This window comes from Mobula birostris, chromosome 8 (assembly GCF_030028105.1).
Source record: "Mobula birostris isolate sMobBir1 chromosome 8, sMobBir1.hap1, whole genome shotgun sequence".
Taxonomy (NCBI): domain Eukaryota; kingdom Metazoa; phylum Chordata; class Chondrichthyes; order Myliobatiformes; family Myliobatidae; genus Mobula; species Mobula birostris.
The window spans coordinates 126,990,695-127,062,783 of record NC_092377.1 but is presented as its reverse complement, the minus strand read 5'-3'; the positions used below and the strand labels follow the sequence as shown (position 1 = coordinate 127,062,783).

Here is a 72,089-nt window from a genome sequence, read left to right as displayed (position 1 = left end):
GTGCGGAGCGAGAGACATTGAAGCAGGTCAATAGTTCACAGAGTTTAATGCAAACAGAGTTAGAAGGAAAAGGAAAACAATAAACGCCGGGCCAAATAGGGCTGTAACCAAAACTCTCAATGGAAAATAAAGCCTGCACCACCGCTGAAAGGAATTTCAAAATATGAAATGAATACCGCTAGTCTTCAGAGTCAGTTGACTGGGCAGTCCAGTTTCTCAGGCAAGGCTGAATGCAAGCAGGCAGCGAAGCGTTGCTGTGTCCAAGTCTCAACAAGCACTATGATGGAAAGAATTGAGTTAAATACTATCACAATGAAATAATAATTAGCTGGCGCGTGCATATTCATGAGCGCAATCACTGTATCTGCTGTGCTGCCGAATCGGTAGTTGTGACAGGTAGGTGAGACTGGAACTAGGGGACAGAGCCTCAAGATTCAGGGGAATAGATTTAGGACGGACATGAAGTGAAACTGCTTTTCCCAGAGAGCAGAGTATCTGTGGAATTGTCTGCCCAGGGAAGCAGTAGAGGCTACCTCATTAAATATATTTAAGGCACAGTTAGATGGAATGGAGTTAAGGGTCTTGGCCGAGGAGGTCGGTATCACATGTGGACTGGGGAGAGGCAGAAGGCCACAACACCCAGTGACAAATGTCTGTGAATTGGGTGAGGGAGCAAAGAGCCTGATTAATGGCACCAAAAGTCCATCCTTTTTGCCAGTGTAGGAATGGATGTGTCCTTCATAAATCGGAGGGGATTTTCCATAGGTGACACATTCCAGAATTTAGCATTTTTCAAGATGGTGCTGAGCTATAACAGCCATTGAGTCACAGCTCACGTTTAGTTATTCCTTTTTAATTGTTGAAATGTCTAATTTTTAATTTTTTTTATGTTCATAAGGATGGTTTGGGGGACAGAGAGGGGATATAGGAGTTAGGTTAGGGTTTAAGGACAGAAATGTGGAGGAATTAGAAGTGAGGCTGGGGTCAAGCTTCCACTCCGCATTCAAAGGGTAGTGACTTGGAGGTGGGGCACCCATGCTCAGATGTCAAACCTGCAGAGTGGTCAAGGAACACCCAGGTCCATGAGCTGTCAGCGGGAGGAATGAGGTCCGTGGGATTGCGAAGAGCTCAAGGCCTAGTGTTTGGGGCCCTGCTATCGGCAGAAGGGAGATCTGCCCCGAGTTCGGGGCCTGCTTGGTGTGATCGGTGTGTCCTGGGAAGATCAAAGCCTGATGGTCAAATTGGAAGTGCAGAAGTGGAGACTTCTTTGCGAGAGTCGAGCCTGCAAATATCCGTGAGTCCACTGGTGATGTTGAAGCCCGGTGCCTGCAGGTCCGTGTCTGTGTCCACGGGAGATTGGAGACAGGAAGCCTGTCCTGTGGTTAAACCACTGTATACGAGAATGGGTGGGAGGGAGGAACGTGGCTTGTTTTTGCTCGTTTGTTGCCTGTGGTGGCCTGTGTTGCTCTGCTGAGCACCGTGGGCACTCCATGTTGGCGGTGGAATGTGTGGCCACCCTTGCCAACTGCCATCAGCACACCAATGGGTGAGCTGGATGCTGACCCAACAGCACATTTCACTCTATGTTTCAACGTACAAGAGGCAAATACATTTTTATCTTGAATGCTTTGCATATCAGGGAAATGAAAGGCTCTGGGCAAAAGGCAGGCTGGTGGAGTTGAGTCCATGGCCAGATCAGCAGTGATCTTATTGAATGGCACAACAGACTCAACGTCATATAGCCTACTCCTGCTCCTATTTCTTATGTTCTTATGTAAGAACTGAATGGTTGAATGGTAGCTGTTCCCTAACCTGTGTGATAGCAGTGTGGTTCCTTAAAGTTGTTTTAGTTGGGTGGAGGGTGGGGGAGAAGTAATGGGGATACGCACCCTCTGCCTATTAAATGTTCCCAATGGCGTGTGTCTCATATAGCTTCTGACAACCAAGTCCAGCTCCTGGCCTTCACATGTGACTTAGCTACGAAGCCTCCTGCAACCATTTCTACTGACAGGAGAAGGGGCAAAGGCAAGTTACTGGAAACTTAAAACCAGTGGCTTTGGGCAGATGGGGCTCCCCAGCCATGGTTGACAGTTCGTCTAGGAGAAGGAAAACTCTGATCTCAAACCTCCGCTGTCTTGAAGCTATACCCACTCATGGGGAAGGCTTCAGGAGTAAACCCCCAAGGAAAGATCTGGAGCTGGAGTCCCTAAGGCAGTCCTATGTTGAGTTCAATGCTGACTGGCATCTCCTGCGACTCTTCTGGTACCAAACTGTATGTGTCTCTGCCGTTCCTTTGGTTCGTCAGCTGTGTGGAAAGGGGGAGTCTGCTGCATGGGCAGCAGCTTGCTCTCCGTATCATACTGCCCTGGCTTGCATATCAGATAGACAGCTAGGACACAACATCCAAGGTCAACCCTGACCAATAGAGGGCCTCCAAGACAGCATAAATCAAGACTATCCCTGTTGTCCACAGTCTGTGCTTACCAAGGAGGTTTCTTTATCTGTCCAGTTTTCTATATAAAGAAACACTACAGGTTCTCTGTTTTAGTGAGTTGGTTACAGTTAGAGTTTGGTACCTGCTCCTGTGTTACTTGTTACTGTTTATTTATTTAGAGCACAGCGTGGAACAAGCCCTCCTGGTTCACCAAGCTGCACCTCCCAGCAACACACCTATTTAACCCTAGCCTAATCACAGGAAAATTTACAATGATCAATTCACCTACTAACTGCTATATTGTATCCAACTGTTTAATTATTAGATTAGACTGTTTAATTATTATTTCTGCCATTTAACAGTTAATTATCTTCCTGTATTTTAAGTAATTCTTATATGCAAGTAACTTCCTAGTATGCTTCTCAGTGTATATGGCAATATGTATATGGCAGATCAGTGTATCCCCCTAGTGGTTATACAAAGTATAATTCTGGGAAGTTCTGGAAGCTTCTTTGTTCTACATTATTTGAATATCTTAATCTTAGATCTTATTTCTTTTGCCTCTCTCTTTGCCTAATAGAATTCTATCACTGTCTGTTTTAATTTCTATTTGTTCTATCACCGCTTTGTATTACAGTGGAAATTGCAGTGGTATGAGAGAGGAGTTGGCCAAAGTAAGTTGGAAGGAGCTACTGGCAGGGGTGTCAGCAGAGCAGCAATGGCGTGCATTTCTGGGAAACGTGAGGAAGATGCAGGACATGTGTATTCCAAAACTGAAGAAATACTCAAATGGTAAAATAGTACAACCGTGGCTGACAAGCGAAGTCAAAGCTATTGTAAAGGCAAAATAAGGGGCATACAACAGAGCAAAAATTAGTGGGAAGATAGAGGATTGGGAAGGTTTTAAAAACCTACAGAGAGCAACTAAAAAAATCATTAGACAGGGAAAGATGAAAGCAAGCTAGCAAACAATATCAAAGTGGATAGTAAAAGTTTTTTTAAGTATGTTAAAAATAAAAGAGAAATGAGAGTGAATATAGGACTGCTAGAAAATGAGGCAGGAGAAATAATAATGGGGGACAAGGAGATGGCTGATGAACTAATTGAAGATTTTGTGTCAGTCTTCACTGTGGAAGACACTAGAAGTATGCCTGATGTTGTGTGAAGGAAGAGAAGTGGGTGCAGTTACTGTTACGAGAGAGAAGGTGCTAAAAAAGCTGAAATACTTAAAGATACATAAGTCACCCGGACAAAATGAACTGCACCCTAGGGTTCTGAAAGAGGTAGTGGTAGAGATTTTGGAGGCATTAGAAATGATATTTCAAAAATCATTGGACTCTGGCATGGTGCCAGAGGACTGGAAAATTGCAAATGTCACCCCACTCTTTAAGAAAGGAGGAAGGCAGCAGAAAGGAAATTATAGACCAGTTAGCCTGGCCTCAGTGGTTGGGAACATGTTAGAGTCAATTGTTAAGGATGAGGTGATGGAGCACTTGGTGACACAGGACAAGATAGGATAAAGTCAGTATAGTTTCCTTCAGGGAAAATCCTGCCTGACAAACCTATTGAATTCTCTGAGGCGATTACAAGTAGGATAGATAAAGGGGATGCAGTAGATATTGTATATTTGGACTTTCAGAAGGCCACACATGGTGCCACACATGAGGCTGCTTACCAAGTTAAGAGCCCATGGTATTACAGGAAAGTTACTAACATGGTTAGGGTATTGGCTGATTGGTAGGAGGCAGCGAGTGGGAATTAAAGGATCCTTTTCTGGTTGGCTGTCAGTGACTAGTGGTGTTCCGCAGGGGTCGGTGTTGGGACCACTTCTTTTTATGCTGTATATAAATGATTTAGATGATGGAATAGATGGCTTTGTTGCCAAGTTTGCAGATGATACGAAGATTGGTGGAGGGGCAGATAGTGTTGAGGAAACAGGCAGGATGCAGAAGGACTTAGACAGATTAGGAGAATGGGCAAGAAAGCGGCAAATGAAATATAATGCTGGAAAATGCATGGTCATGCATTTTGGTAGTAGTAATAAATGTGTGGACTATTTTCTAAACAGGGAGAAAATCCAGGAATCTGAGATGCAGAGAGACTTGGGAGTCCTTGTGTAGAACATCCTGAAGGTTAAACTAAAGGTTGAGTCGGTGCTGAGGACGGCAAATGCCATGTTAGCATTCAGAATCAGAATCAGAATCAGAATCAGGTTTATTATCACCGGCATGTGACATGAAATTTGTTAACTTAGCAGCAGCAGTTCAATGCAATATGTAATCTGGAGGGGTGGGGGGGAGAGAGAGAGAGAGAATAAATAAAATAAAACATAATAAATAAACAAGTAAATCAATTATGTTTGTTGAATAGATTATTTTCAAAATTTGCAAAAACAGAAATACTGTATATTAAAAGAGTGAGGTAGTGTCCAAAGCTTCAAAGTCCATTTAGGAATCGGATGGCAGAGGGGAAGAAGCTGTTTCTGAATCACTGAGTGTGTGCCTTCAGGCTTCTGTATCTCCTACCTGATGGTAACAGTGAGAAAAATGCATGCCCTGGGTCTTGGAGGTCTTTAATAATGGACGCTACCTTTCTGAGACACCACTTCCTAAAAATGTCCTGGATACTTTATAGGCTGGTTCCCAAGATGGAGCTGACTAGATTTACAACCCTCTGCAGCTTCTTTTGGTCCTGTGCAGTAGCCCCTCCGTACCAGACAGTGATGCAGCCTGTCAGAATGCTCTCCATGGTGCAACTATCGATGTTTTTGAGCGTATTTGTTGACATGCCAAATTGCTTCAAACTCCTAATAAAGTATAGCCACTATCTTGCCTTCTTTATGACTACATCAATATGCTGGGACCAGGTTAGATCCTCAGAGATCTTGACACCCAGGAACTTGAAGCTGCTCACTCTCTCTACTTCTGATCCCTCAATGAGGATTGGTACGTGTTCCCTTATCTTACCCTTCCTGAAGTCCACAATCAGTTCTTTCGTCCTGATGTTGAGTGCCAGGTTGTTGCTGCAGCACCATTCCACTAGTTGGCATATCTCACTCCTGTACGCCCTCTGGTCACCACTGGAGATTCTACCAACAATGGTTGTATCGTCAGCAAATTTGTAGATGGTGTTTGAGCTATGCCTAGCCACACAGTCATGTGTATACAAAGAGTAGAGCAGTGGGCTAAGCACACACCCCTGAGGTGCGCCAATGTTGATGGTCAGCGAAGAGGATATGTTATCACCAATCTGCACAGACTGTGGTCTTCTGGTTGGGAAGACAAAGATCCAATTGCAGAGGGAGGTACAGAGGCCCTTCTGCAACTTCTCAATTAGGATCGTGAGAATGATGGTATTAAATGCTGAGCTATAGTCGATGAACAGCATCCTGATGTAGGTGTTTGTGTTGTCTAGGTGGTCTAAAGCTGTGTGAAGAGCCATGGAGATTGCATCTGCCGTTGACCTATTGTGGCGACAGGCAAATTGCAATGGGTCCAGGTCCTTGCTGAGGCAGGAGTTCAGTCTAGTCATGACCAACCTCTCAAAGCATTTCATCACTGTCGATGTGAGTGCTACCGGGCGATAATCATTCAGGCAGCCCAAATTATTCTTCTTAGGCACTGGTATAATTGTTGCCTTTTTAAAGCAAGTGGGAACTTCTGCCTGTAGCAGTGAGAGATTGAAAATGTCCTGGAATACTCCCGCTAGTTGGCTAGCACAGGTTTTCAAAGCTATACTAGGTACTCCGTCGGGAGCTTCTGCCTTGCGAGGGTTCACTCTCTTTAAAGACAGTCTAACTTCAGCCTCTGAGACAGAGATCACAGGGTCATCAGGTGCAGCAGGGATTTTCACAGCTGTAGATGTGTTCTCCCTTTCAAAGCGTGCATAGAAGGCATTGAGTTCATCTGGTAGTGAAGCATCGCTGCCATTCATACTTTGTAGGAAGTAATGTCTTGCAATCCCTGCCAGAGATGCTGTGCATCTGATATTGCCTCCAACCTCGTTTGAAATTGTCCCTTCACCCTTGAAGTAGCCCTCCGCAAATCATACCTGGTTTTCTGGTACAGGCCTGGGTCGCCAGACTTGAATGCCACAGATCTAGCCTTCAGCAGACAACGTACCTCCTGGTTCATCCACGGCTTTTGGTTTGGGAATGTACAGTAAGACTTTGTAGGCACACACTCATCCACACAGGTTTTAATGAAGTCGGTAACAACTGCAGCCTACTCATCCCAGATTCAAAGATGAATCCCTGAATACAGTCCAGTCCACTGATTCAAAGCAGTCCTGTAGGCGCTCCTGTGCTTCCCTTGTCCATAGCTGCTTGGTCTTCACTGCTGGTGCTGCAGTCTTCAGTCTCTGCCTATACTCAGGGAGTAGAAGTACAGCTAGGTGATCAGACTTCCCGAAGTGAGGGCGTAGAATTGTCACAGTGGTGGGGCATTGGGAGCAAGGGTGGACCCAAATGCAAGACACATCTTGTGAGGTTACTTAGATTTAGTTTATTGTTTGAAACCAGGAGAGCAAGGTAGGAGCAGGAAATAGCGAACTGGACAAGGACTCAGGACTACGACTAGGCTGGGACCAAGGGTCTGGGCTTGGACTCGGAATCGGCTCCCTGAACTAGAGGAGGCATGAAGAGGCGAGGGTATGGACTCCGAGCCTGAGACTGGGCAAGGACCCAGTGCCTGGGTCTTGCCTCGGGCTCAGACCCCAGAACCAGGCATGGACATGACATGGGCTAGGGAGAGGAGGAACATGGAAAACAGAGCCTTGGTCTCGGGAGAGCAGGTACACGGAACCATGGACACATACATAGAACACAGAGTCGGGACCCCTCCTTGGGTACAGGACATAGGGCCAGGACTCATGACCCTCCGCGGGGCAACGGCAAGACGGCCTGACTTACCCCATGGAGGCGAGGACAAGCCAAGACAGAACATGACCCCCCTTGGGCAACGGCAAGACGGCCTGACTGACCCCACGGAAGCGAGGACAAGACAAGACAAGACCAACACGAATGAACACCAGACAGTACCTATCTAGCTCCGGTGACAGAACTAGGCCGAAGTGCAGGCGGGGGCTGCAGACGAGGGCTAGATGTGAGAGGGGCAGAGAAAGGATTCAGACAAGGGAGTAGGACAGGAATCACAGACCGCCAGGGCCAGGACTTGACTTGGTGCTTGAATTTTTAATTTTTGCTTAGACCCAGTCTTAGATAGATCAACTAAGGCTGTTACAAAATCGAAGGTAGTAAATTTAACTTTATCATTGATGAAAGATTTAAATTTGATTGATATATGGAGAAGAATCAATCCTAAAGAAAGAGACTATTCGTTCTATTCTAATAGACATAAAACTTTCTCAAGGATAGATTTGTTTCTATTATCAATGCATATTCAACACAGAGTGAAAAATATGGAATATAAAGCAAGAATATTGTCAGATCATTCTCCTTTATTAATGACAATAATAATGACTGATAAGGAAGAAGTGGCTTATAGATGGAGATTTAATTCAACATTAGTAAAACATCAAGATTTTTGTGATTTTATGAAAAAACAGATCCAATTTTTTTTGGGATACAAATTCTCATTCAGTGGATGATAAATTTATATTATGGGATGCGATGAAAGCATTATTGAGGGGCCAGATAATAAGTTATACATCTAAAATCAAGAAAGAATATATGGCAGAACTAGATCAATTGGAAAAAGAGATTACAAAATTAGAAAAAGAATCTCAAAGATATATGTCAGAAGAAAAACGAAAACAACTTGTCAATAAGAAGTTACAATATAATACGCTTCAGACATATAGAACGGAAAAAGCAATTATAAGAACTAAACAAAGGTATTATGAGTTAGGTGAGAGAGCACATAAAATTCTTGCTTGGCAGTTGAAAACAGAACAAGCTTCCAAAACAATAAATGCAATTAGAACAAGTGCAAATAAAATAACTTATAAACCTTTAGAAATAAATGAAACCTTTAAAAGTTTCTATTCTGAATTATATCAATCAGAATCACAAAATGATGTTAATGAGATAGAAAGGTTTTTATCACAAGTGACTCTTCCAAAATTGAATTTGGAAGAACAGAAGGGATTAGATATGCCTTTTACATTAAAAGAGGTTGAAGAAGCTTTAGGATCACTTCAAAGTAATAAATCTCCAGGAGAAGATGGTTTTCCACCTGAATTTTATAAAAAGTTTAAAGATTTATTATTTCCTCCCTTTATGGAGCTAATACATCAAGTAGAAAAAATACGTAAACTCCCAGAATCTTTTTCAACAGCGATTGTAATAGTATTGCCAAAAAAAGACAGAGATCCTATAAAACCAACATCATACAGGCCTATTTCTTTGTTGAATACAGATTATAAAATAATAGCAAAAATGTTATCGAATAGATTATCTAAATATTTACCAAAATTAATACATATGGATCAAACAGGATTTATTAAAAATAGACAATTGGCAGATAATGTAACTTGGCTACTCAGTATAATTCATTTGGCACAAAAAAGGGAGGAGATGAGTATAGTAGTAGCCTTGGATGCAAAAAAAGCATTTGATATTGATAGATTGGAATGGGATTTTGTATTTAAAGTATTAGAAAAATATGGGTTAGGAACATCTTTTATAAACTGGATTAAAACTTTAAATACTAACCCTAATGCTAAAGTAGTGACAAATTCTTAAATTTTAATATCATTCCAGTTAAAAAGGTCAACTAGACAAGGTTGTCCATTATCACCTGCTTTATTTGTACTGGCGATAGAGCCATTAGCAGAACTAATTAGAATTGATCCAGATATTATGGGTTTTAGAGTTAATCAGGAGGAATATAAAATTAATCTTTTTGCTGATGATGTTTTGATCTACTTAACAAATCCACAACATTCGTTACATAAATTATCTTCTAGATTGGATGAATCTGGGAAGGTATCAGGTTATAAAATAAATTGGGATAAAAGTGAAATTTTACCTCTTACTAAAGGAGACTATAGCCAATGTCGATTAGCAACCCAATTTAGATGGCCGGTAAATGGTATAAAGTATTTAGGTATAAGACTTGATTAAGATATAAAGAATTTATATAAATTTAATTATTTACCACTATTGAAAAAAATTCAAGAAGATCTTGACAAATGGATGATACTGCCAATAACATTAGTAGGTAGAGTCAATGTTGTAAAAATGAATGTATTTCCTAGATTACAGTATTTGTTTCAAACATTACCAATACAATTGCCACAGAAATTTTTTCAAGAATTAAATAAATGTGTGAGAAAATTTCTTTGGAAAGGTAAGATGTCAAGAATATCATTGGAAAAATTGACATGTAAATTTGAGTTAGGAGGGTTATAACTTCCAAACTTTAAGGATTATTATAAAGCAAATCAACTTAGATTTATTGCATCTTTCTTCGATGATCGAAAACCAGCATGGATTAAAATAGAATTAGACAAGATAGGAAAAAATAGACCTGAAGATTTTATATATAAATGGGAACCTAAATGGATACGGGAAAAGAAAGAATCTCCTATATTAATACATTTGATTGATCTATGGAATAAGATAAATGTTGATAATGAAATACAGAAATCTTTATTAGCAAGGAGACCTTTGTTCCAAAATAGACTTATTCCTTTTACAATGGACAATCAACTTTTATATAATTGCTACCAAAAAGGGATTAAATTTATAGGAGTTTGTTTTGAACGAGGTATATTGATGTCATTTGAACAACTAAAGGATAAGTATAAAATATCAAATAACACTTTCTTTTGTTACTTTCAATTAAGGGCTTACTTAAAAGGCAAACTGGGTCAAACAATGTTTTTGCCAAAACCTAATGAAATTGAAATTTTAATTCAAAAAGGGAAAATTAAAAAATTTATTTCTTGTATGTATAATTTGATTCAAAAACAGACAATTAAGGAATCCATAAGTCAAAACAAAAATGGGAAACAGATCTGAATATTAATATTGATAAAACAAATTGGTCAAGACTGTGTCTTGACAGTATGACAAATACAATAAATGTTCGACTTAGATTAGTACAATATAATTTTTCACACCAATTATATATTACACCACAAAAAATAAATAGATTAAATTCAAATCTATCCGATAAATGCTTCGGTGTCATCAAGAAATTGGTACTTTCTTACATTCTACTTGGTCTTGTTTTAAAATTCAACCCTTTTGGATAAATTTAAGAGTCTTATTGGAACAAATTACTGGAACTCAACTTCCACATAACCCTGTATTATTTCTACTAGGTGATATTGAAGGGATAAAGCCGAAACTTAAATTGAAGAAATATCAGGACATAGGGCCGGGACTCATGACCCTCCGCGGGGCAATGGCAAGACGGCCTGACTTACCCCACGGAGGCGAGGACAAGACAAGACAGAACATGACCCCCCTTGGGGCAACGGCAAGGTGGCCTGACCTACCCCACGGAGGCGAGGACCAGACAAGACAAGACATGACCCCCCGCGGAGCAACAGCAAGACGGCCTGACTGACCCCACGGAGGCGAGGACAAGACAAGACAAGACCAACACGAATGAACACCAGACAGTACCTATCCAGCTCTGGTGACGGAACTAGGCTGAAGTGCAGGTGGGGGCTGCAGACGAGGGCTAGAGGCGAGAGGGGCAGAGAAGGGATTCAGACAAGGGGGTAGGACAGGAATCACAGACCGCCAGGGCCAGGACTTGACTCAGAACTGGGAAGCCGCCAGGGCCAGGACTTGACTTGGTGCTAGAATGCCGCCAGGGCCAGGACTTGACGGTGCTTGAATGCCGCCAGGGCCAGGACTTGACTTGGTGCAAGAATGCCGCCAGGGCCAGGACTTGATTTGGAGCCTCCGGGTAGTGGCGAGCTCTCGACTCGGCCTGGGAACAGTGGACAACGGTTCTTGATTCCCTCCAGTGGGTTAACTGACAGACCCACCTTGGTGAGGAAACTTTGCAGGCTTGCTTTGGCGAGGTAACTGGACAGGGTTGCTCCGGTGAGGAGAGGCGAATTATCGGCACTCGCTTCGGCAGAGGCTAGGCTTGCTCCGGCCAGATGACATCGGCACACCATACCTTCGATGACTTTGCAGACGCTCCTGCGCCGAACGGCTGAAAGCCAGAGACTATAATCTACCGGTTCAGCCGAGTGTTAATTGCCTCTAATCACCAAAGTCGAGGGACACGGGAAAACAGGGAATCAACGGTCCGGATTGTAACATAAACAAGGTAAATTTAAAGGGACCCTGATCCGGACCATGACAGGAATAGCATGGTAGGCATTCTTGTTGTTGGTGTAGCAATGGTCCTGTGTGTTGTTTCCTCTGGTATTGCATGTGATCTGTTGATGGTAGTTCCTTAGTGATTTTTTTCAGACTGGCCTGGTTAAAATCTCCCAAAACGACGGTGAAGGCGTTAGGGTCTGCTGTTTCCTGCATGTTGATTCCATTGCTCAGGTCGTCTAAAGCCTGATTGACATTGGCCTGAGGTGGAATATAAACTGCTACCAGAATGACCTCAGAGGATTCCCGTGGTAAGTAAAGAGGACGGTATTTACTACTAGATACTCCAGGTCTGGTGAGCAGAATTGGGACAGCACTGATATATTTGTGCACCAAGAAGAGTTGATCATGAGGCACACTCCTCCAGCTCTGCCTTTGACAGAGACTATCGATCTAATCTGAAGGTGTATAGTAAACCCGTCGATCCGAATCGCTGCATTTGGTACAGAAGGGGTTAACCAGGATTCCGTGAAACAAAGGACACACGCGGTCCTAATGTCCCTCTGATACAGCACCCTGGCTCTGAGATTTTGGATTTTGTTCACCAGAGACTGCAAGTTCGCCAGCAAAATCATTGGTATAGGGAGTTTAAAACCCCATTTCCTTAAACGCACTCGTAATCCTGATTTCTGCCCACGCTTTCTCCAAGGTTTTCTCCGTGGACCCTTCCGACCACAGACTGTGTTGTTTCCGTCAGTTTTAAACAGCGACAGTTTGTTTAAAAGCATTAATACATCTTTGTTGACTGTATTGACCTTGGAAGCAGTTGTGCTTTTTAGCTGTAACAGGTTGAAACGGGAATATTTAATCGTTTCCATTGAGAGTACTGCTGCTACTCGAGTCGCACCTAGGCGCCCCAGAAATGTCAAGAGGTCTAGAATACAAGAGCAGGCTTTATAAGGCACTGGTGAGGCCTCACCATGAGTATTGTGAACAGTTTTGGGCCCCTCATCTTAGAAAAGATGTGCTGGCATTGGAGAGGGTCCAGAGGAGGTTCACAAGGATAATTCCAGGAATGAAAGGGTTATCATACGAGGAATGTTTGATGGCTCTGGGTCTGTACTCACTGGAATTCAGAAGGATGAGAGGCAATCTCATTGAAACCTTTTGAATGTTAAAAGGCCTAGACAGAGTAGATGTGGAAAGGATGTTTCCCATGGTGGGAGAGTCTAGAACAAGAGGGCACAGCCTCAGGACAGAGGGGCGCCCTTTCAAAACAGAGATGCAGAGGAATTTCTTTAGCCAAAGGGTGGTGAATTTGTGGAATTTGTTGCCACACGAAGCTGTGGAGGCCAGGTCGTTGGATGTATTTAAGGCAGAGATTGATAGGTTCTTGGTTGGACATAGCGTCAAAGGTTACAGGGAGGAGGCCGGGATCTGGGGTTGAGGAGGAGATAGAAACTAGGATCAGCCATGATTTTGAATGGCAGAGCAGACTCAGTGGGCCAGATGGCCTAATTCTGCTCCTATGTCTTATGGTCTTAATAAAATAATGGTGAAGCAACAAGTTTTGTGCCCTTTTCCTGACCTGTGAAGGAACTTTGTATTTAAACATCAGAATCCATCTTTAGACTGTGGGAAGAAACCAGAACACAGCAGGAAACCCACATGGTTCATGAGAACTCCTCCCAGATTGCGGCAGAATTGAACTCCAAACTCCAGAACTGTAATAGCGTCACGTTAACTGCTGTGCTACTGTAGCGCTTGCTAATTTCGGATTGTTTAGGCATGACTGTTTCTTTTCATTATTTGTCTTTAACAGCCAAGTTTGGAAGCAGATATTAATTAGAACAGTATTGTTAACTTGAACTCTGGTGTTGTGACCACTTTAATGATTTCATTCCTTTCTCTAAGTGAGAAAAGTAAAATTTTTGAAATTCAAAATTCTCAAAATATTTTTTGAACAATGAATTTGCTTCTGCTTATCTAGATGGGAAATAATGTTGCCATGATGAAGCCTCTTTCAGGATGGAGAGCCTCATATCCTGCCTGGGTAACCTCCGAGCTGATGGCACAAACATGGATTTCTCCTTCTGGTAATTTTTTCCTTCCCTTTCCCTCTGGCCTCTTACCTCCTCTCCTTGCCTGCCTTTCACCTCTCCCTGGTGCCCCTACCTCTTCCCTTTCTCCCATTGTTCCTCCTCCTCTCCTAACAGATTTCTTCTTCTGTAGCCCTTTACCTTTCCCATCCACCTGGCTATACCTGTTATCTTCTAGCTATCCTCCTTCCCCTCACCCCAACATTTCATTCTGGCATCTTCTCCCTTCCTTAGTCCTGAAGAAGGATCTTGGTCTGACTGCTCATTCTTTTCCATAGATGCTGCCAGCCCTGGTGAGTTTCTCCAACACTTTGCTTACGATGTTGCAACATTGCTCTTTCAATCAGTGTATTTTTATATCAAGATGAATAAATATAATTGCGCTTAAGTGCCAAGTAGCAACACACGACGACCTTCAACAGCAGGTTTAATTTTTCACAGTCAATCGAGCGGTGGTCATAGGTTAGGGTCACATACATCACGGGACAGATCACCATTAATTGGAACTGGCCTCTTCAAGACACCATGCATACTGGGGTGAGTTGATAATTGGTGTTACAAACTCGAGCCAAACACTACACTGTTTCTGATTGTGAAAGTACCCCCATCAATGTCTTCTATAGCCAACTCATTCTGCGTAAACAACAGGAACTCTGCAGATGCTGGAAATTCAAGCAACACACATCAAAGTTGCTGGTGAACACAGCAGACCAGGCAGCATCTCTAGGAAGAAGTACAGTCGACGTTTCGGGCCGAGACCCTCTCAGGACTAACTGAAGGAAGAGTTAGTAAGAGATTTGAAAGTGGGAGGCGCGTACTTCTTGCGTACCTTGTCTCCTAGCTCATTGATTTCTTCTCTAATAAACATCTAATAAAATGGTTGCAACCACAAAATTTGCACGTTATTCTTGTCCTGAACCTTCAGGACAATATTGCCTCCAGATCCTACAGACCCAAATGGTGAACTGTTCCACTCAGTGAGATCCACATAAGAACCTGAGAGGACCAGGCCATTGTCTAAGATTACACCAGGATTTGGGTCAATTGGGGATCTGAGCCGCGGAGTTTAACACAGATAAGTGTGAGGTGCTGTACTTTGGAAAGTTAAACCAGGGCAAGGCCTGGGTGCGGTTGTTGTAGAACAGTGACACCTAGTGGTAAAAGTATATAATTCTCTGAAAGTGATGACGGAGAGCCCTGCTGGGGTAACATCTTTTTGGGTAAAGTGATGGGGTAACATCTTTTTGAACTTGCTCCTACCTTCCCTATCTTTCTGTTTCCTACCAGTTTTTTGAAACCTTATTATAAATCTTAATATTGCTCTATTATGTCTATGAGAAAGACTAAAGTCTCTGCAAAAGAAAAAGAAGATGATTCTCCAACTACTTTGGAATCAATTGGAGATTTCCTTAAAAAGAAAATAACAGAACTTTCTGAGGAATTTCAAGATCATAGCGTTAAGTTGGACACTATTCAAAAAACGCTAATCGAACATGAAAAGCGAATTAACAGGAATAGAGAAGCTTTGTGGATACTGGAAGCGGACATAGAAGACATGAGTAAGCTCTGCAAAAAAGTATCATTATCTAATGAAAAATTAACAAAAGATTACCAGTTTGGAAAGCAGAAACAGAAGGAACAATCTATGTATTCTGGGTCTTGAAGGAGCAATTGCAGGTGCCCACCCTATGGAGTTTTTTGCAAGCTTTCTGAAGCAGCTATTCCCTGATTTATTGCCGTCTGTGCCTAAGTTGGACCATGCCCACCGGTCACTGGCCCCCAAACCAAAGTCCTAGGTCGGTTATTTTATGTTTTCATGAATTTCATACTAAGGAGCTTTTAATCTATCATACCCGTCCAGTGGGAATGATTGATTACAATGGGAAGATGATCAGATTCGTGGAAGATTATACTCCAGAGGTTATGGCTGAACATGCCAAGTATAAAGAGGTCATGTCGTTGCTCTATAACAAAGGGTATAAGCCCACCCTTTGCTTCTCTGCACATCTTAGAATTGCGCAGAAGATTGGTGTGCAGAAATGGCTGGGATCGGTTGAACACACAGAGAAGTTTTTGAAAGTAGAAGATTAATTGTGTTATATATCTTACAAGAGCAATTATCTTTCTAATGTTGGATAGAATAAGGTTTTAATAAACTTACGTTTTGACCGTTTATATATCTTGTTTTTTGATATTTTCTTTGATTTTTTATTATTTTATTTTTTCTGAGGTTTTTCTATATTTTTTTTGAAATTGTTTAAATGAATCCTCTTATGTTTTGGATTTCTGATCTAAGTTTTTTTGTCTGTTATGTCTCGGTAGGAACATAATAACCTTGAATGATTGGAGTTTTTCCAGCAGGATTTCTTTGGGAGGGTTGTCTTTAGTGTTTAACATGTTGACTGTTCTTTGGCTGGTTTTTTGTCTTTGGGAGGGGGAGAGGTGGGGTCTCTTTTTTCTTCTTTCTCTGGAAGCTGGGTTGGGCTACCAACCAAGTTTTCTGTTTGAGTACCTTATTTTATGGTTCATTCTCTGGTTCCAATAATTTATGGTCAGATCTTTTAGCTGTTTTGTTAATTAGTATTTAAAATGGATCAAAATATTAATTTACTTAGTTTTAATGTGAAAGGGTTAAATCATCCTGTGAAACAGAATAAGATTTTTGCATACATTAAAAAGTTAAGGGCTCCCATTATTTTTCTACAAGAAACGTATGTACATAGTTGTGATAACCACACCTTTTTAATCGGTGGAGGGGTTTACAATTTCATTCTTCATTTAGAGCAAAATCTTGAGGGGTCTTGATTTTTATAGACAATACAATTTCTTTTGTTCAACATAAAGTTGTCTCTGACCCCAATGGGCGATTTGTCATAGTGTCAGGAAAACTAGTTAATAAATTATTTGCTAATGTGTACGCCTCCAATGTGGATGACCCAGGATTTTTTGTGCGTTTCCTTTCATTGCTGCCAGATTTGAGTCTTTATTCTTTAGTAATGGGAGGAGATTTTAATTGTTGTTTAGACCCAGTATTAGATTATTCTTCTCTTAAATCAACCACACCTAATAAATCAACTTTATTTATTCAATCCTTTCTAACGAAATGTGATATTGTTGATGTCTGGCATTTTTTTTACCCAGCAGAAAGGGAGTATTCATTCTTCTCTCATGTCCATCATTCCTATACCAGGATTGATTATTTTTTTATTGATAGTCAATTGATTCCATTAGTTCAATCCATTGAATATAAAGAAATAGCTGTATCTGACCACTCCCCTGTATTTCTATCTTTAAATCTTCCTGGTTCTACTCATATGAACAGATCCTGGCGTTTTAGTTTAATTTTGCTGTCTGATAAGGATCTTATAAAATTTCTGGAGAATCAAATTACTCTTTTTTTTAAGAAAATGCATTGGAAGAGACTTCTAGTCTTATCATTTGGGATGCTTTTAAGGCATATATTAGAGGACAAATTATCTCCTATACTGCATATATTAAGAAAAAAGCTAACAAAGAGAGAACTGACTTAGTTAATCAATTAAAACAATTAGACCAGAAATATGCTTTGGCACCAGACCCTGAACTATACAAAAGACGTATTGAAATTAAAACTAAATATGATCTTCTTATAATGTATCCAATTGAAAGCCAACTTTTAAAAGATAGAAGCCAATTCTATATACATGGAGATAAAAACTGGTAAGCTATCGGCTAATCAATTGAAGACCTTTTTAGCTAAACGGCAAATTAAAGAAATTTGTAAAACCAATGGTGATTTGACAACTGACCATTTTGAAATAATTGACACTTTCAGAGAATTTTATTCTGAACTGTATAGTTCTGATTTTGTTAAGGATAATACTGCAATGAACAATTTTTTAGACCAATTAAATATTTCTGGACTTTCGGTTGATAATCGGAAGCAGTTGGATCAACCTATTTCTCAGGAGGAAATCACTGAGGCTATACGTTTATTGCATTCTGGGAAATCTCCAGGACCTGATGGATTCTCTGGAGAATTTTATAAGGCTTTTTCTTTATTACTTATACCTTATTTATGTTCTACCCTTATTGATTCCTTTAAGGTGGGTAGGTTGCCACAGTCTTTTTATGAAGCTTTCCATTTCCCCTATTCTTAAAAAGAAAAAGAATCCCACTAAATGCTCTTCATATAGACCAGTCTCTTTACTCAATGTTGATGCTAATATCCCATCTAAAGTTTTTGCCCGTAGACTTGAGAATATTATACCTTCTATAATATCTAATGATCAAACAGGACTTATTAAAAATTGATATTCCCATTTTAATATACGGCAACTGTTAAATGATATGCATTCTCCATCCAAGGAAGTATCGGACTGTGTGATTTCTCTGGATGCGGAGAAGGTTTTTGACTGAGTTGAATGGAATTACCTATTTAAAACCTTAGAAAGATTTAATTTTGGGCCGAATTTTATTCTTTGGGTTAAGTTACTTTACTTATCTCCCTCCGCTCAGGTCCTTACTAACTTTCAGAATTCTAAACCAATTAAACTTCAATGGGGACCCAGACAAGGATGTCTGTTGAGCCCTTTGCTTTTTGATTTGATATTATTAGCAATTTCTAACCTTAATGAATTATGTGAAATAGACAATTTCTAATTGGTCGCCTCTCTCTTTATCATTGATTGGTCGAATTAATTCTATTAAAATGAATACTTTACCTAAATTTATATACCTTTTTCAAGCCGTACCTGTTTTTATTCCAAAGTCTTTTTTTGATTCTTTAGATTCCATTCTTTCTTCCTATATATGGAAGAACAGAAAACGCCTATTAAATAAAGCCCACCTTCAAAAAAATGGAGGCCTTACTGTACCCAATTTTAGGTTATATTATTGGGCAATTAACATACAAAATCTTACATTCTGGTTATATTATATTAATCGTGAGGATTGTCCAATATTGGTCTTTTTGGAAGCCAACCCTGTTACAAAATTTTATATTATTTCTCTTCTTGGGTCCTCTCTTCCTTTATCTTTAAATAAATTAACTGATAGTTTGGTGGTTAAACACACTTTGAGGATCTGGCTACCGTTTAGAAAAAATTTCGGTTTATCGAGATTTTCCCTTTCTAGTCCTATTTTTTCTAATTTTTTTAAAAACTATTTACGACCAATCTGTTTTTTAGAGAATGGGATAGATTAAGTTATTTCAGGATCTGTTTGTTGGAGGGATTCTTTCTTCTTTTGAGCAGCTCTCTGTGAAATATAACCTATCAAATACCCACTTTTGTCGATATCTACAGATTAGAGATTTTTAAAGATCTAAACTACATATATTTCCTACCAGCCCAGATAAGAACATAATAAATGTAATTTTCAATTTGAAACCTTTTGATAATGGCTCAATATCTTATATTTATGTTCTGTTGTTGGGACTGAGAATGGCTCCTTCAGATAAAATTTAAAAAAGATTGGGAAAAGGATTCACAGACTTCATTATCTGATGAGACTTGGAGGGCTATTTTCAAAATGGTTAATTCTTCATCATTATGTGCTAGTCATTCCCTCCTACAATTTAAAGTGGTACATAGGGCTCATATGTCTAAAGACAAGTTCTCTTGTTTTTGTGCAGAAATATCTCCTTATTGTGACAGATGTAATAATGGAGAGGCTTCATTAATTCATATGTTCTGGTCATGTTCGAGCCTTGAAAAATATTGGAAAGATGTATTCCAAACTTTTTCTGTACTTTTTAAAGTTAATTTTAAGCCCAATCCTTTGACTGCCTTGTTTGGTATTGTTGAGGAAAGAGCTATAATTTTGGAGCCTTCTCATTTGTGGGTACTGGCTTTTATTTATCTTATGGCTGGAGGGCGATCTTGCTTAAATGGAAGGAAGTTGCCCCCCCCCACACATGCTCAATGGTTATGCGATGTTATGTCATGTTTAAATTTAGAGAAGATTCATTGTTCAATTTCTGATTTTAATCATGATTTTCAAACGCTATGGGGACCCTTTCTGAACTATTTTGAAAATCTTCGAATTGTTATTGTTATTATGGTAAAGTACTCTTTTTTTCTTTTGTTTTTTTACCAACCAGCTTTGTCTTGGTAGTGGGTGTAGATTTTTTAATAATATAATTAACCATATTATTGTATTTCATAATTCAATTTATTTTATTTGATTGATCATGAATATGGGATACCATGATTGTATTAGTGCTCTTTTGAGGTCTATCCACAGATTCTTGATGATGCTTACGTCAGGGGACTTGTGAGGGCCATGGCAAAACCTTCAGCTTGTGCCTCTTGAGGTAGTCCATTGTGGATTTTGAGGTGTTTTTAGGGTCATTATCCTGTTGTAGAAGCCATCTTCTTTTCATCTTCGGCCTTTTTACAGGCGGTGTGATGTTTGCTTTCAGAATTTGCTGGTATTTAATTGAATTCATTCTTCCCTCTACCAGTAAATGTTCCCCGTGCCACTGGCTGCAACACGAGCCCAAAGCATGATCGATCCACCCCCGTGCTTAACAGTTGGAGAGGTGTTCTTTTCATGAAATTCTGCACCTTTTTTCTCCAAACATACCTTTGCTCATTGCGGCCAAAAAATTCTATTTTAACGTCATCAGTCCACAGGACTTGTTTCCAAAATGCATCAGGCTTGTTTAGATGTTCCTTTGAACCTTTTGAATAGAACTTTTTGGCTGCAACAAGGGGACCGTTTTCTGTGGTGGAGTTATCAACCCAGGCGAGGGTTGGACACACGAATAACTTCCCACCGGTCTCACCTTTTCCACACTGCGAGAGCCACTGATCAATTCTCTAAAAACCCACCTTTCTGTGGGCACAACAAAGCTCATTCAGTGTCCAAAATCATGTGTCTGTCTGTCTACCAGCTGACTTTCTATTTATCTCACCATGCTGAACACCAGCCGTCCGTCAAGTAGCTCCTCCCTTCTCTCTCTGTAGGAACACAGAAGCCAGCAGTGTCCTTGCAAAAGAGTAAACGCACTGCAGAGAAACCATAACACCATCTCAAAGCCGTCTTCGCCTCTCTCTCTCTTAACAACAAGGTGTTTGTGTTGGACAATTCTCTCTCTCTTTTTAAAAGCACAGTTCATAAGGGATAATTCAGTATCCCGTCACACTACAAAAAGCATTTACAAGCTGTGATACTTGCTAAAGGGGGTGTTACTAAGTACTGCCATGCAGGGTGCCCAAACTTTTGCTTCAGGCCCTTTTCCTATTTTGAAACTGTAAAAGCTGGAAGTAAAAAAGTTTTCTTGCTCAAAATATTAAAGAAATGTGTCATCTTTAACTTTATGCCTTTTGGAAATCAGTTCATCTTCTACTCGCTTAGCTATTCTCAGTGACAGAAATTCTGACCGGGGTGCCCAAATTCTTGTATGCCACTGTATGAAATTTAAATTTAATAAAAATATTGAAAGAAAAAAAAAGTGATGACAAACACATCCAGTGGCCACTTTATTAGGTACATTTTATACCTAATAAATGTTCACTCAGTGTATGTTTTGTGATCTTCTGCTGCTGTGGCCCATCCACTTCAAGTTTGATATATTGTGCATTCATGGATGTTCTTATGTACTCCACTGTAGTAACGTATGTTTATTTGAGTTACAGTCACCTTCCTGTCAGCTTAAAGCAGTTTGGCTATTCCCCTCTGACCTCTCTCATTAACAAGGCGTTTAAACCCACAGAACTCCCACCCACTGGATGCTTTTGTTTTCTTTTCGCACTAATCTCTGTGAACTCCAGAGACTGTTGTACGTGAAAATCCCAGGAGATCAGCAGTTTCCGAGATACTCAAACCACCCCATCTGGCACCAACAGTCATTCCACACTCAAGGTCACTTCTAGCACATTTCTTCCCCCATTCTGATGTTTGGTCTGAACAACAACTGGATGTCTTGACCATGCCTGCATGCTTTTATGCATTGAGTGAGATATTTGCATTAATGAGCAGATGTTCAAGTGTATCTAATAAAGCGGCCACTCAGTGCATACAGTGTGATGAAGATGGCGCTTGGCATTCTGGCCTTCATCAGTCAGGGCAATGGGTACAGGAGTTGGGGCGTCATTTTACATCTGTACAAGACATTGGTGAGACCGCAGTTAGAGTACTGCGTGCCGTTCTGATCACCCGGCTATAGGAAGGATGTCATTAAGCTGGAGAGGATGCAGGAGACATTCGCGAGGATGTTACTGGGTCTGCAGGGCTTGAATTACAAGGAAAGACTGGACAGGCTGGGACTGTTTCCCTGGAGTGAAGGAGGCTGAGCGGTGACCTTATAGAGGTCTATAAAACCATGAGGGGTGGTGATAATGTGGATGGTCACAGTCTTGACCCCAAGGCAGCAGACTCCAAAACTAGAGGGCACTGGCTTAAGGGGAGAGGGGAAAGATTTTCTCACTGACTGGTGGGTATTGAGTTATAGGGTTGAGTACAGTTCCAAGGTTAAGGAAACATTTGGGCATACATGGAAATTACAGCCCAGTGAGTCTGACATCAGTAGTGGGAAAGTTATTAGAGGTATTCCAAAGGACCAGATATATGTATTTGGATAGACAGGGACTGATTAGGGATAGTGTGGCATGTCTAACTTAATCTTACAGAGTTTTTTGAGGAAGTTTCCAGGAAAGTTGATGAAGGCAAGGCAGTGGATGTTGTCTACATAGACTTCAGCAAAGTCTTTGACAAAGGAAGGTTGGTCAAGAAGGTTCAGTCGACTGGCATTCAGAATGAGGTAATAAATTGGATTCGACATTGGCTTCATGGGAGAAGCCAGAGAGTGGTAGTACCTCTCTGACCAGAGGTCTGTGCCGCAGGGATTGGTGCTAGGTCCTCATCAACAATCCGGGTGGTAATGTTGCTAACTGGATCAGCAAATTTGCAAATGGCACCAGGCTTGGTACATAGTAGACAGTGAGTAAGGCTAGCAAAGACTGCAATGGGATGCGGACCAGCTGGGAAAATGGGCTGAAGAATGGTGGATGGAATTTGATGCAGGCAAGTGAAAGATATTGCACTCTGGGAGGACAAACCAGTGTGGGACCTACGCAGTGAACAAGGAGTACAGGAGAACAGAGGGATCTGGGACTACACGTCCATAGTTCATTGAAAGTACTATCATGAGTAGTACTTTCATAAATTGGCCTTCATAAATCAAAGTACTGAGTACAGGACTTGGATGTTATGTTGAAGACATTATAGACATTGGTGATGTTGGAGTATGTGTGCAGTTTTGATCACCTATCAATAAGATTGAAAGAGAGCATAGAGAAATTAGGAGGAGGTATACAAAATTATGATGGGTATAGATAAAGCAAATGTAAGCAGGGCGCAAACACTGCGCAAAGACATTCGTGCCACACCCAAAAAAAACATATTGACAGCAGCACAGAAAATCTGCTGGAGGATCCCAGCAGGTCAAGTGGGGGGAAATGAATTGTTGACATTCCCCGTCCATGCTGACTATCCCTAATAATCTGATTAGGGATAGTCAGCATGGCTTTGTCAAGGGCAGATCGTGCCTTACGAGCCCAACTGAATTCTTTGCGGATGTAAGAAAACACATTGATGAAGGTAGAGCAGGGGATGTAATATATATGAATTTCACTAAGGCATTTGATAAGGTTCCTCATGCAAGGCTCATTCAGAAAGTAAGGAGGCATGGAATCCAAAGAGATCTTGCTTTGGATGCAGAATTGGCTTGCCCACAGAAAGCAAAGGTTGGTTATAGATAGTTTGTACTCTGCAAGGAGGTCGGTGACTAGTGGTGTTCCACAGGGATCTGTTCTGGGACCCCCCCCCCCCCACCTTCATCTTGTGATTTTTATAAATGACCTGGATGTAAAAGTAGAAGGGTGGGTTAGTAAGTTTGCTGATGACAGAAAGGTTGGGGGTGTTGTGGATAGTGTGAAGGGCTGTCAGAGGTTACAGTGGGACATCGATAGGATGCAGAACAGGGCTGAGAAGTGACAGATGGAGTTCAACCCAAAAGTTCAAAGTGGTTCATTTTGGAAGGTCAAATTTGAAGATAATTAATAATATTAATGGTAAGACTCTTGGCAGTGTGAACGATCAAAGAGATCTTGGGCTGTGTCCATAGGACACTCAAAATTGTGCAGATTAACAGTGTTGTTAAGGCAGCATATGGTGTGGTTGGCCTTCTTCAACTGTGGGATTGAGGTCAAGAGCCATGAGGAAATGTTACAGCTATATAAGACCTTAGTTAGACCCACTTGGAGTACCGTGTTCAGTTCTGGTCTCCTCGCTAGAGGAAGGATGTGGATAATATAGAAAGAATGCAGAAGAGATTTTCAGGAATGCTGCCTGGATTGGAGAGCATGCCTTATGAGAATAGGTTTAGTGAACTTGGCCTTTTCTCCATGGAGCGACAAAGGATGAGAGGTGACCTGATAGAGGTGTAGAAGATGATGAGAGGCATTGATTGTGTGGATAGCCAGAGGCTTTTTCCCAGGGTTGAAATGGTTAGTACGAGGGGGCATAAGGTGCTTGGAAGAAGGTATGGGGGGATGTCTTTCTTTCTTTATCAATTTTTTAATTAATTTTTAAAAAGTACATATATACCAACAAGAGGAGAATTATCTCAAATATCTATATCGATAACAATACATATAAAAAGTAAAATAAACATTATCGAGATTGGGGGGATGTCAGAGGTAGATTTTTCACACAGAGAGAGGTGATGTCATAAGGGGGCGTTGGCAGCAGACCCAAATGCAAGACACAGACACTGAAGTACTAGGACGAGGACAAGGTTTATCAAGAAAGCAAGGGGATTCAGGAAGAAACGATACTGGACATGGACACGGGCCCTGGACGAGACAAGGACAGCGGGCTTGGGCTAGAACTAAGACTAGGAAAATGGGACCAGGACAAGGAACTTGGAACTAGTAGTCTGGGCTAGGACTCCGAGCTAGAGACTGGACAGGGACCCGGAACCTGGATCTAGGCAAGGACAAGATGTGGCTATAGGAGTGGAAGTGGCTATAGGACTGGATGTGGCCACAGAACTGGACGTGGAACTCCTGCACAGGATGAGGCACATGGACAGGACGAGAATACAAAGCCTTGCCTTGGACAGGACAAGGTTCTTGGACTAGGCTTAGACAAGACGAGGTACTTGGATGTGGCTTGGACTAGACGAGGTTATCATAACGGGGGCGTTGGGAGAGGACCCAAGTGCAAGACACAGACAATGAAGTACTAGGAACTGGACTGGGCAGGACAGGACACAGACTTGGGCTAGAACTTTGGCTGGGAAAGCGGGACCAGGACAAGGAATTGGGAACTAGGAGCCTGGGATTGGACTCCGAGCCAGACACTGGACAAGGACCCAGAACCTAGGTCTTGACTCGAGTTCGGACCCTGGAACTAGGCATGAACATGATGTGGCTACAGGACTAGACGAGGCTTGGCTACAGGACTACACAAGGCTTGGGTTCCTCGAGGCTTGGCTACAGGACTAGGCAAGGCTTGGGTTCTTCGGGGCTTGGCTACAGGACTAGGAGAGGCTTGGGTTCTTTGGGGTTTGGCTACAGGATTAGGTGAGGCTTGGGTTCTTCGAAGCTTGGCTACAGGACTAGGCGAGGCTTAATTTCTTCAAGGCTTAACTACAGGTCTGGATGTGAGACTCCAGGTCAGGACGAGGGAACTCCAGCACTGGGCTGGGAGAGGCACAAGAACAGGACAAGGCATATGAACAGGACGAGAACACAAAGCCTTGACTCAATCTTGGGACACCTGAACATGGAGCCTTGGCCTAGGGAGACTGGAACACAGAGCCTTGGATGTGGGGGACTGAAACACAGAGCCTTGGTCTTGGGAGAGCCAGGAACACAGGGACATGGAACACAGAGCCGGGACCCGTCCTTGGGAACAGGACTTGGGGCCAAGGTTCTACATAGAGTCAGGACCCCTCCTAGGGAGCAGGACGTAGGGCTGAGACTCATACACGGAACACTGAGAGACAGTTCTCCACTCAAGGTAGTGGCAAACAGCCGGACCTACCCAACGGAGGCGAGGGCACAAAGAGACAGTTCACAACTCAAGGTAGTGGCAAACGGCCGGACCTACGTAGCGAAGGCAAGGACACAAAGAGACTGTTCCAAACAACGATAGACAGTTCCTTATCTAGACACAGCAAGGTTCCAGTCTTGCTCTGGTGGTAGAACTTGACAGCGATACAGTCGAGGTTGCAGGCAAGTCTTCAGGCCAAGGCTTCAGAGGGAAGGGGAAAGGAAGGGGAGCAGTCCAACAGCCAGAGGCTGAATCCTGAAGCCATTTATGAAGCCAGCCCAAACAAGAATCAGGTGCCTTGACGTAAACCGGGGAAAAGTGGAAAACCTGGAATAAGGAACGGTGGACTGGACTGTGAACTGGAATGCGGACTTCACAGACCAGACCATGACAGAGGTACTTGGACGTGGCTTGGACTAGACAAGGTACTTGGACTGGACAAGAGACTCCTGGACAGGACAAGGGAACTCCAGCATATGACAAGGGAACTCCAGCACTGGGCTGGCAAGGTACTCCAGCACAGGGTGTGGCTCTTGGACTAGGTTTGGCTCGGTTCTTGGACTCGGCTTGATTAGGCTCTTGGGTACGAAACTGGGACCCTCCTTGGAGCGCAGGGCCGGGACCCTCCTAGGAAGCAGGGCCGGGACCCTTTCTTGGACGCAGGGCCAGATGACTACCGAAGATACTTGCCGAGAAAACCGCCAAGGAAGCTGTCAGGGATTCATATGGGGAAGGGAAGGGAAGGGAACAGTCCAGCAGGGAATCCTTGGTTTGCAGAGTTATTTATGTGCCAGCCCAAAACGAGAATCAGGTGCCTCAATTAAGGCACCCAATGGAACAAGGGAAAACAGGAAAACCCGGAATAAGCATCGATGAACTGGAATGCGGATTTACGGACCGGAGCGTGTCAGGTGTGTGCATGGAATTCACTGCCAGCCACAGTGGTAGAGGTGGATACAATAGGGTCTTTTAAGAGACTCTTACATGGAGCTTAGAAAGATAGAGCAAGAAAATTCTAGGCAGGTTTTAGAGTAGGGTCCATGGTCGGCACAATATTGTGGGCTGAAGAGTCTGTAATGTGCTGCAGATTTCTGTTCTACGACCTGCGTCAGGTCTCAAAATGGTCACAATTCCTTTTCTTTCTCACCACCTGATGACCCCCCCCCCCCCCGCAACCGATTGCTGCTGGACCCACTCAGCTCCTCCGGCAGTTTACTGATCAGTGTTTGTGGAATCAAAGGCAAGTCAATGATAGTGCACAGTGGTCACAGTCATCAGTGTCATGGCAGTTTGTTCAATAACCGAATGGTTGAAGGGAAGTCCCTACTCTTCAACCTGGTGATGTGGGACTTCAGGCACCTCCTGCCTGATGGGAGCTGCCATCTCCTGCCCAGTGGGGATCTTTGATGATGGATGTTGCCTTCTCAAGGCAACACCTCCTGTAGATAGTACCAATGGCGGAACGGGAATGTGTGTGTGAGTGGGAGACAGACAGACATACAGATCCTATGTCCAGGGAGCGAGAGCAAATCTGGTGTCAGATCTGGAAGAGGGGACTAAGTGCAGTGTACCTAAGTTTGCTGATGATGCTCAGTTGAGTGGAAAAGCAAATTGTGCCGAAGATACGGAGAGTCGGCAGTGAGATATAGATAGGTTAAGTGAGTGGGTAAGGGTCTGGCAGACGGAATACAATGTTGGTAAATGCGCAAACGCTTGGGAAGGTAAAATGGAAGAGCAGATTATTATTTAAATAGTATAAAATTGCAGCATGCTGCTGTGCACAGGGACTGGGGAGTGCTTGTGCATGAATCACAAAAGGTTGGTTTGCAGGTGCAGCAGGCAAATGGGATGGTGGCCTTCATTGCTAGAGGGATTGAATTTAAGAGCAGGGAGGTTATGCTGCAATTGTACAGAGTACTGGTGAGGCTGCACCTCGAGTACTGTGTGCAGTTCTGGTCTCCTTACTTGAGGAAGGATATACTGGCTTTGGAGGTGGTGCAGAGGAGGTTCACCAGGTTGATTCAGAGATGAGGGGATTAGACTATGAGAAGAGATTGAGTCGCCTGGGAACGTACTGACTGGAATTCAGAAGAATGAGAGGAGATTTTAAAGAAATATATAAAATTATGCAATGGGTAAATAAGATAGAGGCAGGAAAGTTGTTTCAACTGATAGGTGAGACTAGAACTAGGAGACATAGCCTCAAGATTTGGGGGAGTAGATTTAGGACGGAGATGAGGAGGAACTGCTTTTCCCAGAGAGTGGTGAATCTGTGGAATTCTCTGCCCAATGAAGCAGTGGAAGCCACCTCAGTAAATATATTTAAGACAAGTTTGAATGGATTTTTGCATAGTTGGGGAATTAAGGGTTATGGGGAAAAGGCAGGTAGGTGGAAATGAGTTTACGGACAGATCAGCCATGATCTGATTGAATGGTGGAGCAGGCTCGACGGGCCAGATGGCCTACTCCTGCTCCTATTTCTCATGTTCTTATGAAAGAAGACAGTTCCGCTCTCTGTCCCATCAGCGGCCCGGCTGATTTAACCGACTTCCGTCCATAAGCGGGAGTGCGGGAAATATCTCAGGCCAGTCGGATCGGCGGACGGGAGAAACGACAAGCAAGTGTAGTTGAGTTAAACCGCGGAGAGCCTAAACTGAGCGGAGCGGTCCAATCCAATGATGGCACAAACAACAGGAATTCTGCAGACGTTGGAAATTCAAGCAACACACATCAAAGTTGCTGGTGAACACAGCAGGCCAGGCAGCATCTGTAGGAAGAGGTGCAGTCGACGTTTCAGGCCGAGACCCTTCGTCAGGACTAACTGAAGGAAGAGTGAGTAAGGGATTTGAAAGTTGGAGGGGGAGGGGGAGATCCAAAATGATAGGAGAAGACAGGAGGGGGAGGGATGGAGCCAAGAACTGGACAGGTGATTGGCAAAGGGAATATGAGAGGATCATGGGACAGGAGGTCCGGGAAGAAAGACGGGGGGGGGGGTACCCAGAGGATGGGCAAGAGGTATATTCAGAGGGACAGATGGAGAAAAAGGAGAGTGAGAGAAAGAATGTGTACATAAAAATAAGTAACAGATGGGGTACGAGGGGGAGGTGGGGCCTTAGCGGAAGTTAGAGAAGTCGATGTTCATGCCATCAGGTTGGAGGCTACCCAGACGGAATATAAGGTGTTAGAGAAGTCGATGTTCATGCCATCAGGTCCGGTGCTCCCGAGGTGGCCTTTTATATATTGGCGACACCCGACACAGACTGGGAGACCGCTTTGCTGAACATCTACGCTCTGTCCGCCAGAGAAAGCAGGATCTCCCAGTGGCCACACATTTTAATTCCACATCCCATTCCCATTCTGACATGTCTATCCACAGTCTCCTCTACTGTAAAGATGAAGCTACTCTCAGGTTGGAGGAACAACACCTTATATTCCGTCTGGGTCGCCTCCAACCTGATGGCATGAACATCGACTTCTCTAACTTCCACTAAGGCCCCACCTCCCCCTCGTACCCCATCTGTTACTTATTTTTATGCACACATTCTTTCTCTCACTCTCCTTTTTCTCCCTCTGTCCCTCTGAATATACCTCTTGCCCATCCTCTGGGTCCCCCCCCCCCCGTCTTTCTTCCCGGACCTCCTGTCCATGATCCCCTCGTATCCCTTTTGCCAATCACCTGTCCAGCTCTTGGCTCCATCCCTCCCCCTCCTGTCTTCTCCTATCATTTTGGATCTCCCCCTCCTCCTCCAACTTTCAAATCCCTTACTCACTCTTCCTTCAGTTAGTCCTGACGAAGGGTCTCGGCCTGAAACGTCGACTGTACCTCTTCCTACAGATGCTGCCTGGCCTGCTGCGTTCACCAGCAACTTTGATGTGTGTTGCAATGACGGCACAGTCGTTCCCGTTCGCTGGACTCGGGACACGGTAGCGCTGATCTTACCCGCCCCTCCTCCAGCCACTGACCTATGCGCTCGGGTACAGGTCCCTGGTAGCCGAGAAGAGTGGGGGGCTTTCGATTCAAATCCCACCGGTCAGAGGGAAAGGTTCGAGGGAGGAGCGAGCTGAAACTAGAGCGTTTCCTCCCGTCGGGAGAAAAACAGTCGCAAGAAGCAGAACCGGTTCTTCCTGCTCCTGCTTCCGAAAGAAACCGAAAGTGAATCGGGTATATATAGGTGCTGAGTCACCGGGACAGAGGCAGAAGGGGGAATGCGAGCAGTAGATGGTGGTACGCAGAGTTGCATGGACGGTGCACACACAACGCTGCAGCAGCTCAAACCAAGCGGGTTTGCAGAGTAATCCTGGTGTCTGTGCAGCGGATCACAGCATCATTTCCTTTGCTGAATGTGCTCACGCAGAGTTTCTGATCAGATGGAGCAGACCGTGACTGCCAAGGGAAGGTGTGTAGGGTCCGGGACGGGGATGCGTTGGGTTGGTGATGGAGGAGGCGGCGGAGGGGGATACCAGTGTTGACGGCGCGTCCCGCATAGAGAAACGGGCGAGAGAGCTGAGCCCGGCAGCCCGAGACGTGACTGGCCGTGCCGTCCCGAGTCGAAGTCGGGGTTTCAACCTGAGGCGGGACGGCAACTCGGGAGCCCAGCGAGAGAAATGTGGGAGTTTATTGTCTGTTGCATTGCAAAACTAACTTGTCTCTGCGTGCCTCTGGGTGTCTCTGTCATTCTGTCTCTCTGGGTCTCCCTCTTTCTGTCTCTGTCTCTGTCTCTCTGTCTCTGGGTCTCTGTCTCTCCGTCTGTCTCCGCTGTCTCTCTTCTCTTCCTCCCCCTCGCTCTCCCTCCCCTCCCCTTCTCCCTCACCCTCTCTCCCCCTCTCTCTCTCCCCCCCTCTCTCTCTCTCCCCATTCCCATCGCCCCACTCTCCCCCTCTCACCCCCTCTCCCCTCCCCCTCTCTCTCCCCCTCCCCCCTCTCTCTCCCCCTCCCCCCTCTCTCTCCCCCTCCCCCCTCTCCCTCCCCCTCCCCCCTCTCCCTCCCCCTCCCCCCTCTCCCTCCCCCTCCCCCTCTCTTCCCCATCGCTCCACTCTCCCCCTCTCACCCCCTCTCCCCTCTCCAATTCTCCCCTCCCCCTCTCTTCCCCTCCCCATCCCCCCTCTGTCCCCCTCCCCTCTCCCCCTCCCCATCCCCTCTCTCTCCCACTCCCCTTCTCTCTTCCTACCCCCTCCCCCTACCTCTCATGCCCTCCCTTTCTCAGTCTCCCCCTCTCCACTCCCTCTCCCCCTCCTCCCCCTCCACCTCCCCACTCTCTCCCCCTCCCTCCCCCTTTCTCCCCTCCCCATCGCCCCTCTCTCCCCCTCTCTTTCCTTCTCCCCCTCTCCCCCTCCCTCCTCTCTATCCCCTCCCCTTGACCCTCCCCCTCTCTCTGACTCCCCTCCCCTTTCTTTCCCTCCCTATCCCCCCTCTCCCACTCCCCGCCTCTCCCTCTCTCTCCACTCCCCCACTCTCTCGCCCCCCTCTCTACCCCATCTTCACCCCCTCTTCAATCCCTCTCCCCCTTCCCCCTCCACCTCCCCACTCTCTCCCTCTCCCGTCCCCCTCTCTCCCCCACCCCATCGCTCTTCTCTCTCCATCTCTTCCCCCTCCACCTCTCTCTCCCCCTCCCCACTCCCTCTCCCCTAACCCTGTCTCCCCCTTCCCTCCCCTACCCCTCTTCCCTCTCCACTCCCCTCCCCATCTCCCTATCTCTCCACCCACTCTCACCACTCTTTCCCCCCCTCCCCTCTCCCCCTCTCTCCCTCCCTCTACCCCCCTCCCTGTCACCCCCTTCCCCCTTTCTTGCCCTCCCCATCACCCCCTTCCCCCTTTCTTGCCCTCCCCATCACTCCTCTCTCCCCCCTCTTTCCCCCTCCACCTCTCTGCCCCTCACCCCTCTTTACCCCTCCCCAACTTCCCCTCTACCCCCCACTTCTCCTCTCCCCTTCCTCCCTCTCCCCCTCCCCCTCTACCCCCACTACCCCTCCTCCCCTCACCTCTCCTCCCCTACCCCCACTCCCCCCCTCTTCTCTCCCCCCCTCTTCTCTCCCCCTCCACCTCTCTACCTCTCACCCCTCTTTACCCCTCCAACTTCCCCTCTACCCCCCACTTCCCCTCTCCCCTCTCCCCCTCCCCCTCTACCCCCACTACCCCTTCTCCCCTCACCTGTCCTCCCCTACCCCCACTCCCCCTCTCTTCTCTCCCCCTCTCCCCCCTCTCCCCTACCCCGTCTCTACCCCTCCCCTACCCTCTCTCTCCCACCTCACCTCCCCTATCCCTCCTCCCCTCTACCTCTCCCCCTCCCTCTCTCCCCCTCCCCACCCCCTCTTACCCTCCCCAACCCCTCCCTCCCACCTCAGCTCCCCCTCTCCCTCTCCCCCTCTCCCCCTCTCCATCCTCTTTCTCCTCCACCTTCCCACTCCTGCTCCCCTCGCCCCTCTCTTCCCCCTTTTTCCCCCTCCTCTCTCCCCATCACCCTCTCTCCCCACCCCCCTCCCCATCCATCCTCTCTCCCTCTCTCCTCTCTCTCCCCTGCACCCCTCCCCCTCCCCCACTCCTCTTCCCCCTCTCTCCCCCTCCCCAACCCCCCTCTCTCCCCCTCTTTCCGCCCACCCCTCGCCCACCCCTCTCTCCCCCTCTCTCCCCCTCTCTCCCCCTCTCTCCCCCTCTCTCCCCTCTCTCCTCTCTCTCCCCTCTCTCCCCCCCTCTCTCCCCCCCTCTCTCCCCCCCTCTCTCTCCCCCCCTCTCTCTCCCCCCCTCTCTCTCCCCCTCTCTCTCCCCCTCTCTCTCTCCCCTCTCTCTCTCCCCTCTCCCTCTCCCCCCCTCTCTCTCCCCCCCTCTCTCTCCCCCCCTCTCTCTCCCCCCTCCCCCTCTCTCTCTCCCCGCCTCTATCCCCAAGCCCTGTCTCCCCCTTTCTGCCTCCCTCTCTCCCCTCCCTCTCTCTTCCCCATCTCTACCCTCCCTCTCTCCTCCCCATCTCCCCCACTCCCCTTCTCACCCCTCCCCCTCTCTCCCTACCCTCTCTGCCGCTCTCCTGCCTCTCTCCTCCCCCTCTCTCACCCTTCCCCCTCCCCTCTCCCCATCTCTCCCCATTTCTCCCTACCCTCTCCCCCCTCTCCCCCGCCTCTCCCTGCTCTCTCTCCCTCTCCCTCCACTACCCCCTCTCTCTCCTCCTCTCTCTCTCCCCTCTACCCCCATCCCCAACCCCTGTCTCCCCTTTCTGCCTCCCTCTCTCCCCTCCCTCTCCCCATCTCTCCCCTTCTCCCCTCCCCTTCTCCCCCCTCCCCCTCTTACTCCTCCCCATCTCTCTCTCCCCATCTCTCCCTACCCTCTCTCCCCTCTCCCTCCTCTCTCCTCCCCGTCTCTCACCCCTCCCCCTCCCCCTTTCCCCATCTCTCCCTACCCTCTCCCCCCTCCCTCTCTCTCTCTCTCTCCCCTAATTTTAAAAACATCATTAGTGTCTCTCCTCAGCTTGTAGCAACGTCAGTTCTCCCTGTAACTTGTGCTGCCTAACCTCCCACACTATCCACAACACCCATCCACATTGTTATCCAGGTCATTCACAGGTCCCAGTAAAAACCCTGCAGAACACCACTAGTCAAAGTCCTCTGGTGACAATGAGTTTCATCAGCACCCCCACCCCCCGCGCTGTCTTCTGTCGGGCAACACCATTCTGAATCCAAATGGTAAATTCATGCATCTTAATCTTCTGGATGACCCTACCATGAGGGGTATGCCAAACGGCTTACTGAAATCCATGGAGAGAAAACATACACGGTTCCAACTTTGTCAATGTCATGGTCCAGTCCGGTCCGTGAAGTCCATATTTCCATTCACAGTCTGGTCCATTGATCCTTATTCCGGGTTTTCCTGTTTTCTCCCTTGTTCCATTGGGTGCCTTAATTGAGGCACCTGATTCTCATTTTGGGCTGGCACATAAATACCTCTGCAAACCAGGGATTGTTGGCTGGATTGCGGATTGGGACTTGTGGGTTGTTGCTGGAAGCTGGCTGTGGTTTGCTTGTGGTTTGGAACCTGTTGAGGGAAAGAGAGTGGGGAAGGAACAGAAATTGCTGGGAGGGGGTTGTGTGGATCCGGTAATGGAGGACAAGATGAGATGGGGGGGGGGGTTGAGGGAAAGGAAGTGGAGAAGGAGCGGGATAGGGACTTGGGCTCAGAGGTATGCAGCTGGGGAGAGATGGATTATTGTGAAGGGAGAAATAAAGAGAATGAGGAGGTAGTGAGGGGTTGGATGAATGAAAACTAAGACAAAGGGAATAAAAGAATAAGAAATGATAGTGGAGAAAGCTCTGAAAGTGAGGAAGATGAACAAGCTCAGAGAGGCGGTGTTGTCATTAGGTTTAATGAGAAGGCTCAGGGACATATGGAAAAAATTAACCCGTTTGTGCTAACAACAACTCTGGCAAATAAGATAGGGGAAATAGTATTTGCAAAAGTCCTTAATGATGGCAACTTATTGGTAAGATGTGTGAATGAGGAACAACTTGAGAAAGCACTCAAGCTAAAAGAGATAGGAAAATGCAAGGTGGAATACACTGGGAGGGTGGGAGCACAAAACAGTGGTTGTAAAGGAGTGATCACAGGGGTACCAATGAGTATAAATATGGAGGAGTTAAAGAGGAATATCAAAGGAAGGAAAGTAATGAATGTTCAAAGACTGAAAACAACAAAGGAGGGAGTGAAAAAGGAAAGTGAATCTGTATTGATTGAATTTGAAGAAAGAGTGCCAAGGAAGGTGTTCCTGGGTTTCATGAGTTACCCAGTAAGGGTATATGTGCCAAAGCCATTGAGGTGCTATAATTGTCAAAGGTTTGGACACATAGCTAAAAACTGTAAAAGGCAGAGGAGATGTGCTAGATGTGGGGGTGATCATGAATATGGAAAGTGCGGAACAGGAGTGCAACCAAAATGCTGCAATTGTGGAGGAGCTCATAATGTGACATATAGTGGGTGTGAGGTTGTGAGACGGGAGACTAAAATTCAAGAAATAAGAGTGAAAAGAAAGATCACTTATGCAGAAGCTGTAAGAATGTCAAGAGAACAGAACAATGCTCCTAATGAACAGGGAGCAATAGGGATACGAGAGATGCAACAAAGAACAAGTGACAGGATCTATGTAGACATAAAGGCTCTAGTAACATTCATTGCAGGAGTGATTAATAGTACGGCTGAGGTAAAGTCAAAAAGTGACAAAATTCAGCTGGTGGTCAAAGCAGCAGTAAACCATTTAGGGTTAGTAGGACTGACATGAGAGGAAGTGAGGGAGAACCTCACTAATCAGTCAAGCCAGGAAGTGTCATGTGTTGGTTAATACTAATTATGGTGATTCTTTTACAATGGAATGCAAGGAGCTTACTGGCCAATAGCCAGGAATTCAAGCACTTTATTAAAGAAATGGTTGTAAAACCGGATGTAGTGTGTATTCAGGAAACTTGGTTGAAACTAACTTTAGACTTTGTGGTACATGGGTATACAATGATAAGGAAAGATAGAAATCTAGGGGGAGGAGGGGGTTGTGCTATGTTAATCAAGCAAGGTATACCATATAGGGTACTGGAAAAAGGAGATGATCAGGAATACATAGTGGTGGGAGAGAGGGGAGGGAGTGGTTATAATTAACTACTACAATCCATGTAAAAGGTTGGATTTGGACAGCCTATTAAAGATACAAGGACAAAACAGACATAAAGTAGTGTGGTGTGCAGATTTCAATGCTCATAGCACAATATGGGGGGATCAGATTACAGATCCAAATGGAAAGGTAATTGAAGATTTGATGGAAGAAAGGGATTTGGTGTGTATGAATGATGGTAGAGGCACAAGGATAGATATAACAACAGGAACTGAGTCAGTGTTAGATATTACATTAGTGTCTAATACCTTGGCTGGCATTAGTAACTGGGGAGTTCGGACTGCTTCAACAGTAGGCAGTGATCACTACCCAGTTTTGTGTTCAGTAGGTGAAAGAGTTGAAGTAAGACCAGGTGGCGGAACCCCAAAGTGGGTGTTTGAAAAAGCTGATTGGGGTAAGTTCCAGAAGTTGAGTGAAGAAGCGTTGACAAAGATTGATGTTTCTGGAAATGTAGATGAATTAAACAGTCAGGTGACTTCAGCAATTATCATGGCAGCAGAAGGATCTATTCCCAGGAGTAAAAATAGGATGAATAGGAAACTGGTACCATGGTGGACAGAGGAATGTTGTCAGGCTGTAAAAAACAGAAATAGAGCATTCAGGCTAGTTAAAAGAACCCATAATATGCAGCATTTGGTTCAATATAAGAAAGCACAGGCAGTGGTGAGAAGAACTATACGTCAAGCTAAAAGGGCAAGTTGGAGGAGTTTTTGCAACAAAATAGGAAGAACAACACCTGTGGGAGAGGTACGGGGAATGATTAAGAGGGTGGGAGGAGATGGAAGGGAATGGGAATATCCAGTACTGATATCTGAGGAGGAAACTGCAGTCTCCAGTAGGGATAAGGCTGAGGTCATGGCCAAGTCATTTGTACTGATACACAGTTCAGAAAATTTGTCTGAAGAAGGGAGGAGGAGAAGGGAAAGAATAATGAGCCAACATCCAGGTGTATTAAACAGGAGGGAAGGAACAGATGATATAATTGATGATCCATTTACGTTAGCAGAAATGGTGAGAGCAATAAAGAGATCGAGACCAACCTCCCCAGGGAAAGATCTGATCTGCTCTGTGATGCTAAAAAATCTAGGAGAAGGAGCACTCTTAAAGTTGCTGCATTTTTATAACAGGGTGTGGGAGGAGGGAAGATTACCAAGCGCATGGAAAGAATCAGTAGTAATTCCAATAAGGAAGCCTGGCAAGGATCTGTCAAAACCTACTAGCTACAGACCAATTGCATTAACATCACGTATATGTAAGATAATGGAAAGGATGATAACAGAAAGGTTATCATATGAGCTTGAGAAAAGGGGAATGCTGACAAGTTATCAGAGTGGTTTTAGAAAGGGAAGGAATTCCATGGATTCAGTGATAATGTCAGAGACTGAAATAAGGAAGGCCCAGGCAAATAGAGAGTCAGTAGTGGCAGTGTTCTTTGACATTGAAAAAGCCTACGATATGATGTGGAAGGAAGGATTATTAATTAAACTGCACAAGATGGGGGTTGATGGGAGAGTTTTTAATTGGATTAAAGGTTTTTTGTCTGGTAGAAAAATTCAAGTTCGGATTGGATCAGAATTATCAAAACAGTACATAGTGGAAAATGGCACACCTCAGGGTAGTGTGTTTAGCCCGTTACTTTTCATCATTCTGATCAATGATGTCTTCACAAAGGTACCAGTGGATAGAGGTAGGTCACTGATTGCGGGTGATGGGGGCTTGTGGAAAAGAGGCAGGAACATGGACCATATAATCAGGAAACTACAAGAAGCAATTGATGAAGTGGTGGAGTGGGGTTATGATTGGGGATGTAGATTTTCAGTAGATAAAACTCGAACTGTATTTTTTACCAGGAAAAGGGTTGAGGTAGGGAAGAAGTTAAGGATGTATGGGGTTGAATTAGAAAGGGTTGCATCATTTAAATTTCTGAGAGTTATATTTGATTCACGATTAACATGGGCAGACCATATCAGGAAAGTTGAGGAGAAATGTAAAAAAGTAATAAATGTGATGAGATGTTTGACTGGTAGGGAATGGGGAGCAAGTTGTTCAGCGTTGAAGAGAATGTATGTGGCTTTAGTGAGATCTGTGTTGGACTATGGAAATATAGTATATGGATCAGCAGCTAGGTCCCTTATAAGGAAACTGGATGTGATTCAGGCTCAGGCCTTGAGAGTGTGCAGTGGGGCTTTTAAAACGTCACCAGTGTCAGCCCTACAGGTAGAAATAGGAGTAATGCCTTTGGAACTAAGAAGGATGCAACTGATGGCAAACTACTGGGCTAACTTGCAGGGGCACAATGATTCTCACCCTGCTAAAGGAGTGTTGCAGGAGTGCTGGGAAAATGGGAGGTTTCAGAGGGATACCTTTAGTCGGGTAGGGAATGATATCGCGAAAGAATGTGGAGTGTTTGATCTAAGGATAAATCCTTCAGTAGTTTATCCTGTTGTAGCTCCATGGAAGCTTGTATGGCCTGACATAGACTGGCATTTGTTAGAGGTAAAAAGGAAAGAAAGATATAAAACAGATTTGGTAAATGCATTTAACTGTCATGTGATGGAAAAGTATAGTGATTATACTCACACTTATACAGATGGTGCGAAGGAACCTGAAACAGGAGTGACAGGGTTTGGGGTGGTTATACCAGCAAAAGAAATTGGAATCAGCAGAAGAACATCTAAAAAGTTAGAGGTGTTTACAGTGGAGATGCTGGCAGTGTTGGTTGCGTTGCAATGGGTGCAGAAAGCCAGACAAGCCAAAGCATTGATATGTTCAGATTCATCCTCAGTTCTAGCAAGTTTAAGGTCTTTTCACACAAACAGTCGGCAAGATGTACTTTATGAAGTCCTTCAGTTAGTTACAAGAATTGCAAATCAGGGAGGTCAGGTAAAAGTTCTATTGGTTCCAGCACATGTAGGGGTGAAGGGGAATGAGAGGGTGGATGAGTTGGCAAAGAGGGCGTTAAAGAAAGAAAATGTGGAAATGCACATTAGTATCAGTAAAGCAGAGGTTAAGTGTGTAATCTGAGAAAAAGTCAACCGAATGTGGCAAGAAAGATGGGACAGGGAGGGGAAAGGGAGGCATTTATATCAAATACAAAATAGTGTTGCAGGTACGAGGGTAGGCAGTGGAAACAGAAGAGAGGAAATTGTGTGGACTAGGTCAAGGCTGGGGCACTGTACATTAAACAAAACATTGAAAATGATAGGGAAACACCAGACAGGATTGTGTGAAGAATGTCAGGAAGAGGAGTCAGTAGAACATGTAGTTTTGTGTTGCAGGAAGTATGGGATACAGAGAGAGATGATGAGAATTAAACTAAGGGAATTGGGGGTGCAGGAATTCACATTAAGATGGTTGCTGGACATGGGTGACAGAGCACAGGTCCGGGTATTTTTAGTGTTCTTAAGGGGTACAGGGGTTTTTTATAGGATATGACGGATAAACAGGAATAGGGTACTAGGATGGTCAAAGATGGGAGGGTAAAGTGTAGGTTTGTGTGTGTGTGTGTGTGTGTGTGTGTGTGTGTGTGTGTGTGTGATTGGGTGAAGGGATTTAGAATGTATGTCTAGTGCACATTCTGGAGCAGAAGGTGGCAGTAATGCACCATTAAGCTGGATGCCAACCGCCGTAAAACAAGATACAGACAGACAGATTGTTGGCTGGACTGTTCCCTTCCCCTTGCCTGTGTCCCTGTCAAGTTGAACCGCTGGAGTGAGACTGGAGCCTCGCCACGCCAAGATAAGGAACTATCATTGAGTTTGGAACTCTATCCTTGTGTCCCTGTGTTTATTGTCCGTGTCAAAGAAGAGTCCCAGCCCTAGGTTCTGCTCCCAAGCAGAGGTCCTGGCTCTGTGTTCTGTTCCTGTGTTCCAAGTTCCAGGTGCCGTGTTCCAGTCCTGTCCAAGACAAGGCTTTGTGTTCTCGTCCAGTCCAGGAGTCCCTTGGCAGTTTACCTCGGCAAGTGTCCTCAGCAGTCATTCTGGCCCTGTATCCTAGAAAGGGTCCTGGCCCTGTGCTCCATGGAGGAATCCCAGCTCTGTACCCAAGAGCCTAACCAAACAGAGTCCAAGAACCGAGCCACATCCTGCCCTGGAATACCTCGGCCAGTCCACGTCCAAGGCTCTGAGCGTCCAGTTCAACTGCGTGTTCCTGTGTTCCAAGACCAAGTCCAGGCACCGTGTTCCAGCCCTGTCCAAATCTGAGCTTCGTGGCCTCATGTAGTTCCCGTGCCTCGCCCAGCCCAGGAGTTCCTTGCCCAGCCAGGTGCTGGGGTACCACGTCCTGTGCTGGGGTACCTCGTCCTGTCCTGTAGCCACGTCCTGTCCCTGCCAAGATCCTAGTCCTGAGTCCTAGCCTAGACCCGGGTACTGGTTCCAAGTCAAGACCCAGGATTCGAGTCCCAACCGAGACCCAGGTTCCCAGTCCTTGTCCAGGCTCTGGTTTCGGAGTTCTGTGTTCCTAGTCCAGGCTCCTTGTTCCTAGGTCCATATCTGGGTCCCGTGTTTCTAGTCCAAGTCCTAGCCCAGGCCTTGAATCTAGTCTCGTCCAGGGCCTGTGTCCGTATCCAGCTACGCTTTGTCCCAATTACGCTTTGCTGTCTCCTAGGTTACCCTCTGATCAATTCTTGCTTCCCGACTTCCCTTGCATTCTCGATAATCTCATGGCCCAGTTCCTAGTACCTCAGTGTCTGTGTCTTGCATTTGGGTCCACCATCAACACCCACTTGTAACAGTCAATCATCTTCGTCATCTCCTTCAAAAATGCAGTAACCTCTGTTAGACACAATTTCCCCGACACAGCACCAGGCTGATAGTCCCTAATTAGGCTGATAGTCCCTAATTAGGCCATGGTTACATGGAAACATTTAAGATCAGTTGGAGCACTGGGAGGGGATAGAAAACTGGTTAGACTGGTTCCAAACTCAAACTCTGGCCGCTGTTGTCAGTTTCTGTCTGAAGTGGGATCAGATTCTGTAGAGTTCACTCCTCACCTCGACCTATCTTTCTCCTCAGGTCCATCACTGCCTGTATGTGGTTGTTCATGGTGGGAATTGCTGCTGGTATGTAGGGTAGGTCACATAGGGCAGAGGGAGATTCTCCTTTTGTCCAGGGTGGAGAGAGCTTTATTGTGTGTCAGTTCCCTGGGAGTGTGTGATGGAGCAGTGTGGAGGGAGCTTCACTCGGTGTTTGGCCCCTGGACTGTGTGATGGGATGCTATAGTGGGAGCTTCACTTTATCTCTAACCCTGGGAGTGTGTGATGGGACAGTGTGGGGGGAGTTTCACTCTGTCTGACCCCGGGAGTGTGTGATGGGACGGTGTGGAGGGAGCTTCACTCTGTGTCTGGCCCCGGGACTGTGTGATGGGATGCTGTAGAGGGAGCTTCACTTTATCTCTAACCCTGGGAGTGTGTGATGGGACAGTGTAGAGGGAACTTCATTCTATGTCTGACCCTGGGGTTGTGTGATGGGACAGTGTGGAGGGAGCTTCACTCTGTGTCTGACCCCGGGAGTGTGTGGTGGGGCAATGTGGAGGGAGCTTCGCTCTGTGTCTGACCCCAGGGGTACGTGATGGGACAGTGTAGAGGAAACTTCATTCTATGTCTGACCTTGGGGGTGTGTGATGGGACAGTGTGGAGGGAGCTTCACTCTCTGTCTAACCCTGGGAGTGTGTGATGGGGCAGTGTGGAGGGAACTTCATTCTATGTCTGACCTTGGGGGTGTGTGATGGGATGGTGTGGAGGGAGCTTTACTCTGTCTGACCCTGGGGGTGTGTGATGGGACAGTGTAGAGGGAACTTCACTCTGCGTCTGACCCTTTTTTTAATACAAGATGCTTTATTACAAATATCGGTGCTATACAATATATACAAAACAGTGTCTAACACAATTACTTCACTACGAATAGACAATACACATTAAACCAAAATACTCCCATCTCTATCAATGATGGCAATTACCTCCCGCGGAGCCCAATGTTCCTGGAACGCCTCTATTGTTGCCGTGGACTGCGCGTGTTCCTTTTCAATATTCACCTGAGCACGAACATAGCCCCTAAACATAGCCAGGCAGTCTGCTCGGGGAGATCCTCCCGCCACCCATTTCCAGGAGCCACGGATGGCTATTTTCGCCAGCCTCCGGAGCAAGTTGACAAGGACATCCTCATCCCTCTGTGCCCCTCTGCTTACTGGATGACCATATATAAACAAGGTGGGGCTAAAACCAGAAGGTGGGAAGCAGCCACGCAAATACACAAAAAGGGGCTGCAACCTCACACACTCCATGTACATGCGGTACACGGTCTCCTCCAGCCCGCAAAAGTGGCATGCGGCTGGGAGATCCACGTACAAACTAAAGAATTTATTACAGGGCACCACTCTATGCAGCACCCTCCACCCCAGATCCCCCAGGTGCATGGGAAGAACCCCCTTGTAAAGGGACTTCCATTGGGGACCCCCCTCACCTCCAGGTGGAAAAACCGACCGCCATGGCGTGTCGGGACGGTGGACAAGGGCAAGGAAGTGGAGGGTGTGGAGCAGCAGCCCATAAAGGTACCTCCTGCTTGCATCCCTGAATGGGATTGTGGGTATCGAGGAGAGACCGCTCAAGTTGTGTGGACTCGGCTCTCGGATAAGATTGCAGGGCCTGGGCCCAACGAGCAGCTCAGCTTGAGTCGTTCCACACACCTGAGCCATACCGACATCCGCTGAGGCAGGGCAGGGGTCGGCCAGGACTCTGCCCTCTGCCAGAGGAGGGGATTCCCAGCCTGAGGCAACCATGTTCCAGACTCTCAGTAGGTCCTGATAGAAGCCGGGCAGCCTCTGCAAAGCAGCATGGCTGACGCCCGCCGGTGGTAGCTGCATATCTTCATGAAGACAGCAGCCCCTCCGGAGGAAGAAAGTTGCCAATGTGTGCCACCTGGGAAGGTGCTCGGCGTACAGGAATCTCTGCAGAGTTCTGAGGTGGAGAGCTGCCAGTCGTGGATGTACACACACCAGCGACTGTCCGCCCTCTCCCACTGAGAGACTCAAGATCGCTGCGGAGACCCAGTGTTTCTCGTTGACCCAGAAGAAGTCCATTAACTTCCTCTGCATTCTCGTAACAAAAGGAGCAGGAGGGGCCAAGGTGACCATCCGGTACCACAACATGGAGGCCACCAGCTGGTTTATGACCACCACCCGGCCTCGATAGGAAAGCACCCTGAAAAGGCCTGACCAGCACCCCAGCCGGGCCATGACTTTTGTCTCCAGGTCCTGCCAGTTTGTCCTCCCAGAAGGACTCAGGTAGACTCCCAGATAGAGAAGACGCCTGGTGCTCCACTCAAAAGCTCTCATCTCCTCCGGCAGTGAGTCCACCTGCCACTGGCCTACTAAGAGTCCGGAACATTTCGCCCAGTTGATCCTGGCAGAGGATGCTGCCGAGAAAACATCTTGGCACTCGCGCATCCTCCGCAGGTCACTGGCATCTGTCATCATGAGGAATACATCATCAGCGTAGGCCGAGAGGACGACCTCCATGTCTGGTTCGCGCAGAACCAGACCTGTCAGCCTTCGCTGAAGAGAATGGCTCGATACAGCTCGCATTCAATTGACCAGACATGGGGCACTCCTGACGTACTCCTCTTCTGAAGGGAATGGGTGCTGTCAGTGATTCGTTAATCTTAACTAGGCACTCTGCGGCAGAGTATAGGAGCCGAACTCGGACCACAAAGTGTTGTCCAAACCTAAAAGCCTGCAGAGTGCCCACCAGGAAACTGTGGTCTACCCGGTCAAACGCCTTCTCCTGGTCAAGAGAGAGAAATGCTGCTGGGGACCCAGTCTCCTGGAGTAGGTGGATCAGGTCCCATACTAGGTGGACATTGTCCTGGATGGAGCGGCCCGGGACTGTGTAAGATTGCTCAGGATGGATCACCTGTCTCAGTACTGAACCAAGACGGTTGGCTATTGCCTGGGCAAAGCTCTTGTAGTCCGCGCACAAGAGGGAGACCGGCTGCCAGTTCTTTAGCAGGCGGAGGTCTCCCTTCTTGGGCAGTAAGACCACAACAGCTCTTCGCCATGAGAGGGGCATTTCCCCGGTGGCTAGGCTCTCCCCTAGGACAAGGCTGTAATCATCCCCCAGGACATCCCAAAAAGCCTGATAAAACTCTACACTTAGTCCATCTAAGCCAGGGGACTTACCACTCCAGGGTTGCCGAAGGGCAGTAGACAGCTCCTCCCGAGTCAGGGGAGTGTCCAGACGCACTGCATCCTCTGGGCTGACCTTAGGCAAATCTTTCCAGACCTCATTGCACGCCTGTGCATTTGACAGATCTGGTGAGAATAAGAACCGATAGAATAAACTGACTTCTTTGTTAATTCCGTTGGGGTGCGTGATGGAGGAGCCATCAGCAGCCAGCAACTCCACTAGCTGCTTTTGAACTCCCCACCACTTCTCCAACGAGTAGAAGAAGGGTGAGCACCATCCAAATCTTGCAGTATTTGGATCCGTGACCTCACATATGCACCTTGGGACTGCTGGAGCTGCAGATCCCTTAGTAAGTCCTTCTTCTCTGTTGGTCCCCAGCGGTTGGACCAAGACGGGACTCCAGATCAAGCAACACTCTCTCAAGCCACTCAATCTCAGAGCCCCGCCTCTTTGTCGACCCCCTAGTGTACTCCCGACATAAAAACTGGATGTGGGCTTTGCCCACGTCCCACCACAACCGTAGGGAGTAGAACTCTCTCCATCTCTCCCTCCAGGTGACCCAGAACGCTCGGAACGAATCCCGGAATTGACTGTCCTCCAGCAACCGGTTGTTAAAATACCAATACCTGGATCCCACCCGAGGGTGCAGAGGAGTAAATTCCATCCACACAAGGTGATGATCCGAGCACGACACTGGCCGAGTGGAGGTTCTGACACACAGGAGACATAAGCCTGAGAGATACACAGGTGGTCTATCCGGGAACCTCCCTCTCTAGACCTTCTTGAGAAGGTGCTAGAGTCGGGGTGAAGATTCCACCAGCTGTCCAACAAGTCAAAGGAGCCGACTAGCTCCTCTAGCTTTTTTGCCGATGCTGGGTCGCGCTGGAGGCCAGAGCGGTTCTCCGCCTCAAGGTTACAGTTGAAGTCTCCCCCGAGGATGACGCAGTCCCCAGGATCTGCATCACACCGCGCTTCAGAGCATACACATTGATAAAATGCAATGGTACACCATCCAGGCGCACAGCCAGGTGGAGCAGACGGCCGAACACAACATCTTGGATTCTTACGATTTCTGGCTGGAAGGTCGGGGCCAACAGGATCGCCACCCCACTAGAGTTGGAGCTGAGGTGGCTCATGTGGACCCCACCCTGCCACTCCAGGAGCCAAACAGACTCGTCCTTGGGATGGTATGGGTTTCCTGCAGGAAACTCACCGCATATCTCCCATCTCTGAGGACTGAGAGATTGTTATATCTGCGGAGAGGTCCCCTGCTTCCGTTTACATTTAGACTCGCTATGGTAAGTTTCATGTCAGGAGCACACTAGGCCTCGGCACCAGTACCCTTCCCGCTGAGAGGGGTGGCGCCCTCAACCACACTATCCCGAAAAAAAGCAAGAGTACTCTTTGCTTTCTGGGCCCGAGTGGTGCCAACACCACCCTGTAACCCACCATCTCCCGAAGGAGCGAGGCTGCTTCTCGCTCTGATGTCCCTCACCAGGTCACCCAGGAAGGATTTCAGCTGTCGCCTGTCATTCCCCTACACAGCATTCCCCTTCCCCTTCCATCCGAGGATGACTCGCAGGGATTCACCAGCCTCGGCATGCTAGGCCAGCGAAGCAAGGCTAGTTTAGGCCGATGCTTTGCACCTTCAGAGGTGAGAATGAACTCTCTAATTTCCTCCACCGGTATCAATGAGAATTTCTCAGGAGGGGTGAGGACGTCCAATGTCTCACTATCAAAGGAGTCTCCCTCCAACCCCTCACTGCAAATAGATCCCCCATCTTCCTCCTCGTGTGTTGTAATAGATGGTTCCACTTGTAACCCACACTGCGCAGGGGGTACCTCACTCATACCTGCCCGCTCCACCGTCGCATCAGTCTTATCCACAGTTACGACAATGGAGGGATAATCCCCAGGGACTCCCTGCAGGCCATTAGTTGATGGGGTCGGCAAGCAGAGCATACCACCCTCCATATGAGACAGGTATGAAGGGGACCCCAGCATCTCTGGTCCACGGGATTCACCGGCAGCCTGATGCTGAGAGTGAGAGAGCTCAGTCTCCTCCCCTCTCATATTATTCGATACGCTTGCCTCCAGGGATGTGCTAACTACTAAGTCCTGGGTGGAGGGCTCCAGGTCTGTCTTAGTTGTGCAAACAGGGCTAGCACTACCTTTCTGCACAACCGCACCACCTACCACAGGACTGGTAGCTGCATCAGGGGACTCGGGTTTAGAACCAACCTCCACCCGGATTCCCACCCTTTCCTGGGACTCCCCTGCATCTACGTTCCCTGCCCTCTTGGGGAACATTCCCTTCTCCTCTTCACGCCGGACGAGCACACAGGTGCAGGATTCACTGAGGGGCAGCATTCTCCACTTCCATCATCCCGTCTACCTGCGCACTTCCCCGAGCCTCCCGCTCCACTTCAGGGCAAATGGGCGTGAGCTCTGCGGTCTCGGGGGCTGACTTCTTCATGTGTTTGGACTTCCCCGCTTTCTTGCTCCGCACAGGGTCCACCCCGTCCCCTGCCTGAACCCCCCTGCACTTAGCCTCAATATTTCCTACCTGAACCACTGGGGCAGGAGCAGGGACTGAAACAGATGCTGGAATAGGGGCAGGGTCAGGGGCAGGCGCAGGAACAGGAATAGGATCAGGGGCAGAGGTAGCTGGGGCACTGGTGCCCGAATGGACTCCCTAGGGTTTCGGGTGGTAGGACAGTCCCTCCGAAAGTGCCCCACCTCCCTGCATGCATGGCACCGTGGGCGCTCGGAGCTCCAATACACCTGATAGTCTACCCCCTCATGCCGGACAGTAAACCGGCCCTCAAATTCGTCCTCCCTTTCCAGCTGCATGAGTACCTGACGCCGGAACGAGAGTACGGTACGAAGGGTGCATCTCTTAAATTTGTGACTGATGGCAGTTACCTCCAACTTTGCTTGTCCCAAGCGGGCTAGTGCGGGAAGCAGGTCCTCGTTGAGAACGAAAGGTTTAACCGAGGACGATATGTTGCGTGGGAGCTACCACCAGCTCCATCTGTAAAAAGGTGTTTTCCACCTTGATCCCCCTACTGAGAGCCCGATGCATCATTCCTCAGATAAAACTCTGCCTTCCCGAACTCTGTCCCGGTGGCCAAATACCATCCTTCCCCACCAAGCCCTCCATGGCCTCCGCACATTTTTCCAGGGTAGTTCCAGGGCGCAAAATATATTACACCCCGCGTTTTACATTCACCGACTGAAACAGGGCGCTGTCCGGGCTGGAGAGGCAACCGCCTTTGCATAACTCCCTGAAGGCCTGCGACGTCCTGGAGACCGGTCCGGCATGTTGGCACTATGTCCAAATTAAGAAATATACGGCAGTGCCGGTTAAAAAGTCCTGCAGCGAGTCAAGTAACTGGCCGAAAAAGTTTGTCCTTGACAGTACCTTGCTGGCTCAGCACCAGGAAAGGCTCCATCGGTCCTGCAGAATTCCCAGGCCATGAGAGGTTGACAGGTCGAGAAGTCTCAACAGATGCTTCAGCTCCTGCACCGAACGAGAATCAGGAAGGTAAAGGAGGAGGGACGTTGTCCCGATGTCAGTGGGGGAACAACGGCGTTTGTCTCCAGTTTTTGGAGTGAACCGGCTTCCTGGCGAGTTGCCAGCGGCCGCAGCTGAGAACTACGCAGTTAGCAGCCGCCAACGAACCAGTCCAAACTGGCAGAAAAACTCCAAACGAAGCTTCCACACTAACCCAGCCACTCACTCAGATGTCCAAGAGACATTTCAAACCACCTCCAATGTATCTCACGACCTTAATACAGCAGTTTTTCCTCGATTTCTCCCAGCTGAAACAGAACAGCTCGTCACTGTGTCTGACCCCGGGAGTGTGTGATGCGACTGTGTGGGGAGGGAGCTTCACTTTGTGTCTGACCCCAGGGGTATGTGATGGGATGCTGTAGAGGGAGCTTCACTCTGTGTCTGACCCTGGGAGTGTGTGATAGGACAGTGTTGAGGGAGATTCAAACTGTGTCTGACCCTGGGGGTGTGTGAGGGGACAGTGTTGAGGGAGATTCACTCTGTGTCTGACCCCGGGGGTGTGTGATGGGACGGCGTAGAGGGAGATTCACTCTGTGTTTGACCCTCGGGGTGTGCGATAGGACAGTGTTGAGGGAGACTCACTCTGTGTCTGACCCCGGGAGTGCGTGATGGGATGGTATGGAGGGAGCTTCACTCAGTGTCTGACCCTGGGGGTGTGTGATAGGACAGTGTTGAGGGAGATTCACTCTGTATCTGACCCCGGGAGTGTGTGATGGGATGGTGTGGAGGGAGCTTCACTCTGTGTCTGACCCTGGGGGTGTGTAATAGGACAACGTAGAGGGAGATTCACTCTGTGTCTGACCCCGGGAGTGTGTGATGGGACGGGGTAGAGGGAGATTCACTCTGTGTCTGACCCCGGGAGTGTGTGATGGGATGGTGTGGAGGGAGCTTCACTCTGTGTCTGACCCTGGGGGTGTGTGAGGGAGTGGTACGGAGGTGAAGGTGGGGAAGTGATGTCACCCTCCCCTACCCCAGTGACCAGGGACACTCTTCTCTCAACAGATCAGCGTGGCACCTGCCATTTCACTCGGGGTACCAGCTATCTCAGCTGCCCCCGCCTCCCGAATGCTGGGCAAAGCCTGCACCTTCACAGCTTCCGAGAACCTTTCCGGGACACCTACATCAAGGACAAGGGAGACAGACTGTGCTGTCGGAACAGCTGCCAGGCCAGGGTAGATGCCGGCCATGTTAGACTGATTACAGCTGGATTTTCTGCCACACTGTCTACTGTGAGATCGGCTTCGGCTTGTCAGGTAAGTGGCAGGGAGAGGTGAGGTGTGTACAGTGAGAACCCAATACTCTAGGATCCCACTATTCTGATGATTTCTCATCTGAAAATGTTTCTTTTGCCTCCCACCACATCCTGAGAGCCTGCAGTTTCCCGTGCTGTCCTCTAACTTAGAACTGTTTGCTTTAGATTAGAATAAAATATACCTTTTCAATATTATGGTTAATTTACTATACCTAGTTATGAGGAAATTCAATCTTGTTTCTTGTTGAGGACATGACTTTATTTGGTGGGGGAAGAGTGTAACTGGGTCTTGGTTACACTGGCTGCTGAGGTGTTGAAAATGGCTTCTTTGTATGTTATATAAAATGGCTTTTCTGTAATAATAACTGTGATGTAAGGAGTTCTCTCTCTCCCTACTTGTTTGGGTTATTATTGATAAGAGAGGGAACGAACCAATGAGTGTCCATGTTAAACTGATTCCTAAACTCCGGAACCTGGGCCTTAGCACTCAGATCTGCAGCTGGATCTTCATCTTCCTCACAGACAGGACCCAGGCTGTAAAAATAGGGGACAAGCTCTCCTCTACAATCACTCTGAGTACCGGTGCCCCACAAGGCTGTGTACTCAGCCCCCTGCTGTACTCACTGTACACCCATGATTGTGTAGCCAAGTTTCCATCGAACTCAAGATATAAGTTTGCTGATGACACCACAATTGTAGGCCATATCTCGGATAATGATGAGTTTGAGTTGTCACATGCTCAAGGAGATCTGTTTTTTTTGTGAGAATGATGTAATGGTCTTTTGGAGGTCACCTGATGTGATTTTCCTGCCGATGTGAGGTCATGTGATGACATGTGCCCGGTAACTATATAAGGGTTGACCCAGGTGACGCAGTTAGTCTTTGAGTTTGTAGATTTCCAGGTAGAACGTGCTGTATCTCCATTTCTGTTGTGTGTTTGTTTTTGTGACGCAGTTTCTTTTTTTAAAACGGTTGTACGTTCTGTTGAAAGACTCCATATTACTTGGACTGGAAATTTGTGGCTGGAAGTGCCAATTTACTCAATTCGGACAGTTTTTGAAGGTAGAGTGAAGAATTCATCGAAGTGAAGGATCGAGAGAAGTCGGCATCGTTTGGCAGTTTAATAAAGAATCGACGTTATTGAGTCTTCGTTGGAGAGAACCTGCATTGAGATAACTCTTGCAATAGGGCAATGAGTTCATGCACAAAGGCTGTCTCTCTCTAAAAGGAATTTAAGGTCAGTCAATTTAAACTGTTTATTTTCGACATCGGAAATCCTGTGGACAGAACTGGCAGTAAAAATGCATCGGTGAAGAAATCCTTCTCCAGAAAAGTCTTTCCCAATTGAATGTGTAAAACTGTTGGACTTTCGAAGTTATCGCTTTAAGAACTATATCTGACTGTATCGCTTTAAGAACTGTTTTCGCATTTAACGCTTTAAGAACCAGAGCCGAGTGGAGTTGGTGAACGGCTGCGTACCTGTTAACCTCCGGTTAAAGTTTTCCTTTGTTTCTTTTTTCCTTATCATTTATACGTGTTTAATAAATGTTTGGTTGTTTTTTATAAAACCTGTCTCGATTAATATTCATTGCTGCCGGTTACGTAACAGAGTACAGAGAGGAAATTAAGAACCTGGTGGCATGGTGCGAAGACAAGAACCTATCCCTCAACGTCCGCAAGGCAAAGGAATTGGTTGTTGACTTCAGAAGGAGTAGCAAACCGCACGACCCCGTTTACATCGGTGGTGTGCAAGTTGGACAGGTCAAAAGCTTTAAGTTCCTCGGGGTCAAAATCACAAATGACCTGACTTGGTCCAACCAAGCAGAGTCAACTGCCAAGAAGGCCCACCAGCGCCTTTACTTCCTGAGAAAACTAAAGAAATTTGGCCTGTCCCCTAAAACCCTCACTAATTTTTATAGATGCACCGTAGAAAGCATTCTTCTAGGGTGCATCACAACCTGGTATGGAAGTTGTCCTATCCAAGACCGAAAGAAGCTACAGAAGATCGTGAACACAGCCCAGCACATCACACAAACCAATCTTCCATCCTTGGACTCACTTTACACCGCATGCTGTCGGAGCAGTGCTGCCAGGATAATCAAGGACACGACCCACCCAGCCAACAGACTTTTCGTCCCTCTTCCATCCGGGAGAAGGCTCAGGAGCTTGAAGACTCATATGGCCAGATTTGGGAACAGCTTCTTTCCAACTGTGATAAGACTGCTGAACGGATCCCGACCTGGATCTGGGCCGTACCCTCCAAATATCTGGAACTGCCTCTCAGTTTCTTTGCACTACCTTACTTTCCATTTTTCTATTTTCTATTTATGATTTATAATTTAAATTCTTAATACTTACTATCGATTTGTAATCCAGGGAGCGGGAAGCGCAGAATCAAATAACGCTGTGATGATTGTACATTGTAGTATCAATTGTTTGGCGACAATGAAGTATAAAGTATGTCGGTATGTGTGGGAACCTGAGTGAGTTTTTCGGGAGGAGAACCGAAGAGGAAGGACGTGCTGGACGCGCCCTGGTCGACCACCATGTTTGGTCCCAGGCAGCGGGTGGAGGAGGTCGGAGGGGATCGAATGGTGGAAAGAAGACCCTGTTAATTGAGCTCCAATGGTTGTGCACGAAGTTGTTGAACTCTGATAAGTTTGGCGACTTTTACTTTCCTTTTATATTGTATCTCTATTAATTACATAGTTCCAGTAAGATCTATAAAGTGTAATCTGTAAATCGTACATTGTGTGCTGTCTGATATTTGATGTGTGAGTTTGAACCAGGGCGCATTACACAGCAACTACGCAAACGTGAGACACGGTTTGGCGGGCGGATGGGTTTTCCCTAGATAAGCATGAGCCGATAGCCCTGAGCGTTACATTTGTGGGGGCCATCGTCCGGGGTTGGATTCTGTGGAAGCTGTGTAAATTGCAACGTTAAGTTAGTGCGGAGATGGACCTGGATAAGATTGCAAGCTGGTGTGAGTCCGAGGAAGTACCGGTTAATCATGTGTGTGTGTTAAATGGGGTGGATCTTCACACTTAGGAAGAAGTGCTAGTGCGAGGGTTGAGTCTGATTAAAGCTATTGGTAAGGTAGAACTCGTAGCTAGAAGGTGTGGTAAAGTAGTGGAATCCAGCTGGGTGTTGGTTCGTACGAGTGCTGACATCATGATGTTGGAACTGCCAGCGATGGTCAGCGTCCTGGTGGAGGCGGTGCTGTGGGGCCCCCACACCCTCCTGGAGGACAAATGTGAGGGGACACTGGAAGAAGAGTTTGATGAGGCACCAGGGGAGGTGCCAGTAGCCAGTGGTTGAGGGTTGAAGGAATTTGCGAGGGAACAAGTTCTCAGGGTAATGAGGGAAGAGGGGCAAGAGGGGTCAGAGTGGGAAGGATTGGTCAGGCCCCGTCCCCCAGCTGGAGGTGAGACCTCCAAGTTGGCAGCTGCCATTACCTCCCTGGTGAGAAGGGCCGAGTGGCCCCGCCTGAAGCTGAGAATTTTCCCAGGAGCCACACCCACCCCAGAAGGGGAGGACGATTATGAGACATGAATCGAAAACATGTCCCAGTTGTTAGGGGGGTGGCCAGGCTCGGATGAGGAAAAGAGACTGTGATTGGTGGAAAGTTTGCAGGCAGTGGTGGCTGGTGTCGTCTGGGGGCTGAAAGCTGAACAGCTCTTGACTTCCCTCGCGGAGTATCTGGAAGCTTTGGAGGGTGCGTTTCGATTGACGGGAGGTTCCTGGGAGCTCTTAGTGGAGTCTCAAAACATGCAGCAGGGACGAGGGGACAAGCTCTCAGAATACATGCTTCAGCTGGAGGTAATGCGTAATGGGTTGCTGTGCCGAGGGGTAGTGAAGGCAGACGAGGTGGCGAAGTTGAGGATGAATCAGATATCTAGGGGTTCCCTGGGGGAGGGCAAGGTGGCTTGGAGTCTCTGGCAGTCCTATAAAAGGAGCCCCCCTCCATCATTCGATCAGCTGATTAGAGAGGTGCGGGAGGATGAGAGCGTGTTGGGCCGGAAAGAGGACTCTGGCCACCGGGGACGATCCTCAGCAGTACGGAAGGTGGTGGCCGGGTTGAGAACCGAGCAACCCAAAGGGGTCCCAGGTGGGTAGGGACCCCTCCCATGAGTGGATTGACAGGGAGAGCACCCCCTTCAGGGGGCGGGCCACGCAGAGAGCTGGGAGTGGCGGGCGTCCCGGGAGGAGAGGGGCGGCAGGTAGCGGGTGCTATAACTGTGGGAAAGGGGGGCATTTCCAGTGGGAATGTGAGTGGCAGGAGGTGTGCTACAGCTGTGGGGAAGAGGGACACTTCCGGAGGGATTGTGAGAGACAAGACGCCCCATGGAGTGCAAACCTCCGGGCAACTAAGAAGGGAGGGGTGTCAGGAAACTTAGGAGAGATCAGTGTGGGAACGGACTGGAGTCTCTGGAGGAACACGTTCTCTGAAATCTACCGTGGGACCCCCGCAAGCCCAAGCCCTTATTCCGGAAGGATTAGTGGGAACCCGCTCCAGCGTGTCCCTCCAGATAGAGGGAATCTTTGCAAGGGCCATCCTTGACACCGGATCGCAGGTTACCTTATTGTACCGGTCGTTCTACAACAAATATCTAAAGCATTTGTCCGTAACCCCGTTTAATGCCCTAGAGATTTGAGATATAAGTGACGGTGATTACCCGTACGATGGGTACCTGTCAGTGAGATTGGAATTCTTGGAGGTGATGTGGGAGTGTCGGAAGCCCTTGAGACGTTGGTGTTGGTTTGTCCGGACCCGGTGGAAACAGGTGGCACTGCCCTTCTGGTGGGGACTAACTCCCCTCTGGTGCGACGGCTCCTGGGAGCCTGTAAGGAGAAGGCGGGGGAGAACTTTCTGGAGACCCTCTCGGTACACTCAGAGTTTCGAGTGGCGGTTGAAGAAGTGGGTGACCACAGGGGGCTGGATCCTGAGTTCAAACGAGGCATGGTGTGGTGCACTCAGGTGAGGCCTAAAGTGATACGGCCAGGGGAGGTGGCACTAGTGATGGGGACCCCCAGATTCCCCGGAGTACCGGCGGGCGAGGCCCTGCTAGTAGATGCCCCAGACGACCTGGAAGGGGAGTTCCGGTTCCCGGCTGGGGCGCTGGTGAGACCTGAATTTCAGAGGCTCTCGGTTGTACAGGCACGGTGGATGGGGGTGATTGTAAGGAACACAACAGAGAGGAAGATCACCTTTAAGCGGGGGATGCCCCTCACGCACTTGTTCCCGGTGACGGTGATGTCTAGCGCCCCCGTGAGACCCACTGGAGGAAAACTATTGGAGAACAGGGGGCTGACCGAGGAGGCCTTTAATTTTAAAGACTCCCCTGTACCGCCGGAGTATAACAGCAGGCTGGTGGAGAAGATGTTGAAGCTAGAGGATGTCTTTTCTCAGGGCGAGTTTGATGTGGGCCATTCCAAGAGCACTTGTCACACTCTCCGGGTGACAAATGACACCCCGTTTAGAGAAAGGTCGCAGCGGCTGGCCCCGGCTGACGTGGGAGATGCGCGGCAGCACTTGCGCCAGTTAAAGGATGCGGGGATTATCGCGGAGTCCCAGAGCCCCTATGCGTCTCCCCATGGTAGTGGCTAGGAAGAAAAATAGGAAGGTATGCATGTGCGTGGACTATAGGACCCTGAACCGGCGCACGGTTCCCGACCAGTATACGGTCCCGAGGGTTGAAAACGCATTGGCCTGATTGAGTGGGGCGCAGTGGTTTAGTGTATAGGATTTGCGGAGTGGGTATTACCAGATTCCGATGAGTGGGGCTGATAAAGAGAAGACGGCCTTCATCTGTCCCCTGGGATTCTTTCAGTTCGAACGAATGCCCCAAGGCATATCGGGGGCCCCAGCCACCTTCCAGCGGCTCATGGAGAGGACAGTGGGGGATATGAACTTGCTCGAGTTGTTGGTGTATCTGGATGAGTTGATAGTGTTTGGATCTACGTTGGAGGAACATGAGGAGCGGCTGCTGAAGGTGCTGAGTCGGCTGAAGGAGGAAGGGTTAAAGCTTTCCCTGGATAAATGTCAGTTCTGCAAGACGTCTGTCGGTTATGTCGGACACATAATCTCGCGAGATGGAGTGGCTACTGACCTGGCTAAGATAGATGCAGTGACTACATGGCCGAGACCCCAGACTGTGAGTGCCCTGTACTCGTTTTTGGGGTTCTGTGGGTACTATCGGCGAATTGTGAAAGGAAATAAGTCACACATTGAATCAGCTTTTGTGTGGCTATCTCCCCATGGGGAAGAAAAGGAAGGGAGACCGAGGGCAGGAGGGTATCTGAACCCACTGGAGCCCTTTGGATCAAGGTGGGATACCCAATGCAAGGAGGCGGTCCAATCGCTGAAAAGGGTGCTGACACAGGCCCCGGTGTTGGCTTTTGCCGACCCCCGGAAGCCGTACACACTGATGCCAGCCGAGAGGGGCTGGGGGCTGTCCTGAACCAGGAGCAGGGCAATGGATTGAGGCCAGTGGCGTTTGTCAGCCGAAGTTTGTCGCCTTCTGAGAGAAACTATCCCACTCACAAGCTGGAGTTTCTGGTGCTGAAATGGGCGGCGGTGGACAAGTTGAGTGACTATCTATACGGGGTCAAATTTGTGATAAGGACGGACAACAATCCTCTCTATTATATTCTGACCTTGGCAAAACTGGACGCTACTGGGCATCGGTGGTTGGCGGCCTTGTCTGCCTATGAGTTCAACCTGAAGTACCGGCCGGGGAGACAGAATGTCGATGCAGATGCTTTATCTCGTCGGGCGCATGAGGGGTCGGGCACGGACGAGCGGGAGAGTGTCCCTGCCCCGGAAGTGAAGGCCATGTGTCAATTTGTGAGCGACACTGACGCAGGAGACCTGATGGGGCCGGATTGGGCAGTGGATTAATTGGGGGCTGATGATGACGTGCTACCCACTGTGTACTGTAATTTGGCTGCTCTGAAGAACAGGCAGTTGCTGGAGTTGAGCCCCGAGGAAGTGGGGGCAGCCGAGTGAGATGACCCGGGCGTTGGCACTATCTGGTACGCAGTTAAAAAGGAGGTCACGGCTCAGGCGGAGAAGACGAAACATGCCTGAGTGCCCTGACTACTGAAGGAGTGGCCTCAGTTGAAGCTGAAGAACCAAATCTTATACCGGGTCATGTCACTCCCGGACCGCCCCCGGCGTTGCCAGCTGGTCATGCCCGAGAAGTATCGGAAGACTGCTCAAGTCGTTACATGATGATTCCAGGCATTTGGGGATGGAAAAGACCTATGGATTAGTCAAGGACCGGTTTTACTGGCCCCGGATGAGGGGGGAGGTGGAAGAATACTGTAAGACCTGTAGCCGTTGCGACAGGAGGAAGACCTTGCCTGCGCAGGCGGCTCCGTTATCCCACTTGCAGAGTGCGGGACCCATGGACCTGGTGTGTATGGATTTCCTGTCTATTGAGCCAGACACCAGCAACACCGCCAATGTCTTGGTCCTCACGGATCACTGCACTATGTATGCACAGGCGTTTCCCACTAAGGACCAGAAAGTGACTACAGTGGTGAAGGTGTTATGGGAGAAGTACTTTGTTCATTATGGCCTTCCTCGGCGGATCCACAGTGATCAGGGATGGGACTTTGAGAGCAGGCTTATACATGAATTACTGGGTATGCTTGGGGTTGAAAAGTCCAGAACCACCCCTATCACCCACAGGGTGATCCTCAGCCCGAGAGGTTTAACCGGACCCTGCTGGACATGCTCGGCACTTTGGAGATCGGACAGAAGAGTAAGTGGAGTCAGCACATCGCCCATTTGGTTCACTGTTACAATTGTACTCGCAGTGACACTACTGGCTACTCGCCCTATTACCTGATGTTCAGACGGGAAGCGAGGTTGCCCATTGATCTGTGTTTTGGGACTGAAGCAGGTGAATTACGTTCGAAGCCACGTCTGAAGTATGTGTCCGATATGAAGAGAGAGTTGAAAAGGGCGGACGAGTTGGCTGAGGCACCAAGCAGAATCAAGGGAACAAGAGGAGGTATGATCAGAAAGTGAAGTTTGCCCAACTTATGCTGGGAAACCGGGTCCTTATCCGGAATTTAGGACTACCAGGTAAGCACAAGTTGGCGGATGGCTGGGCGGCCTCTCTATGTGGTAGAGAGCCAGATGCCGAAGCTACCTGTTTACCCGGTGAGACCAGAGGATGGGAAGGGGCCTGTCAAGGTGCTCTATCGGAACCACCTACTGCCCCTGGGTCAAGAGGTGTGGGTAGACCAAGAGGCCAAATTGGAGTTTACGCCTACTACGAGTCTCTGTGGAGGCACGGGGCGAGGGAAGAGCCCGCCGTGAAAGAGACGGGGCCGGGCCCCACCCCGGAAAGAGATACTGCTTCGGAAGACGATGATTCAGATGTGTGGCACCTACTTCCGTTCGTTAATTCCCCGGTACCAGAAGGAGAGGCTCCTGACCCTTCCCCCACTGAGTTAGGTGAGAGGAGGGAGGGTTTTGCGGGGCAGCCTGGGATACAGCCGGCCTTGGCAGGAGAGAGGGTGGAACCAGAACCCGAGACAGTGGGCTCCAAGTTGCCGAGGGGTCCCAGTGAGGGAGCGGGCGAGGGTTCGACAGGTAGACCTGGGGTGTCTCCAGTGGTGTCTGAGCCAGAAGGGTTGCCAGAGGAAGCTCGGAGGTCTCAGAGAAGTAGGAACCGCCCCCAGAGAGGTTGACCTGTGTAGCACCGGGAGAACAGAGTGTGATCTCTACCGCCCTGGGAAGTTATGTCACTGTTTTATGCACCTGGGTTGGGTTTTGTGTTTTGCAAGGAGGATTGGTGAACTCCTTTAATGTCATGAGGACATGACCTTATTTGGTAGGGGGAGCGTGTAAGGGGTTTCTTCTTTTATGTTACTGCAAAGGCTAATAAAGTGGCTTCTTTGTTATAATAAAAATTGTTTTTCTGTAATAATAACTGCGATGTAAGGAGTTCTCTCTCTCTCCCTACTTGTTTGGGTTATATTATTGATAAGACAGAGAACAAACCAATGAGTGTCCATGTTATTCTTTTAGTGGGTGATATTCTGTCTCATATAGCTGGGAATCGTATAGCTGGTAATCTCTAAATCGTATATTGTGCGCTGTCTGATATTTGATGTGCGAGTTTGTACCAGGTGGCATTACACAGCAACGACACAACCGTGAGACACGGTTTGGCGGGCGGACGGGGATTCCCCCAGATAAACACGAGCCGATAGCCCTGAGCATTACACAACCAATATATAAAAGAAAAACTGCAAGTACGAAAGAAATGCAATGAGTAAATAATACTGAGCAACTCGTACAAAATGCCAAAGGAACTCAGCTGGCCAGGCAGTGTCTATGGATACGAAGGAACAGTGGACGTTTTGGCCAAGACCCTTCGTCAGGATTGGAAAGGAAGACGAGAAGTCAGAGTAAGTTGGGAGGGGGAGGAAGAAGTACAAGGTGGCAGGTGATAGGTGAAGCCGGGTGGTGGGGGGGGGATGGGTGAAGGAAAGAGCTGGGAAGTTGATGGGTGAAAGAGATAAAGGGCTGGAGAAGGAGGAATCTGATAGGAGAGGGTAAAAGACCGTGGAGGAAAGGGAAGGGGAGACGTACCAGAGGGAGGTGATGAGCAGGTAAGGTGAGAGAGGGGAATGGTGAAGGGAGGAGGGGGGTGCTGGAAGGCAATTGCCAGAAGTTCAAGAAATTGCTGTTCATGTTGGAGGCTACCCAGATAGAATATAAGGTGTTGCTGCTCCAACCTGAGTGTGGCCTGATTGTGACAATGGAGGAGGCCATGGACTGGAATGGGAAGTAGAATTGAAATGGATGGCCACCTGGAAATCCTGTTTTTAATGGCGGTCAGAGCAAAGGTGCTCAGTGAAGCAGACTCCCAACCTACGTCGGGTCTCACCAATTTACAGAAGGCCACACCGGGACCACTGGATACAGTGGATGAGCCTGAGAGACTCACAGGGAAGGTTGCCTGTAAGGTTTATGCATGTGTGGGTGCACACATTTATGCCACTAGCGCACAAAGGAATCTAAACTGCACACAAGAGATTGTCACCCTCAACTTCGTAGGCAAGTTAAGTATGTTTCACGGACCTACACAATTACGTTTCCTTTTCCGGTTTCTGATGCGGGTGGTGTTGATGACGTGGAGTTTACGATGATTTTTCTGCAGATTTTTAGAACTGGCTTATTTATACTGTTTTTATTGAAGAAATTATTCAGAAGACAAGTGGACAAGGGAGTCACATTTCACTGGAGGGAAAATGCGCTTGGTGGTGCTATCCTGTTGGAGATGTCGGAAATTGGAGTATTATGTGCTGGATACAGACCCTTGTGGGGTGGTTGGTGGGGACGAGAAGCCCTAACCCTGGTGCGGTGGTGGGAGGTCAGTTGTGTGCAATATAGAAGAGATTTTGGGGAGGGCAGTGTTGATGTCATGAATCGAAGACCCTTTCTTTAAAGGAGGAGGACATCTCACTTTTTTGGAATGAAAAAGCCTCATCCTGAGAGCAGATGCGGTGGAGTCAGAGGAACTGGGACAAGTGGACAGCATTTTTTTCAAGTGACAGATTGGGAAGAAGTATAGTTCTGGTAGCTGTGAGAGTTAGTGGGTTTATAAAGATAGCAGTTAAATACACTGTCTCCAGAGATCGGAAACAGGGAGGGAGGTGTCAGAAATGAACCAAGTAAAATTATGATTATGAGGACATTCAGTCTCCTTTTATTGTCATTTAGTAATGCATGCATTAAGAAATGTTAAAATGTTTTTCCAGAATGATATCACGAAAACACCTGACAAACCGACCTAAAAACTACATGATTGTAACATATAGTTACAACAGTGCAAAGCAATACCGTAATTTGGTAAGGACAGACCATGGCACAGTACAAGTCCCATCATCTCACACAGACGGTAAACCCCCAGCACCACCAACTTGCCAATACAGCATCCTGGAAGCATCCGACCACAGTCCGACTCTGAGTCCTCCCGAAAACTCCGAGCCTCCGACCACCTATTCAGCACCGAGCACCATCTCTGCTGAGCACTTCGACCCCGGCCCCGGCAGCAGGCGATAGGCAAAGCCAAGGATTTGGGGCCTTTGTCTCTGGAGGTTCTCGATCGCACAGTAGCAACGGCAGCGAAGCAGGCATTTCAGAAGTTACTCCAGATGTTCCCCTGCGCTTCTCACGGCTGTCTCCATCAAATCCAGATTGTGCACGGCACCCCTAGTTACACATATCGATATCATTCGGAATGTCCGTGCATGCTGCGTCACGCCACAATCTTCTCCTCCCTCTTCCCTAATTTGAGGGCAGGGCAGGGTGGAAGTTGGAGGCAAAGTTGGTGAAATTGATTAACTCAGCGTGGGTGCAGGAAGCAGCACCGATGCAGTTGTCAGTGTAGGATAAGAAGAGTTGGGGAACGATGTCTGTATAGGCTTGGAACATGAATTGTACCACATAGCCGACAAAAAGCCAGTTATAGCTGGGACCCGTGTGAGTATCCCGGCTACACTGTGGGTTTGAAGGAAGGAGTCGAAGGAGAGGTTGTTGAGGGTGAGGACCAGTTCTGCCTGATTGAGGAGTGTTGGTGGAGGGGATCTGCTTGTGTCTGGAGTTGGAGAGCTTTAAGGCCCTTCTGATGAGGAGGACAGAAGTGTATAGGGACCGGATATCCATAGTGGAAATGAGGCGATCAGGACTAGAGAACTTAAGTCATTGAAAAGATCGAGACCGTGTGAAGCGTTGCAGATGTCGGTAGGAAGAGACTGAACCAAGGGGGATAAAACAGAATCGAGGTATGCAGACATGAGTTCATTAGGGCAGAGGCAGGCAGAAACAAGAGTCTACCTGGACAGTCAAGTTTGTGGATCTTGGGTAGGAGGTAGAAATGAGAGTGCAGGGTAAGGCAGTGGTTGGGAGGTCCCCAGAATCGATGAGGTCAGTGATGGTATGGGAGACAATGGTCTGATGCTCCTTAGTGGGGTCTTGTTTAAGGAGTACTAGGAGGTGTCTGAGAGTTGCCACCTGGCCTCAGCAAGTAGAGGTCAGTATTACTGTAACTGATAATGAGAACAGGAGTTGTAAAGTCCTTGAGTTAGTCCATAAGTTGTGGAATCAGTTCAGCATAGAGGTGGGTGGAGTTATCCACATTGGTTCAGGAGGCTGATGGCTGAAAAGTAATAACGGTTCCTGAACCTGATGGTGTGGGGCCTAAGGCTCCTGTACCTCCTTCCCGATGGCAGCAGTGAGAAGAGAGCATGGCCAGGATACTGATGATGATGGATGGATACTGCTTTCTTTTGACATTACTCCTTGTCATGTATTCAATGGTGGGGAGGGCTTTTCCTGTGATGGACTGGACTACGCCTACCACTTTTTTTTTCAGGCTTTTCTGTTCTTGGGTATTGGTGTTTCCATACCAAGCTGTCATGCAACCAGTCAGGATACTCTCCACTGCAACTACAGAAGTTTGTCCAAGTTTTACATGACATGCCACATCTTTGAGAACTTCTAATAAAGTAGAGGTGCTGCTGTGCCTTTTACGAAATGGCACATGTGTGCTGATCCCAGGACAGATACTCTGACAGGTTATTGCCAAGGAATTTAAAGTTACTAACCTTCTCCACCATTGATCCCCTGATGAGTACTGGTTCATGAATACCTGGTTTCTTCCACCTATAGCCAATAATCAGTTCTTCAGTTTTGTTGACATTGAGTCAGTGACAACTGTGGCATATTCATTAAGATCCAAATATTGTCCAGTGCACCAGTTCAAAATATTCCTGTAGATGCTCCTTCGCCTCACTTGACCTTTGTGGTCCTTACAACTGGGTCTGTGATCCTCAGTCTCTTCCTGGAATAGAAATACAGCCAGGTGACGGATTTGCTGAAGTGTGGGATGTGACAGTAAGCATTCTTGTTGGTGGTGTAACAGTGGACAAGTGTGTTGGTGCCTCTGGTTCCACAGGTGATATCTTTGTGGTATCTGGTCAGACACTTCAAGTAGACCTGATTAAACTCCCCGGCACTGATCGAAGTTTACTCCGACTCTTCGTAACCTGGTAGACTCCTGCACACCAAGTCTTCTTGTTGGAAACTGCCTTTCTAACATCCTCCAAGGATACACGCATTGTCTGAATAATATTTTCTATCCATCGTAGCCTCTGTTGCCCTCTCCTTTTATCTTCTGTATTACCTAACATGAGAACCTTCTCCAAGAAATATTGTTGTCTCATGATGCGGCCAAACTATTTGGGCTTTTGTCTCATAATGAAGCCTCCTAGTGATCAGTCTGGCTGTATTTCTTCAAGTATCGACTTGTTGGATCTTCTTGCTGTCCAGCGACCTCTGAACACTTCCCTCCAACATCCAAGTTCAAAGGCGTTGATTCTTCTGTATTCAGTCTTACTGATTCTCCAGCTCTCACAGCCGTACATCTCAACTGGAACTGCCATCAACTTGACTATACAGATCTTCGTAGACAATGCTATGTCCCTCCTCTTCAGTATTTTATCTAAATTTCCCATTGCTCTTCTCCCCAGAAGCAAGGGCTGTTTAATTTCATGTCTGCAGTTACAATCTATAGAAATCTTCAAACCGAGGAAGACAAAATCCATCACTGCTTCCACTTCCTTTCCATTTATTAGCATGGAGTTAATAAGGCTGGCTGACGTGATCTCGGCTTTTTAAATATTGAGCAACAAGCCAGCTTTTGCACTTCCTTTTGCTTTGATGAGAAGCTTCCTCAGATCCTCCTCACTTTCCGCCATTACAGTAGTATCATCTGCATATCTGAGGTGGTTAAAGTTTCGTCCGGCAATTTTGATTGCAACATTTGAGTTCTCTGGACCAGCATTCCTCGTGATGCGTTCAGCATATGGATTAAATAAGTAGGGTGACAGTATGCAGCCTTGACGTACTCCTTTCCCTATCTTCAACCAGCCTGTTGTTCCACGTTCAGTTCTAACTGTTGTGACCTTCGTACAAGTTTCTCATAAGGCAGATCAAGTAGATAACAAACTATGGCAAGAAGGCATTAGGGTCACTCTTTCGTGATTGCTGATCACAGTGCACGGTTTTTCCAATGCCTACCTGACAATGGCCAGCGGTGAAATGTTTGCCACCAGGATGATTGTGGAAAACCCCCTCGGCAGATGAAGTGGATGTCGCTTGACTGTTTGATGTTCCAGGTTGGGTGAGCAGGCCTGAGACAGAATTGCCATGTCTGTGCAGCACAATGAGTTAATCATGAAATAACACAATCTGACTCCTCTTCCTTTCAGAGACTACATTGTCCTGTCCTTGCAGTGGATGGTGAAATCCTCGGGAGTCGGCCTCGACTGAAATCACAGGGTCATCGGTGTTTTGGGAGTATGTGAAAGTGCCTCTGATGTTCCCTCTAAGGTGTGCGCGCGCACACATCTTTTGCTACTAGCACGCACAGGAATTTAAACTGCGCCCTCTACCACATTAGCGTGTTAAGTATGTTTCATCATCGTACACAATCTTATTTCCTTTTCTGGTTTCTGAAGTGGACAGTGTTGACAATGTGGAGTTTGAGATGACTGGTCTGCAGATTTTAAAACTGGCTTATTTTTTCTGCTTTTATTGAAGAAATAATTCAGTACACACAAATTTTTGTCACTGGGCAAAAAAAATTGCACAGCATAAGATATTTGTGCACACTGGTCTTTACAAATTAATGAGGACATTGGGAGCCTCCATGTTTTTTTCAGTCAAAGTGACCATAAGAGCCATTGATCTCATCTGTGAGTGAAACCATGTCACACATGTTGTTTGGTTTTATTTTCTAAGTGTTTCAGATCATGAGGGGCATAGGTAGACTAAATGTCCTCAGTCGTCCTCCCAGCATTAAGGAATAAACAGCTGGACAGCACAGGTTTAATGAAAGTGGAAAGATTTAATAGGAACCAAAAGGCCAACTTTTTCACCCAGAGTGTGTATCTTTAGGACGAGCTGCAAGAGGAAGTGGTTGAGGCGTGTACTTATAACAGATATTTGGACGGGTACATGGATAGGAAAGGTTTACAGGGATATGGGAGAAATGTAGACAATGGGAGCTTGGGCAGCAGAGACCAGTTGGGCCAAAGGATTTGTTTCTGCTCTGTGTGAGGGTCCTGGAGCTGACCGGATGTGTGGGGTGGGCTCACCTGCTCCCATTGGCCCAACCTCAGGAGAGCACAGAACTACAGAGAGCAGCTCAGCACTGGGACAGAAATCTGGAACCTGCTGAGAGCCAGGTCAGGTGTATTCATGTCTGGAGATCAAGAATGCTACTAGAAGTGCAGGTATCATCTCCGGAAAACCATCTCTTGGGTGAAATGGAGATTCCAGACAAGACTGGAATCAACGAGTGATGCTTATCAGCTGTGGCAGGATTTTAATACTGTACCCTCCTACAAAGTTAAATCTTGCAACATAAGGGGCAGCAGAGCTTTGCTTCCAGATGAGCTCGATGCCTTCATGCTCGCTTTCTCCACTATAGCAAGGAGGAACCATTGTGCTCCCCCACGTCTCCCAATGATCCTTTGGTCTCAGTATCTGAAGATGACGTGGGGGCTACCTTCAAGAGAGTGAATCCAAGAAAAGCATCCGATCCGGACTGAGTACCTGGTTGAGTACAGAATATTTATGCTGACCAGCTGTATTCTGGAGTATTCATGGATATCTTCAACCTCTTGCTCTGATAGTGTGTGGTACCCACCTGCTTCAAGCAGACTTCAGTCATACCAAGAAGTGCATGGTAACTGTCTGAATGGCTATCGCCCAATGGCACTTGCATCCACAGTGATGAAATGCTTTGAGAGGCTGGTGTCTTGTCTGAATGAAGTCCTGGATCCGCTCCAATTCACCTACCTAAGCAACAGGTCTACAGCAGGTGCTATCTCCTTGGCTCTTCACACAACCCTGGAACATCTGGACAGCAAAGGTGCATATATCAGGATGCCTGCTATCAATTACAGCTTGACATTTAACACCATCATCTCCTCAGAACTAATCAGTAAACCCCAAGACCAACCCCAATACCCACTTGTGCAATTGGATCCTGGGTTTTCTCACTCGTAGACTCCAGTCAGACCAGATTGGCAAAAACGTTTTCTCCATCAGCACAGGAGCATGGCAGGGATGTGTACGAAGGTCGCTGCTGTATTCGCTTTACTCCAGTGACTGTGTGGCTAAATACAGATCCAACGCCATATACAAGTTTGCTGATGACACCACCGTTGTGGGCTGTATCAAAGGGGGAGAAGAATCAATATACAGGAGGGAGATTGAAAACTTCGCTGAGTGGTGTAATAATAACAACCCCCCCACTCAATGTCAATTGTATAAACCAGAGGTCTATGAGCCAGTAATCATCGGAGGATCAGAGGTGGAGAGGGTCAGTAACTTTCAATTCCTGGGTGTTGCAAATTCAAGAGGACCTATCCTGGACCCATCATATAAATATTTATTGCAAAGAAATCACAACAGCACCTGTACGTCCTCGGGTCTGCAGAAGTTTGGCAAGTCATTGAAAACCTTGGCAAACCTCTATAGATGTGTGGTGGAAAGTGTGCTGACTGGCTGCATTATGGCCTGGAATGGGAACACCAATGTCGTTGGGTGGAAAATCCAACAAAAGTTGGTGGATTTAGCTCAGCACATCACAGGGAAAACACTCCCAGCCACTGAGCACATCTACATGAGAAGTTACCATAGAAAAGCAGCATCCATCATCAAAGATCCTCACTATCCAGGCCATGCTCTTTGCTCATTGCTGCCATCAGGTAGAAGATACAGGAGCCCCAGGACTTGCACCACCAGGTTCAGGAACAGTTACTACCCCCAACCATCAGGCTGTTGAACAAAAGAGGATAGTTACATTCATTTAAGGACTCTGTTTTATTGTAACTTCATGCTCATTATTTATCGCTATTTATCTATATCTGCATTTCCACAGTTTGTTTACAGCTGACAGTTTCTGATGTTTACAGTTACTGTTCTACAGATATGCTAAGTATGCCCGCTGAAAATGTATCTCAGGGGTGCAGGTGTAACGCCCTGGGAAAGGGTTCACTGCTAGTGTAATGGTTTCTCTGTAGCAGCAGTGTTTGGGTTATGACTAGAGATAATGGGGCTTTGGAATGTGCAGTGTCCAATGAGGGGAGTCTTTTTCCTCCTTGTGTGCCTGAGAGCTAGGTATTTGCAGGCTTTTGTTCGGCAGAAGATGGAGAGAGAAGATGCCAGAATGGAGAGGTCATAGACTGCAGGGCAGAGTGGACTTGGAATGGGGTTCGGAACCGATGACATCTGGGGGAAATTGATGGAGAAAGAACAGATGGGAAAATCATGTGCTCCACCATGCACTGTTTCATTAAAATGGGTCCTTTTCCTTTTTGTTTCCTTTACAAAACCCTATAGTCAAATTAAATTAAGTATTCTAAAGCTCAGTCGTTTCATTGCATATAGTGTACTGTTTGTTATTTCATGGTACTGATTTGTAACAGGGGAAAACATCACGCAGCATTCACACAAACCAGATTTCACTAGCTTGGCGGGGCAAGAGACCTTTGTTTTGGGACTGACAAGGACGATCTACCAATGAAGACTTATCTGAACTATGTGTCTGATATGAGAAGGGAGCTGATGTCGCGGCTGCCAAGCAGAATCAAAAAAAATAAGAGGAGGTATGATCAAAAGGCGAGGTTCTCCCAACTCATGCCAGGAGACCGAGTCCTTATAAAGAATTTGGAGCTACCTGGGAACCATAAATTGGCCAACTGCTGGGTGGCTACGCTCTATGTGGTGGAGAGTCAGATGCCAAACGTACCAGTTTTCTGGGTGAAACCAGAGGATGGGAATGGGCTTATCAAGATTCTTGATCGGAACCAGCTTCTGCCTCTAGGATGAGAGGTGCAGGTTGACTCAGAGCCCGACCTGGAGCCTACACCTAGTAAGAGGACTCTGAGACAATGCGGAACCACTACAGGACCAGCAGTAGGAGAGATTAGTCCAGCCCCCTCTCCTGAGTGGGATACTCATTCAGAGGATGAGGATATGGGGGTGTGGTATATGCTGCCTTTTGCTAACTCCCCACTGATTGAGGAAGAGACTCCCAACTTTTCTCATGCTAAGCCAGGTGGAATTGGGGGTCTATCTGTGGACAGCCTGGGACACTGCAAGGGATGAAGCGGCTCAGCCAAGGGACAGAGAGATCTGAGTTGCAGGTGGGCACGAGTGATAGACTGGGGAAAGCCTTGCCAGGTGGACCAGAAGTATCCCCGGTAATGTCAGAACATGAAATCATAGATGAGGGGAACTGAGTTCTCCGAATTAGGAGACCGCCAGATAAGGTGGCCTATGTACCACCGGGGAAACAGAGTGTGGCCTCAGCTGCTGTGGGGAGCTATGTCACTGCCTTTTACACCTGGGTTGATCTTTGTGCTTTGCAGGAAGGGTTGGCAAATTATCTGAAAGTCACGAGGGCATGACTAAATTTAGTGGGGGGGGGGGGCGTGTCTAACACCCTAGGAAAGGTTTCACTGCTAGTGCAGTGGTTTCTCTGTAGCAGCAATGTTTGGGTTCTGACTAGAGATAACGGAGGCTTTGGAATGTGCGGTGTCCAATGAGGGGAGTGTTTTTCTTTTTTGTGTGCCCGAGAGCAAAGTATTCACAGGCTTTTGTTCGGGAGAAGATGCCAGGATGGAGAGGTCGTAGACTGCAGGACTGAGTAGATGTGGAATAGGGTCGGAAGTTGATGATTCCGGGGGAAATCGATGGAGAATGGATGGGAAAACCATGAGCTCCAACGTGCACATTAGACTGTTTCATTAAAATGGGCCCTTTTACTTTTTGTTGTCTTTACTAACTCTAAAGTCAAATTCAGAATTATAAAGCTCTAATTGCATATGGTGGTACTACTTGTTATTTCGTGGTCCTGATTTGTAACAGGGGAAAACATCATGCAGCATCCACACAAATGAGATTTCACAAGCTTGGCCGGCCGGAGAGTGTGTTCCCCTGGACTGACGCCGCCTGCCGAACCTGAGGGTTACACTTGTATGTTCTCTGATAATAAATTTACTTTGAACTTTGTTTTACAGATGTGGAGTGTCCTGAACAGGGGACCATGGTAGACCAGGTGTCTAACTTGCCACTGATGAATTCTTGGAAGGCAGTATCCACCAGGATGGAGGGATGGGGTAGAAGAAAGATGCTGAACTCCACGAGTGTGGCTGGGCAGACAGTAACTCAAGGTGAGGCTTCACTTTCTGTGCATGGGGACTGAAGTTGAGTTGCTGGAGTCCATTCAGAGTTGAAGGGGGAGGGGTTAAATGGCCCTCAGCAGTCTCCCAACCTCCTTCCCTGGATCCCAGCCCTTCTCCCGCTCCATTCTCCTACAGCTGTGCTGTGGGGGGCAGTTTTAGACCAGAAGGTGTTGGAGCACAAAGAGGCCATTTGGCCCATCAGATCTGCTGTTCTATTCGGTAATGGCTGCTTTTTTCTCAACTCCATTCTCTCGCCTTCCTCTGGTAATCCTTAACATCCTCACAAACCCCTATCCGTCTCTGCTTTAAACATTTAAATGTCTTGGCCTCCTCAGCCAATAAATTCTGCCTCGCCACACCCTGGCTGAAGAAGTTCCTACTTGTCTCAGTTCCAAAGTGACTTCCCTTTATCCTGAGGGTGTGCTGTCAGCTCCTGGACTCCTGCAGGAGAGGATGGGAAACCCTCTCCATTTCCACTCTAACCAGGCACTATCCAGGAGGTTTCAAAGAGATCCAACCGCTTTCCACCATCCTCCTGAGCTCCATCCTCCCTAATGGTACTCTTCCTTACAAAGGAACTAGAAACACACTGACCAGAACTCACACAATATTGCAAGCACACGCAGAATACTGGAGGAACTTGGCAAGTCACGCACTGCCATACTCCAAATGCAGCCTCACCAATACCTTTTTACAAAAACAGTGCAACAGCCCAGTTTCTAAACTCAGTGACCCAGTCGATAAAGGCCAGAGCCAACCACCTTCACCATCCTGTCCACCTGTGGATGCTGGGTCAGGCAGCAGAGGAAGGGATGATTGACACACTGTTCTACAGTCTATATTGTACTGAATATTTCTAATTATAACATTTCCATTTTCCAGTGACGGTGGGAGTTGTTGTGCCTATCATTCTAGTTCTTGTTCTGTGGTAAGTGACCTCGTCCCTTCCTGGGGATGCCTAGTGTCTGCTCTCCCAACATCTCAACAGTGGCTTCCCCACACCCCTCCCCATCTTCGTGACATTCTCCATCTCTGTAAACTTGTATGGCCTCTGCACCACTTCCCATTTATGTGACCCTATACGTCTTCCCCCTCTCCGTGACCCCTTCCAGCCCATACACCCCTCCCTGTCTCCCCACAGTGATCAGACTGTGAGCGACCTTCCCTTCCATTCTTCCCCAGGTGCTTGTGGGATGGATGTTAGAAAACACAAATATTAGCCTGGATGGAGATGCACAGTCCGATCCCACTATCAGCCATGTTACTGCCTATTCTGGTGGCACCCCCAAGACTGTAGAGGAATCCACCCCAGTCTCTCTCCGGGACTAAAACCCCATCCTGACAACGTCCTGGTGAATCTCCCCTTACAGGGCTTCCCCGCCTTGTGTCCACGGACCCCTTGGTGAATGGTACTGGTCCACGGCATATAATAAAGTTGAGAACCCCTGCCTTAAGACAAGTTGGAAAACACCTACTTGGGTTAGTCACAATCATTCCTCCCACATTCACATCACACCTCACATCAGTTGGTCGAACATGACATGTGCTGAACCTCACATAAGTCACACCAATCAGAAAAGCATCCTCCTAGCACAACCCTCTTTGTCTGCAATCATCAGCCAATTAGATCCAATTATCCAATTCAACTTGGACACCGAGTGCCTTCTGGACCTGCTCTCCACCCCCCACCCCCCCACCGCAACCCAGTCAAAGACCTTGCCAAAGTGTATCTGAATAAATTCTGCCTCATTGTCCTGGTCAATTTATCTTAGTTACCACTTCATTAAAAACTCAGGCAAATTAGGGGAGGGGGTGATAGGAAATACTCTGTTACCAGCTCTATTACAAGAATTAACCCTCAGTAATAATAATGACTAATTGGGTACAGAGAACCATGTATTTCCTCACAATTAACTTTATTGTCTCGACTAACAAGTACATGGGTTGCTAGTCCCATATCCAACCCTCCTCCTTCCATCGCTGGGTTAGGGATCGTCCATGGTGGAGTTACATTCATCTGTTCTATATTTCTATTCCTGGCCTGGCGTGCAGTAATCCAGAGATGACTACCTTCAAGGTCCTGGTTCTCAGCCTCTTTCCAAACTCCCTAAGCTCACCGTGCACAGCCCCTTTCCCCCTTTCAGCTGAGGTCATTGTGCAGTTCCCCCTGCTCCTTGAGAATATTCTGCAGCTGCTCTGGGACGTCCTCGACCCCGGCACCTGGGCGGCAGCACCATCCCATTGTCCCTTTCTCGGCCTCAGAATATCCTGTCCGTCCCCATTAACTATTGGGTCTCCCAGCTCTGTCTGACTTTGCCCTTCAGATTTACAATGGTTAAAGATTAACTTTATTTCTCATTGGTACATCGGAACACCAAACCTGCAGTGAAATGCTTTGTTTGCATAAAACGACCAAGGATGTGCTGAGGACAGCCCACAAGTGTCGCCATGCTTCTGCACCAACACAGTCTGCTGACTCCTCACTGACACTCGCTCATCGGTCTCTAGAACGTGGGAGGAAACTGGTCCCTTGTCCCGACCCATCAGGAGCTGCACCTGGCCCTGAGGTTCCCTTACCTTCCACATCTCGCAGCAGGATCTGCATTATAGTTGGATCTAGTGATATTGAGACCCAGAGGTTCTTCAAAAGTCAAGAATGAGGCCATAAGGCCAGTGTAGGTAAGAGCAGAATTGGACCACACAGCCCATCGAGTCTTCTCTACCGTTCCATCATGGCTGATTTATTATCCCTCTCAACTCCGCTTTCCTGCCTTATCCCCATAACCATTGACTAATCAAAATCCTATCAACCTCTGCTTTTAAACATAACTAGTTACTGTCCCACTGCTGGAAACATCCTCTCCACATCCACTCTATGCAGCCCTTTCAATATTCAATAGTTTTCAATAAGATTCCCCCTTCATTTTAGACTCCAGTGAGCACAGATGCAGAGCCATCAAACGCTCCTCATGCATTAACTTTTATTCCCAGGGTCATTTTCGTGAACCTCTGGACCTTCTCGGGACTATAGCAGTTGATTAGATGTCCATAACAAACATTCTAGCTAAGTATACAAACAGCTGTACTACAGTTGCTGAAAGTTCAATGAACAGTTACTCAGACAGGTAACTATACACTGCAAATGATATAAGCAAGTGCAGGAAAGTCAAACTACAGGAAAAAGAACAATGTTTCACTCCAACCTGGCTCTACCCTGTGCCTGTACTGAAATATTGTGTAAGGCTCATCAATAAAATAAAACATTTTCAAACTGTTCTTACCTGCACCTTCTCACTGCTCTCACTCCACACAGCTGGGCCACTTACTCAGCTTCTTCACGCCAAAGCCTCCAGACCCGAAACCTCAGCTCCCCACTCCTACAATGGCCACTTCAGAATAGCCGGTCTACTCGACCCCAACTTGTTCTATTAGCTGCTGTTTCATTACCTTATAACGCAATCACTATTAACTACCAGTTTGCAAATGTGTCTCCTTTAGGGTCACCTGAGGTAAAACCCGCCAGCAAGTGCTCTTGCTCATCGCACCCTCTTCTCATTCCTGCCAGCAGGGAGGAGGTACAGGAGTCTGAGGATGCACATTCAACATTGTCTGATTGGCTGCTTCCATTCCACCATCAGATTTCTCAATTGTCCAAATCTGATATATTTTGCTCAATACATTTATTTTTATATATTCCTTATTATAATGTTTTTATTCCATTCAAAATGATGATTTTCATTATATATATATTTATATTATCATTGATAATAAACAGTTTTGGCATGTGTCCAAGTGGCTAAGGCATTGGTCTAGTGATGTGAAGGTCGCTAGTTCGAGCCTTCACTGAGGCAGCGTGTTGTGTGTTGTGTCCTTGATCAAGGCACTTAATCACACATTGCTCTGCGACGACATTGGTGCCAAGCTGTATCGGCCTAGGCCCTTCCCTTGGACAACATCGGTGGTGTGGAGAGGGAAGACTTGCAGCATGGGCAACTGCTGGTCTTCCATACAACCTTGCCCAGGCCTCAGTCAACACCGAAATCCATGGACAGCTGAAGAAGAAGAACATAATAAACCTGATCTGATTCTGAGCTTGCAAAAATGTCATGATACAACACACATAAAAGTTGCTGGTGAACACAGCAGGCCAGCAGCAGCTGTAGGAAGAGGTGCAGTCGACGTTTCAGGCCGAGACCCTTCGTCAGGACTAACTGAAGGAAGAGCTAGTAAGGGATTTGAAAGTTGGAGGGGGAGGGGGAGATCCAAAATGATAGGAGAAGACAGGAGGGGGAGGGATGGAGCCAAGAGCTGGACAGGTGATAGGCAAA

The 72,089-nt window shown here is 47.1% G+C and overlaps 1 long non-coding RNA gene across 1 annotated transcript; it reads left to right on the top strand.

Moving 5' to 3' along the window:
* The first annotated feature begins 30,086 nt into the window (after nt 1–30,086).
* On the top strand, nt 30,087–69,128 carry LOC140202315 (uncharacterized). The gene is made up of 4 exons (XR_011887070.1): nt 30,087–30,225; nt 48,222–48,472; nt 67,597–67,749; nt 68,644–69,128. It is a non-coding gene; the product is annotated as an uncharacterized lncRNA (long non-coding RNA).
* The last annotated feature ends 2,961 nt before the right edge of the window (nt 69,129–72,089 follow it).